Source organism: Talpa europaea (genome assembly GCF_964194135.1).
Source record: "Talpa europaea genome assembly, chromosome: 10".
Classification (NCBI taxonomy): Eukaryota; Metazoa; Chordata; class Mammalia; order Eulipotyphla; family Talpidae; genus Talpa; species Talpa europaea.
Genome location: NC_140077.1, coordinates 52199936 through 52272024, shown reverse-complemented (window position 1 = coordinate 52272024; position 72089 = coordinate 52199936). Strand labels below are relative to the sequence as shown.

General features: G+C 38.2%; 1 protein-coding gene across 1 annotated transcript; it reads right to left on the bottom strand.

The window, feature by feature from the left end:
* Positions 1-22706: 22706 nt before the first annotated feature.
* SLC16A9 (solute carrier family 16 member 9) lies at positions 22707-51755 on the bottom strand (the record flags this gene model as incomplete). Its single annotated transcript, XM_084244436.1, has 5 exons — positions 22707-23112; positions 23515-24426; positions 28390-28485; positions 41243-41386; positions 51560-51755. The coding sequence occupies 5 exons, from the start codon at positions 51753-51755 to the stop codon at positions 22934-22936; spliced, it is 1527 nt and encodes a 508-aa protein (XP_084100562.1). The 3' UTR covers positions 22707-22933.
* Positions 51756-72089: the final 20334 nt, after the last annotated feature.

The window sequence follows — 72089 nt, the reverse complement described above, 5'->3', positions numbered from 1 at the left end:
CTGGTGAATTCTCTCACCCTCCCGCGCTTCTGACTGTACCCAGTGCATGTATAAACAAAACAAACGAACAAATAAATAAATAAATAAATAAATAAAACATGCCTCTATTAAAAAAAAAAAATTAAAAAAAAAAAAGAAATGATGCCATGTCACTTTTTGTATTGTCTATCACTGATTAAATGTCACGGAGTGGAGTAATTGTAACAAACACATGACCCACAAAGTCTAAAATATACTCTGGTGTTTATAGAAAAATTCTGCTGACTCCAGGTATAGATAGTAAAAACAAGAAAATTTAAAGAAATTCATACTTCATGCTGAGTTTTTAAAACTCCTTTCATGTGCATATATTCTTATTTGAATCTTCAATATGCCCTTTGGCTTTCCAATAACCACACTGAATGAGGAAAAGATCCTTGAAAGAATATCTAAAGGAGCACATGGCTTTAGCACAACATGTTATAATAATGTATTAACCATAATTTTCACACAGTCTACTTGCTAAAAAGGGCAAATGCCAATAATGGTATTATGTACTGACATTGCCAGGTCTGGAGTAAATATAACTGCAGATAATTTATCTAGCAATTGTCCCCTTGATGCAAAGGATGTGGCAATGGGACTGTAGGAGAGTGGGAATGGACCCTTCTCAGATATTGGTAGCTACAGGCTCCCATGTTAGCCTGGACCTTTGAGAAAAGACAGAAGCAGTGGCAGCTTCAGACAATGGAAAGTTATGCAGTTTTTTATCAAACATCTTCAATGTCTTGTACATTGAGACTCTTTTTTTTTTTGAGATGACTGAATTTTCCTTCTTTGAACTTTAATATATTTTCAAATTTTCTAAGAAATACATAAATTTTATTTTATTTTCTTTTTTTATTTTTTAAAGATTTATTTATTTATGCATTCAAGAGCTAGGGTACAGGCCAGAGATGCCGGGGTGGGGGGGTTGTGAGAGGATTCACCAGAGACAAAGTGGGGAAGCAGACTGACTGAAATACATTGCTGAAGGGAGCAGCGGGCAAGTCAGGAGGAGAGGTCTGCCTCACCATGTGGGTTTCTCCCTGGCTGGCCGGGTATCTAGTTCATGCTGCAGAGGCTGTGAATTCCTTCATAGTGTAGTGCTTAACCCCTTGTGCCATCAGGGAGGCCCCATGAACTTTTATTATCAGAAAAAAAACTATTTCAAAATGAGTTATACAAAGTTCATTGTTTTCATGTGCACTATTTATCATTCCATAAAGTGAATCTTTTTTTAAAAAAAGATTTATTTATTTATGCATGCAATACAAGAGCTGGGATATAGGCCAGAGGTGCGGTGGGTAGGGAGGTGAGAGGATTCACCAGAGACAGAGTGGGGAGCAGAGGGCGAGACAGGAGAGGTCTGCTACACCATGTGGATCACCTCCCTGGCTGGGGATTAAACTTGTACTTCAGTAGCTGTGGATAGCTTCATAGTGCTGACACTTAATCCTTTGTGCCACCAGGGAGGCCCCATAAAGTGAATCTTATAAACCTTTAAAAATTTTTGTTGCCATATACAGTTGTCTCCAATGGTTACCTAAGTATTTAGTGTCTGTTCCAGAAGTTGTCCTCAGCTACAAAATCTAGTACAAGACTCATCAGACCTTTTTGCCAGAGGATACATTTTTTTAATACTTCATTTTTTATAAGTTTTAAATTCAAAAAAATTATGAGCATATAAAAAAGTTCATATATGCTACCCCACATGGTTTGTTCTATTATTAACATCTTACATTAAGACACTTACATTTATTAAAATTAATAAAGTTGATACATCTTTTAGAAAGATGTTTGATACTCTTCTCACTATCTTCTAATAATTATTTTTTAATTTATTTTTTTCTGGGGTACCCACTAAATTGACACATTTTTAACTAAACTAAATAGTATATTCAGACTTCCTTAACTTGAACCTAATGTGTTTTTGCTGTTCCAGGGTTTCATCTAGGATATCACATTACATCTAGTCACTAAATCTCCTTAGGCTCCTTCTGGCTGTGACAGGTTCTTCAGACCTTCATTGTTTTTGATGACCTTGACATTTTGAGGAATTCTCAGCAAGTGTATTATAAGATGTTCAACTATTGGGATTTATCGTATTTTCCCTGTGATTTGACTAGGGTTATGGGGTTTGAGGGAGAGGAAGAAGGATCAAGTGATATATGTCATATTATTTTTTTAAAGATTTATGCATACAAGAGCTGGGGTACAGGCCAGAGATGGGGAGGGGGATGAGAGGATTCACCAGAGACAGAGCAGGGAACAGAACAGGCAGATTGACCGAAGCACACTGCTAAAGGGAGCAGCAGGCGAGTCAGGAAAGGTCTGCTATGCCATGTGGGTTGCTCCCTGGCTGGCTGGGGATGAAACTCATGCTACAGAGGCTGCAAATTGCTTCATAGTACAGGGCTTAACCTCTTGTGCCACCAGGGAGGCCCTATATGTCATATTATATGTCATATTTTCAATGTACCATATTATATGTCATACCTTATTATATCTCATAGTTTTACTGTACCATATCAAGTATGCATATTATTAGCTTTATACATAAACTGTTGATGCTTACCTTGCTCAATTCCTGAAGTAGTATTGTCAGTTTTCTCTGTTTATCCATGCAGGCTTCTCCAGTATTTGTCAGGTTACTCTTTTTACCACTCTCTGATTCAATAGTGTTCTCTTTGGAATGAAGTCACTACATGTAGCCCAGCGCTAGGTGTGGGGGCCTGTGCTCCACCTCACTGAAGGTGGAATAGCTACATAAATTACTTGAATTCCTTCATCATAGGAGATTTGCTTCTTCTTCCTCATTTATTGATTCAATGATCAACTCACGTCAATATGGGCTTATAAATCATATAAGCTATTAGAGATGCACTTTTACAAAATCATAAAACATAGCCATCCAGAGGAAAATAAGAACAAGGATTAAGGTTCTGCCTGCGTTGGTGAAATAATCAATACTGTTTATTGAAACAATATGTTTCCATATTTACTTCTGTCACTCTGGGGTTGGTTCTCCCATTGTGGAAAATAAAAAGAATTGAAAGTTAAATGCTGAGCCTAGACTTTCTCATTCCTGCCACATCAGAACTGTGGCCTCTGCCTGAAATACTCCTTTAAGAAATACTTGAAAATGATCAATCAATGAAAGTGTTGAGTCCCTAAATCTCTTAAGAGTGCTGTTTAAGTGTCAGAGAAAGCAATAAGAAACGCTTTCCCCCGGATGCACTGTGGCTCAGACAGAAGCCCCAATTTTGCATTGAATTTCTCTTTTATTTTCCCACATATAACCATAGGATTATTGATTTTGCTGGCAAAGAGGAAGAGGTAAGTTTTTGCCCCTGTAATTGAACTTTGATGCTGAACTAAGAATCTGTCGATAAAAACTCACATAAGCACATTTGGATTTTTAATTCATTACCCAAAAAAGATAAGGTCTCTTGAAACTCATTTCCAGAGGGATCAATATTTTCAGAGAAACAAAGCGATTCTCTAAAGACGGAGGGTCAGGTTTGTGGACAGGGACAGGAACAGTCCCTGCTTCGCTGTATCCCTCTATACCCCATAGACTAGATGATGATAAAAGTATATATGTGATGAACAAACTAATTGTTAGAAACAAACATGGGATCATAAGTCAGGAGACCTGTGATCCTGTCCTCTAATTTGCTAACCCCTGAATAATCACTTCCTGAGTCTGGGTCTCAGTTTTTATTTGTTCTTTATTTTTTATGAGGTAACATTGTTTTACATCCATGTTCCTTTTTTGACAGTATAGGATTTCTCCCCTCAGTGTTGTCATTGTAGCTCTCCCACCACCAAAGTGCCCATGGTCCTCCACCATAGTTCACTGTGCTCTTCCCACCTCTCTCCTCACCCCACCCCCTGGGCCTCAGTTTTTTAAAAGCAAAAATTCTCAATACATTTTTCACTGGAAGTTTTGGAGCTTTAAAATATATTCCAGGAATCCTCCTGAGAAAATGCCTTTGTTGGGTGGAAGTAGCCAGATTGATAACAACTGCATGACAGTTACAGAAAATATTTAAGAGGGCCACTTCCAGCATTTTCAACAATAGCTTCTGAGATGAAAAGGGGAGTGAGAATAAAAATACAGCTATTCTTCATAGCTATTTTTCCAGATCAAGCCAGATTTCAGCAAAATTGAGAATTAAATAGCTTGTGCTTTTTTCATTTCCTCTTCTTTGTGCGTTCAGTTTAATAATTTTTAAAACAACCTTTTAAAATAACCTATTATTACAGTAAAAAATGCAAATATAATGTGGAAAATAATAAAAGCAAACAAGTAAAATGTAAAAAGTAAAATCATCACAGTCTCATCATATAGAGTGCCACTGTTAATACATTCATGCATGTTATTCTGTATCATTTACTAACTGTATGTGCACATGTGTGTTTTTAACTGAAATTAGAACATACATTATTTTATTATCTATTTTTTCAATCAGTTATCTCCATATTTTTATTTCAAGTACTATTCAGACAATATCTGGACTTTCCCAACAGACCCCAAAATGGCCTTTGGTTGGTTTCATCTGGATCTCAATCTCCTATTATAGAGGAGAGAAATCCTAATTAATACATCCAAGAAAACAGAGTAAGATTTTGAACCCCACTCTCTCCTCTGAAGGCAGGAGTTTCAATTCCCTGATTGTTCTCTTTTATTTCCAAGCCCTAAAATTCAAAGGACACTCAGAGAGATGATGGCCTCTGCCAAATTCCACCTAATGGCTTGCAAACATGTTGATTGATGTTTAGCTCTTCACCTATCTCTGCTTCCTTCTGAACTAGCCCCTGCTTTCCAGTGATTTGATCTGTGGCATATTCATGAACACTGACTACAAATTTGCTCCACCATCAAGGTTTGAAAATGCCCTTAGAATCCAGCTCTGGGTAAGGAAGACATCTCAAACACTAAACCTCCTCTTTGTGCATGCAAGGGCCAACAAAAGAGCCTGGTTGTTACCTCTTACCACAAGCCAAGTAAATGCTGGGTAAATGTTCTGTTTTAGAATATGCTGCCTATCTATAAACCCTATTTTCTTCTCACATATTTATCATCTGTTCTGTATCTATGTCTGTAAGTCATGTATTACATGTAGTGTAGGTCATGTATGGCATATAGACATGACACATACATACAATGACATAGACAATTATATATATGTATATCAGATGAGATGTTCCTTCTATCTATATCTACAGATAAAGATCCTTTATCTGTACCAACGCTCCATATATGTTATATATATACTTTATATATGTCTATTGACATATAGACTGATTGATCTATACATATATATGTGTGTGTATATATATCAGCTAATTTTGACATTTTCTCCCAGGTGCATACAACTTACCCTAGCAAAACTCACTTTCTATAAAACCCCTGTAACATACTTTATACTAGGTTAAAGTGGTAAATAAAAACTTGAATTAGCAGAACTGCACTTTTAAGAACTTCCAAAGTCTTAACACAAAGGAGAGATTTTCACAGGTACTGTAAGGTTGATAATACCGAGTGGGAAGGAACTTTTGGTTCCGAGATACTTTTCCTGGCTACTTACTTTCCCTGTGGTTACTTCCACAGACACAGAGGTAACAGGTACAGCAACCCTCAGAGCCTTAGCAAAAATCTGAATAGTGAGGCCAAGAGCTAACAGGATTCTACAATGTTGTCTTCAATCCAGGAACCTTCAAATTCAGGAGCACTGCCTGCTTTCACTTAGCATCTGGAATTGCTGATGTCTTCTGAGCCTGGTGATTTGTTTTGTTTGGGGAAACCATGAACTTTGAGTACTGGAAGCGGGAGATGGAGGACCATAAGTTGTTTGACCCTGTTATAATATATAGCTAGAATTCCATGGGCAAATATGCATTTTTAAAATTTTAATATTTATTGAACTAACATTGGTTTATAAAATTGTATAGATTTTGAGTGTATAACATTATAATTTGACATTTTATGTACTATGTGATGACTGCCACCAAAAGTCTAGTTTCTTTTTTTTTTTTTTTCAAAAGTCTAGTTTCTGTCCACAACCATATAGATGACTCCTTTACCTGATTTGCCCCGTCCTCCTTCCCAATTTCCTTCTGATAACCAGCACTTTGATCTTTTTTGTTTTTAAAGATTTATTTTATTTATGCATATAAGAACTGGGGTACAGGCCAGAGGTGTGGAGGGTGAGAGGACTCACCAGAGACAGAATGGGAAGCAGAACAGGCAAAATGACTGAAAGACACTGCTGAGGGGAGCAGCGGGCAAGTCAGGAGAGGTCTGCTGTGCCATGTGGGTAGCTCCCTGGCCGGCCGGGGATCGAACTCGTGCATCAGTGGCTGTAGATAGCTTCATAGCCTGCATCTTAACCCCTTGCACCACCAAGGAGGCCCACTAGCACTTTGATCTTAGGTCTCACACAAGAATGTAGCCATTACAGTGAAATCTCAGAAGAAGAGATAAGAAAGGACAAGATGAGGGCTGTCTGGTCTCTCCTCAAGTGTCTCCTCAGCCCACTGTGGACCGAGCCGCGACTTTCATACCCCAATAGTGCTCCTATGGACTGAATGTTTGTGTACCACCAAAATCCATATTTGGAAATCCTAACTCCCATGTGATAGTATTAGAAGGTGGTGCCTTTGGGAAGAAAGTAGGTTGTGAGGGTGAAGCCTGCATCAATAGGACTAGTGCTTTCCTAAAGGCAATCCTTTTCCCTTTCACCATAAGGGAACACATTGAGTAGACAACCACCTGTAAATGAGAAAGCAGGTCCCCTCACCAGAAACCAGGCAAGAATGTGACTGATTTCCCCATAATGAAAGGGATAGCCTTCCCTCTTTATCCTTTTCCCTGAGAGAATAAAAAAGATAGCAGACCAGATGATTCTCACCAGAACTGACCATGTTGGCACCTTAATCTTGGACTTCCAACTACAGAATGGTGAGACATAAATTTCTGTTGTTCGTACGCCACTCAGGCTATTGTGCTTTGCTATAACAGCCTGAACTAAGACAAATGCCACATCAGTATTAGCTGTCACCATGATCATAATCAGCAGGTCCAGAAGGAGAGCAAAGCTGGTGAGGTACTTATTTTCAGAGTCACTTTGTGCCATTACTGAGTCCTAGTTCTAATTATCATCATTAGTAAATCCTTAGCCGATCCCAGGTTCTGTTTCAGTTCTTCACATATTATGGATTCATTGAATTAAAAGAGGAAACTGGGGCACAGAAATATCACCAATAAACATTCTGTAGCTACAGAGCTAATGAAGAATAAAACTTGCATTTGAGAATAGTTGGTCATTTTCATACATTATTTGGTAATTCTCCCCACCACCATATATTTGTTTTATTTTTTAAAGATTTATTTATTTATGCATACAAGAGCTGGGGTACAGGCTAGAGGAGTGTGGGGGTGGGAGGGGGGAGGTGAGAGGATTCACCAGAGACAGATTGGGGAACAGAACAGGCAGACTGACTGAAACACACTGCTGAGGGGAGCAGTGGGAGAGACAGGAGAGGTCTGCCTCACCAATTGGGTAGCTCCCTGGCCGGCCGGGGATCAAACTCGTGTTGCAGAGGCTGTGGATTGCTTCACAGTGCAGTGTTTACCCCTTGAGCCACCAGGGAGGCCCACCACCACCATATATTTAATAGGAAATTTGTGGAATGAAGTAGTTAGCCATTACAAGTGCCAAGTTGGTCAGTAAGATTCTGTGAGCAATGAAAAGTATGACCAAAGGCAAATCAATTGGTCTCTCTGGAACAATAAGGAAATTACAAGCCTACACACCTTCTGGCACAAGCAAATGAGAAAAGGATGAAGGGGTGTAGGGTAAGTGAATTGGGAGACAGCTGCAAGAGGAAGCCCAGAGGAAAAGGTGTATAAAGAGTTGCAGGGGAGCCCAAGTTGCTGTCTCGCTGCTGGCTTATTTCCCCTGTGTACTATTAAAAACCTGTGAGGTTGATGCCAAGGGCTCCATGGTTCTCTTTCAAGCTGCCTAAACCGATGGTGAGCCTACCCTGCTGGGGATGGTTGCAAAACAAGGAGTTATTGGTGCAGGATAACAGTAAAGAATGTGAGGATATAGATACTGGTAAAACTCCAGCCTGCCCGCTTTCTAAATGCCATTTATTTTCAACCTACACTGGCCAAACCAACATGTTTGTTGAAGATCCATGAAGCAAGCACAGTGTCCAGGGTGTATCACCAGTGTCCAGGAACTAATTCCTGACTTGGAGCAACTGAAAACATTAACTCAACATTTTACGGGAACAGTGGATGGAGATGCCAAGTTCTCTGGCTGAGCCAAGTCATCTGTGAAATGTGGACACAATTCAATTTAAATAATAGAACAGTAGCAGCCTGGATTTATGGATCTGCCTGACTCTCTGCATAGTTCAAATTGGACCCACTACACTGCCTGATTTCTCAGCAGGCAGTTTAGCCTGCAGGAGACATTCCATATTCAGTAACAAATCTCATTTCCTCTCAGACTGAAGGAGACAACAAAAGCCAGATGGTTCTTCAAGGCTGTTAATTATGCTCAATGATTCCAAGATGGATGTGGCCTATTTCTGGACTTTTCCCCTTATACCACAAGGTGGTGCTGGAGCACAGGAAATGCCTCTTAAGAGTGCAGGTATTACCTGCTGCAGAAAAAGAAAAAAAGGAAAAGCTATTATCCCAAATGGCTAAATAAAAAACAAAATGTAGGTCTAGGAAGAAGGCCTCAGCACACAGAAGATTCAGATTCCCACTTATTCTAGTAAAACCATAGGCACCTGCCTGAGTTTCAGGAACTTGAGGCTGCAGGTAAATTAGGTCTGAAAATTCAAAGGTATTTAAAAGAGCAATTAAGTTGCCCTATGGTTTGCTAATTAAGCCACCTCTAAGCAATAGGCCTGATAATTAATATATTTGCGCTCAGAGCTAAATGAGCCACCATTTCCCTATCATAAATTCTACACCTGCTAAGGGCTGTGTATGGTTACAGGCGGGCTAAGCAGTGAAGAAAACCTTAGGAAGAGCATGCAGAAAATTCGAAACACCTGGGAGGTTACCTTCCCCCAAAGCCCAGGGAGCAGAGTGTGAGAGAAAAAGGGCAGTTTAACTCCAAATCTTTTCAGACTGCTCTGTCTGATACAGCCCCCATTGTAGGGTACTGAATTGAAATGGGCTGTAAAATAAAACATGCACTGGATTTCAAGAAAAATATAAAAAATATCTCATGAATGACTTTGTGTCTTGGTTACATATTGAAATGATAGCATTCTGAATGTACTGAATGAAATAAAATATTAAAATTAATTTCCCATTTCTTTTTATTTTAGTATTTGGTTCATAGAGAAATTTAAAGTATATGTAAAATTTGCATTGTATTTTTATTGGATACTGCTGTCCTAGGGCAAGGCAGCAGGACAAACATATCATCTGTGAAATATAGAAATACTTCTGCATCTGTGGAATGAAATATCCTAGGAATCCTTATCCCAACAGCTTCATCCACTGGGTGCCTCAATCCTGCAGTGCCCACCATGAAGTCAACTCACAGTGGGCCCCTGTGGGGTAAGTAAAGTATCAGGCTTTTCTGCCCTCCTGCCATTAGGACTGAGGATGGATCCCTGTGGTCCTGAATGCATGCCTGATGGTGGGCACCTGGAAGAGAGTGTGGGCATATGTAAGTGGGGACACCTGGGCTGAGAGACTGGGCTTATAAAGGCAGTGTCACGGGGATGCCAGGAGAAGCAGAGGCCACGAGAGAACGCCAGAGAGCCCAGATAGAGTGAAGCCTGCCAGCCTCCCAGCCCCTGTGCACCCCAGCCGGCCATGTACCTGGTAAATCCAAATGAAAGCCTACAAAAGCCACTGAGGGCTCCAGGACTCCTCCTTACCACATCTGCTCGATCACAGAGATCCTGCTCCGTTTCTTCCTGCCACTACAATCACTTGTGTCCATCTACCACTCCCAGAATAAGCCCACGAGAGTTGGCATTGGAGGTGGGCCCATGTGTGACTCCCTTAGTCACCCTGCCATGGTTGTTACTGAGAAGCATGGCCTTTGAAGTCATTCTACCAGTTGTCAGTATTTTGCATCTTACCCACACCTGCAAAGTCTGCCTTGACATTTCTCATGGCATTTGCCAACTGTGTCTTCATTGATTGCCAGTCTCTCCAAGTAGATTATGAGTTCATGGTGGCAGGACAAATCTTTTTTTATAAAAAAAGATTTATTTATTTATACAAGCACTGGGTACAGTCAGAAGTGCGGGAGGGTGAGAAAACTCACCAGAGCCAGAGCAGGGAACAGAACAGGCAGAAGGACCGAAGTACACTGCTTAGGGGAGCAGCGGCCAGCAGGAGAGGTCTGTGCGCCATGTGGGACCCTCGCCCGGCAGCCGGGGATCGAACTGGCGCTGCAGAGGCTGCGGGAAGATTTACAACCCAGCGCTCAACCACTGCACTACTAGGGAGGCCCGTGGCAGGACAAATCTTGACCAGTCTTTTCCTCCCTGCTTCTAGTTCTGTGAGCACATGCATGCATGTATCTTGCACAAAAATACTTTGCATATATGTTAACTGAAGGTGTCGAATGGAAAGATCCCAGCAGTATCAGAAGGTCACATGGTGGCCCAGTGGGTCAGTCCCCTATCCAGAAAGGAGGGTGACTTCTCCCAAAGAGATATGGAGGTCAATTAGCCCCTTGAGGTTGTTACTTGGGAAGAATAGGAGCAGGAAATCTCTGAAGGTTTTACACAATGAAGAAAACTAAAATCTAATATGTTTTGCCAATAATCTTCACACATTAAAGACTAAGTCACTTCTTTGAACTGAGGGTTGCTGTGGCCACAACACAAAGTACTAGCCATTATGCTCAGACAAACAGTGGAAGGACCAGAGGTTCAGAAAGTTTGAGTGACGCTGCAACTGTCATAGAGCTATGAAAAAAGCAAAGAAGTTAGTTACCCGGGACGATCAACCCCCAAAGTGGCAGGCTGATTCTCCCAAGGAGGGGTAGGTGAGATACGGGTCCCTCGAATCTTATGGTCACGTGACTTTAGGAGAAATTCAGATGCTAAAAATAATTTGAAATTACAGTGCCTAGCAAATGTAATCCTCATGAATTGTCATATTTCTTTCCTCTGTATTTTGATAACTCTCATATTTGTATTTATCATATTTACACTAGTTAAAAATATTGATGGAAATATAATCACCTAAGGGTTCTGGAGCTTTTTATTCTTAGAGGCATTTGTCCGTAAGAGACAGGCAAAAAAAAAATAAAATGTGGACTTGTAGCTTTCTGTGTTTGGACACAATACTAAATATAGCTCAGTGAGGAAAGCAGCCATAGTCCCAACTAATCCTAGGTAATGACCTGTCAGGAAAGGCAGACATAGACTTCTCTCCTCTTAACTTCTTGTTGACAACTCATCAAGAGGTCTATTGAATCTGCCTCCTAAACATCTCTCCTGTCATCCTCTCCTCCACCAACTTCCAATTATCCATCATTCTCATCTGGACTTTTGAAATGGCCTCATGCAGCTTCCTGCCTCCATCTTGTCCATCTTCTACCAACTCCTTGAGATTTCTACCAGAGGGCTATTTCTAAAATGCAAATTTGGCCAAGTCGTTCCTCATTCAAAATCTTTTCATGGAAAAACTGGGAGTTTCTTATAACAAAAAATGTACTTGTACATCACAACCCAGCAATTCTAGGTGTTCTCCCAAGAGAAATAGATATGTGTATATATATATACTCACAAAAAAGACTTGTACAAGAATATTTACAGTGTCTTTAAAATATCCAAAAAACTGAATATCATTGAGCAGGAGAAAAGGTTCTGGACTGTGGTACATGCTACTGAATACCATATAGCATTAACAAAAAAAGGTACCACAAACAACAGTGTGGAATAGGGTTATTATACTGAGCAAATAAAAATAAAAATATTACATGGGACATACTTTAAGTTATTTGTCATTTATCTGAAGTTCAAATATTTTTCCAATAGTACAGATATCATATATATATATATATATACACACATATACACACACACACACACATATATATATACACACACATATATATATATATAAATCTGGCAGTATCTGCACATATTCACCAAATGTATGTTCACTACTTTTAAGGCAACCTGCTTGATTTGAGGGTTCCTGAGTACTTATAGTTCTCTCGCCCTTCTCTTCCTCCATACACCCTCTGCCTATATGGATGAAAATTTATTGCTGGGCTGGAGAAAGTGAATGGCTTCACCACCCATTTTCCCCACAATCTTTTTGCTTTTCCTTCATGCATACTGTTGAGATACCTGGCTGTCGGGGCTACAGTGTCAAGTGTAATTAAGGGAGAAATCTCCATCTGTCTTCTCTCCCATTTGAGTTCAGGATGTCCCTAGCAATTCCATTAAGTGCCTAGAGCCAGAAAACTGCATGTTAACCTGGAATAATGAAACCTGTCACATGTAAACACACATTCACACATTTTGTTCTCACTTTTGTCCTTGTTGTGATCAGTAGTCAGACCAGTGCCGGACATTTTGCGGACTCTCAGAAAGTCAGTATAGTGTTGGCAGCTTCAGGATACTGGTGATGGCATCCCGATGCCTTTTAAAAGTCCATTATAACATCTCAAAAGAGAAATGAGAAACTTTCAAGAAAAAATTATCTTCATCAATTTTACCATTTCAGTTCCAAATTCCTCCTTTGATGTCCTCCCATCCAAGTATACCATATAGTAGTATTTCATTTGTTTTGACTAACAGTATTAGTATATGAATTATACTCACTAAAATTAGTTATGGGGATTTCCCTGGTGGCACAAGGGGTTAAGACACAGCACTATGAAGCTAATTACAGCCACTGCAACCCAAATCAGATCCCTGGCCAGGAGGTGTCCCATATGGCATAGCAGACCTCTCCTGGCTCACCCTCAGCAATGTATTTCATTCAGTCTGCCTGTTCTGCTCCCCGCTCTGTCTCATGTGAAACCTTTCACCCCCCCACACCTCTGGCCTGTACCCTGGTTCTTGTGTGCATAAATAAATAAATCTTTAAAATAAATAAATAAATAAATAAAATTGGTTATGGTACATACTTGGAAATAGAAGTTATGTAATTTCAAGTTACAATTTCAAGAAGTTATGTAATTTTACATGGCATTTCATCTAATGCTTTAACCTCTTGTTTTTAAAAGGTGCTATATTTGATTTTAATAGATTGGCATCCAGCACAATCTTCTAGGCTTGTCACCTCCCACCAAACTTGGAGACACAAGTTGTGGAAGAACAATCTGAAAGTCCAAAAGGAGAAGAGCAGAACTGCTGACTTCCAGACACTGAGACAGGGCAGGGCAGCCTGTTGAAGGAACGTGATAGGGCTGAACACCATCCTTCCTTCCCTTTCTGTTACCTGGATTACATGACAAGGGAGCAGATCCGTGTCCTGACACGGGAGCAGATCCATGTCCTGCTCACTGGAGCTAAGTGCAATTAGGCTGAGCTAGCCAGTTGAATCTGGTCAGAAGTCCTAGATGTTAATCCCAGCTCTGTATCCTAAAGGAATTCCTCAGTCACAAGAAGCCTCACTTTTGTCCTCTGGAAAATAGTGATAGCGTCATCTGGCTGGCTATTTCACATGCTTGTTATGAGGTCCAAATAAGACATTTAATAAGAAAACACTCTGTAAACCAGATGGTGCTGTACAATCAAAGGGAGTTATTATTTTTTAGCCTGTTCCAGAGGACCTGCCACCCAACAGGCCCAACTGGAATAGCTTGTCCCAGCTTTCTCGACAGAGTAGATTATTGTCACAGGCAAGAAGGCCAGGGATCACCTATTAGTCAGACATTTCAAGTTGTTTTTAAAGAACCGTGGATGGGTTATAATGACCTGTCCACACTCATGTCATCCCCAGGGGTGATTATCATGGGTGATCAAAGTCAAGAACTCCTTTTTGGCCATGAAACAAAGCAAAACTAATTGGTCCTGTATTTAAACCTCACATAGAGACAGAAACAGTAATTTGGGACTAATTAGCATCATGCCCAAATCAGTCAACAGAGTTAACAATCTTTTCATCATACATAAGAATAAAACTCCTTATGAGTTGTTTATATTCTTGACAACCCATTACTTTTACCCATTCTCCTTTTTCTTTCTATTATTTTGTTTCTGTAGAATTTATTGTGTTGGTTCATGTTCACAAATGTCTGAAGAGCAAGAGTGATGTTAAATATGTTTCTCCCTCCTCCATCCAAATATATTTATGCAATTCCAAAGCACAAAGTTTAAACTGTCCCCCTGGAGACCATGTGATATTTTCTTTTGGTTTTTCTGTAGCATGCTTATTGATTAATTTATCTATCTATTTATTTATTTATTTACATTGAGATAACATTGGTTTACAGCACTGTATATGATTGACAGGTATAGGATAACCCTTTCAGGTGTTGTTACTACACTATACCCACCACCAAAGCACCCAATGTCCTCCACCATAGTCCATTGTGCTCCCTCCCCAATTTGTTCTCTCATTCCCCTGCCCCTCTGATGGCCTCAATTCTACAGTCAGATTTCTAGAGTTTGTTACTGGTTAGGTTTTAGCTGACCTGTGTTCTGCTTCTCTATATTCCGCATATAAGGAACACTAGTATATGTCTTTTTCCTTCTGACTTATTTTGCTTAGCATAATTCCCTCCAGTTCCATCCATGTTCTCTCAAATGGTAAAAGGTTATCATTTTTATAGCTGAGCAGTATTCCACTGTGTGTAGTGTGTATGTATATATGTATGTGTGCATGTAGGTGCATGCATGTGTGTGCATGCTTGTGTGTGTATATCACATCTTTCTAGTCCACTCATTTTTCCTTGGATATTTGGGTTGTTAACTTGACTATTGTAAATAGTGCTGCAATGAACTTAAGAGTGCCTATATACTTCAGATTTAGTATTTTTACATTTTTTCCTGTAGAAGCCAAGTTGTAGATCTATTTTTAGTATTTTGGGGACCCTCTATACTGTTTTTCATGGGGACTGGACAAGTCTACATTTCCATCAACAGTGTACAGGGGTTACTTTTTCTCCCCATATTTGCCAACATTTGTTGTTTCTGGTCTTTTTTAATCCCTGATAATCTTTTGAGCTCACTCTAACAAGACACTTGTATGTAAACTGCTCTTCCAAAATCCTTATCAATACCACCAAATAATCTCCACACATCTAAAACCAATAGTGTGTTTGCAGTCCTGACCTCACCTGTCCCAGCAGCATCACTACCACACTTCACTCCTTTCTCCCTGACTCACTTTCCACACTTGGCTTCACGGCACTGTTCTTTTTTCTCCTGTCTTAATGACTGGCTTCTTTTCAGTCTCCTCTGCTGGTTTCATCTTAGCTTTCAAATTACTATGATGGATTGCCCAGGTGCAATCCTATTCCTCTTCTCTTCTCCATCTATACTCACTTCACAGAGATCTCATCCAGGTTCATGACTTTAAATACTTTCTATATGACTGATAACTCTCAAAGGCACAATGACCCTGAACCATGCATCTAATTGTTCACTCAAACATCTCCATTTGTATGTATAAAAGATACATCAAGCTTAACACACCCATCACAGAATTCTTTTACAGTTTACAAAATTTCTCCCATCTCAGCTAATGGCAACTTTATCCTTTCAGTAACTAAAGGCAAAAGCCTTGGCGACATCCTTGCCACTTTCTTTCATACCCCACTTCAGGTATGAAGATCTTTTTTACTCTATATTCAAACTATATCCAGAATCTGGTTATTTATTTTTTTAAAGATGTATTTATTTATGCATGCAAGAGCTGGGGTACAGGCCAGAGGTGCGGGGGTGGGGGGAGGGGAGGTGGTGAGAGGATTCACCAGAGATAGAGTGGGGAACAGAACAGGCAGACTGACTGAAATACACTGCTGAGGGGAGCAGTGGACGAGTCAGAAGAGGTCTGCTGCGCCAAGTGGATTGCTCCTCTGCCAGCCGGGGATCGAACTTTTGCTGCAGATGCTGCAAACAGCTTCATAAGTTGCGTATTAACCCCTTTAGCCACCAGGGAGGCCCCAGAATCTGGTTATTTTTTACAACCTCTAATCTATTCCAAGTCACCTTCATTTCCCAACTGAATTTATTACAATAGCTTCCTACCTCATCTCTCTGCTTTCCCCCTTGTCTTCCTATAGTCCATTCACAACGCAAAAACCAGAGTGGTTCTTTTAAAACATTAATCAGATCTATCTTCTTTTCTTCCTCTTCCTTCCTTCCTTTCTTTCTGCCTCACCTATTCTGAAGCATTCTCTTTCTCCTTCCAGCACTCACAAGGTGCACACACTCTGCCTCTCCCTTCCTCCCCACCCCATGACTCTCTTGCCCCTCCACCCTACCATTTCACTAGGGTGCTCTCAACCTCATTTAGAGGAAAACTAATATCCTTACAATAAAGACTAGTATGAAAACCTGAAAGTTTCCGTTACTTCCCTAATTTCACCTCCTTATTCACTCCACACTACCTATCAGAGTTAAGTACACCCTTGCCTAAGGGGGGAACTCCACTTGGTTCCTTTATCTGTACTGATTTCTCCCTAAATAGTCATATAATTGTTCTCTCATTTACATCATGCCTTTATTCAAATGGCACATTTCAACTGTTCAATAGCTACATATTTCCAATGGCTATCACCTTGAACAACACAGACTTTTCTTGACGACATTAAAGTTCTGGTTACATATTAAATATTTGCTTCTTTTCAATGGGACAGAGGTGGTATCATGATTTTTATGTGTACATACTGAGGCATGAGAATTCTGTTCTGGACTCTGTTTTTTTCTGAACAATAATAACGTTTCTTCTGTGAGGTCATGGTGTTGGATCAGATAATTTCTATATGTACACTCATTTCCCCATCTCTAAAAAGAGGCAGGATCTGGGGCCTCTGCCTAGGACAGAGGCTGGGTGATCATGAGTGCATTGTTTGAGTCACCTGGTTCCTTGGTTTCATCTGTTCCATGATGATGGTGTCTCCCTCAGCAAAAGTTAAGTGCTGGAGCCTCCCTGGTGGGGCAAGGGGTTAAGTCTCAGCCCTATGAAGCTGTCCGCAGCCACTGCAGCATGAGTTTGATCCCCGGCCAGGGAGGTGACCCACATGATGCAGCAGACCTCTCCTGTCTTGCCCATTGCTCCCTTCAGCAGTGTATTTCAGTAGATCTGCCTTTCTGCTCCCCACTCTGTCTCTGGTGAATCCTCTCACCCCCCTGCACCTCTGGCCTACACCCCAGCTCTTGTATGCATAAATAAATAAATCTTAAAAAAAAAGTTAAGTGCTTCCCAAATAGATGCCTTCTGAGCAATATAATATACAATCAAATGTAGCACCCCTGAGCAGACATCTGCTTGGTGGCTCTGACTAGTAGACCTTGGTTGTAGCCTGATTAAAGGCATTAACCTATTAGGGAATGGTCAGCCATGGTACCTTTACAAAATGAGTGCCATGGAGCAAATATTTTGTGTACCCAACTATGCACTGTCCAGAGGCAGTTTCCTATAATGGCAATGATTGAACCAGGATGTATAATGTTATTAGACACTTAAATCACTCAACAAGCCACTATGACCCTGATCCCAGGAACCTCAAATACCCTCTGATTATAATTTGGCTTCCTGTTGGACTTAGATACAAGGAGAGTATGACTACCAAGTGAACTGGAAAGTCCAGTCCTCTTGGTTGTTACTTTATCACACAACTTAATAAATTGGTATTTTGACACCAATATCTATCTGACTTCTCAGGAAATCAGTCTGTTCCTTTGGACTCTATGTTTCTTCCCCTATGCAAGACTATTTTCTTGTTGCCACCTACCTTTAATGTCCACCTTACTGGAGAATTACAATGACCCTTAGCACCTCCACAAGATTTCCTGGCAGGGTGCTCTTGCTCACTACCTAGCTAAACATTGAACTCCTCTATTTCTACTTTAAACTTCCTAGAAAAGTCTAAACTGCTTCTTGCCAAAAAGCAACTCTTAAGTTTTTAATTTTCAGATCTTTCTAGAAAGACTGGGATGCAGGTCCTAAAACAAGAATGTTCTAAGTACTTTCTCTCAGGTTCCTTTGGGACATCCCTTCCTGTTCCAACAGAGCTGCTGCGAGGCTCCCCGATGCTGCTACTATCATTCTTCCTTGGTTCTCACACCTTCCAACTTTGAGAACAGGGCACAAACCCCTCTCCTATTCCTGTATATGCCTCTCCTCTAGTGACTGCTAATACTCCCCTTGGAAGTTACAGCTGTTTTCAGTTTGGGGCAAAGGAGAGTCCCATATATTACCTTTTTTCATCACAAACCAACACGCTATGGTTCTGTCTGAGGAACTGAGCACTGTGTAGTGTAGTGTAGCACTCACCTCAAATAACTTTTCCACAAAGCCCTCGTACACCAGGGAGGGGATGCTTCCCAGGAGTTCTCAAAATGGCGCCCTTCCCACAGCCCTAAAGACAATATGCAAATGAACTGCTGATGCTGACACCATCACTTTTAAAGGCTGATACAGTAGGTCCCACTTAATCCCATTTATTTTTACAGTCCTAGAGTCTTTTGAGGTATTCTCAGAAATGCCCTATTAAAGTTGTAGATGTTTAAGAGTTTTCAGATCCAAACTGGAAGAATAACAATTTGCCTTATCACGTTAGAAACTTGTCGAGGAAGAAAAACAGAGATAGGGCTCTACCATATGTAGTTTTAAGGGGACTTATAGCAGGACATCACCTCGGCCACAGTTTATTATTCTTGATTAAAAGTATGCTGCTTACCAAAGGTTTTTGACGATCATTTAGGAAAAAAAAAACCTGATTAACATTTTTAAATAGATATTTTAGAAGTTTTTGCAAGGAGAGAAAATGATAGTGAATGAATCCTTAGGACAAAGTATGTATCTAGCAAAAAGCAACTAAAGTGAATGAACCCTGCAAGGGATAGAATCCCAGAAGACCTGGCAAGGAACCACACCCTCTCAAGAGTAAGCTCAAAAGTATACTGGGAAAACAGCAAGAAAGGCCCTCAGCTGTAGCCAATTCGTGCTCAATAAACAAATGGGAACATTTTGCTTTCTGCCATTTTTAGGTTCATTTTCCAAGCAGCTCTGATGATGAGCTTTTAGAAAAAAAGGAGCTCAAATTCCTGTAGCAACTCAATTTACAAAGTGGATTCCATTTGATTTGTGGAGGAACACCATGTTTGGTTTTGTGTCAGAGCTTCTGAATGGCAGTGCCAGGAAAATGTGATGAGTCGTGAATCTCTAAGGATAAAAGATCTTGACAAGAACATGGTTAGACAAGAGCAAGAGCTGCAACAGTTGTAGAAGCTAGGGTAACAGAAGGCTCGTTATTCTTTTTCTAAATAAGTTTGTGCAACACAGACATTTACCCTATACCTGTGCTCTGGAACCTTTGACAGCCTCATCAGGTGTTGAGAAGCCACACGTAATCTAATAAGACAGCAAAAATAATAATAGCTGGTGTTTATATGTGGATTATATTATTTCCCACAAGAGCCCTCTGACATGTTTGACAAATGAGAAACCTGAGGCTTGAGAGGCTAAATAATTTGTTCACAATCACCTAACCACAGAAACTGGGCTAAGATTTGAACCCAGGCAATCTTGTTGTGGAATCACAACTTTACTAAGTATGTATACTGCATATCTGAATATTATCTATGTATTATTGATCTCTGATCTTTTTAAATTCTTTACTCAAAAGGGTTCTTATTAACTGGATCCTTCACACAACCGTAGAGCAAGATTGCCTTTAAAGGAGAAATTGTGTAACACTGCTAATGTATATTATTTTATGCATTCAATATAAACTTTTAAGTTAAAAAATGCAACAGTGCTTTCAAAATAGAGCTTTCTGAGTTATGATCTTATATCGGTTGCTAGAAGTTGAGACTATCAGGTCACGGGACTTTCTGACAGCACATGACCAACATATCTTTAGGTCATGACCCCCCTGTGCTGGAACTCCTGGTCTTGGGAATTGTCTATCATGGGGCCTTTAAAAATTGGCAACTGAACCTTCTCCCTTGATGACATGGTGACCCTAGAGAAAATTAGATCACCAGCTGGTTCCTAGGAGACTCATCAGAGAGAGAGAAAGAAAGAAACAGAGAGGCAGGAGGCTAAAAGGAGTGGAGAGGTATAAAGCACGTCAGGGATCAGGGGCCCTAAGAAGCTTCCTTACTTCATCCCTTTCCCCCAACTCAGTATCAGGTGCTCAGAATATCAGGAAGTATCTTCCATGTCACAAAAGAAAGATTATATACTAATCAATATGAAGTTATGTGTTTTTCAAATACTAATTCTTGGGAAGTAGGAAAGTCATGAGTGATTATTTACATAAACATGACTTCTCAACAAAGGATTGGCTTAATATCAAACTTCTCAGGTAGCCCCCATGTCAGACATGTTAGAAATCAAAGCGTTTACTAGAAATCTTTCTCAATATGTGTTTGGAAATTACTTTTACTTGTATAATATATTATCCTTTCATGATAACTATGTTTCTTACCATAAAATGAGAATTGTAATCTCTAACTCACAGGCTAATACGAGGGTTAAACAATGTGATGTGCTTGGAATATATTAAAAATTCCACTGATGATGGTGAGATCATGATTAAGAATCTCTAAAGCTCATCTGCCCCCTTTTCCTCAAAAGGACTCTCTGAAGTCACATATTAGCTTTTTGGAAGGCAAAGGTCAAAGTTATTCAGCAAATTGACTTTTGAATATGTTAATGTCTGATCACAAAATTCTGGAGTCTGCAGTGAACATTGGGTAATTTATATTTTGACATTCAAGCAACAGGTCATCGTAATTTGGGGGAAGGGTGAAGGCTAAGAAGAGAAAAAGCAACCAAACTGGTGCAAAACAAACAAAAGATATTTTATTGTAACTTAAAATTCATTCCCAAGACAACAGATATAGTGCACACGTTGGATGGCGTTAGTAGATATTGTGAAGAGCATTTGGACAATTATCAACACTGATGAATGTGGGCTGTCATAAATGTTAAACTTTTCAGGTTATTGGAATTCCTGAACTTAATATTGGCAAAAAGGAAACTTACAACACAAAAGCGCATTTTATTTCATATGCTTATAATATCACGTATAGCTTGACAGTGACTAAAGAATGAGGTACAGAAAACTTTTCAGAAGTCTGAGTAGGGAGCAGAAGTCCAAGGTGCTTTGGAGCTCCATTATTGCATTATTGAGTAGGATTAACTCAGTTAAGAAATTCCCCATCTCCAGATTTACTGCATAGAAAAGCACTATTCGCCTACCTCACTGAGGCGCTATGGGGATTCATGCTTATAAAGTGCTTCAGGCGCCTTCGAAGAAAGGCAAAATTGAAGTATAAAATATAACCTTATGTATTTCAAAAGAAATGAAAAGACAATTTTGGCACCATGGAAAGGTGCTTCCTATGTAAGAACCACACCTGGATATTTATAAAAACCCCTTAGCTCAGCAATTTATTGTTGCTTTGTTTTTTATTTAGGAGAATAAATTTTTCTCTACTGCCAATCTTTCAACAGCCATTCTCAATCCAGGCTTTGTTACCAGAATCACTTGCAGAGTTCATTAAAAATATAGATGCTTGGTTCACAGTCTCGACACACAGAATTAAAATCTCTAAGTGTGGTACTTAGGCAACTATACTTTTTAAAAGAATCTATACAGGGGATTCTGATGCAAAGTTTAAAAAAGAATTTCCTCACCAAAAATGACTATTTATTAAACATTGATTTCCTTCCTACGTTTTTCTTAAGATTGAGTGAATTTAGATTAGGGTTTCAATTTCTATTACCCTTTTTTCTTCCCATGTTCCACCAGACTCAGTACAATACACACATTCATGTGCAGATGCACACACACATTTTTACTTCTGCCTTTGAATTAAAATTTGATAGTGGTTAAATCTGATAGTAACAAATAAATGCTTCATTGAGAAACTATGCAAGGACTTGCAATTCATCACCACTGTGCTCAAAGCAAATGGACATTTCCATTTGCCAGAATGGAATGGTTTAAATATGCATTTCCAATTTGGAAACAGGTAGAATCAGCACTTCTTGGGAAATGTCAGCTGAGTGGACGCTGAAAACATAAGTGAATGAGGTGATAGTGGTGGTTAACCATGGAGACTGGCGACAATAACTGCTGCTCTGCTTGGAGATTGCCTACATCTCAAAAAACACCTTAGGGATTGAAACTATTCATGCTCAGTGGCACCAAACAACACATGGGTGCTTAATCAAAGTAAGTAAAATAGAATAATGAAAACTGGTGACTGGAATTTAAAATATTTTCCAAAAATGATCTGTTTGCTCCACTGTAATTCATCATGCTGTTTTAGTAACCAGTTTCATTTCCCGACTGGCTTAGAGTCTTCTATTTACTTAGAGTCCTAGTCTACCAGAGAAAAGAGAGTGATTTAGTCCCCAGAGGCCTTCACTCATCTCTCCTCATGTGGCTTGCTTCAGTTTTAAAATAGCAGCATCCTATCTGGTTGTTTTGCAATGGAACTAATGGAGTCTATAGAGAAATAATATTTCTTTTACACAGAGAAAGGCTTCTGAGGCTGGCCAACACTTTTGCCATGTTAAGGACTCATGAATAACAGTAAAACAGGATAGTTCCACTTCTCAAAAAAAAAAAAAAAATACAGGAGATAGAGGCCATGTATACAGTACATAAAGAATGGGATATGTTTAAAAAAATTCATTCAGAGTCAGCCACAGTGAAACTTTCTAGGAGAAGACAGTCTTGTATCTTCCAATGTTTCTCTAAACATTTGAGGCTACTTTGTACAAAAAGATTGTTGGCGCTGGTTTGGGGAGTTGCTTGTTGCATGTATTCCAGAGGGGCAAGGCTGCCAGCAGCAAAATAAAACCTCCCAGCAGGACACAGAAACCACTAAAATAAAATGCAATCTCATAGGTCTGGGTCCAGTCATAAAACCAACCTGAAAAGAGAGTAAGGGAAAAAAATGAGTAAAATGAGTTTGATAAAAATCATGAATATAAAGCTCCTACTCTCATTTCATCAATTTTATATACAGTTAGAATTAGGATGCACATTACCCCATCTACTTCCAAAGTGGCCTATAGGGAGTTAGAAGAGGAGACCCAACTATTTGGGCAAAATTAAGCAGACAGTTTGAGTTTCTTCCAAAGACAGAATAAACACAATTCTCTGAGCAAGTATATTGGCTTTTTCAACCATATCAAAGTGATTTTGATAAATCATTACCATGAGACAGTCTATGCAGACTTATTTTCCACAACTCTGTGCTATTTTTACAATCTGAACACCAGAAATCTTCCAAAGAACAGTAAAATGGTTGATTTGAAGAGAAGTATCTTACCAACAATTGGTGGTCCAAGGCTATTTCCAAGTCCAGCAAAGAACATTAATATCCCATAAGCATGGGCTAATTTTTCGATTCCCACTGTCTTTGTGGTCACATATGGGAAGATGGACCAATTACCAGTAAGAAATCCTAGGATCCCAGAAAGTATTGCCAATGTGACATAACTTTTGGCAAATGGAATTGCACACAAGGCCAGGCCCATGCTAATTAAGGTAGCCACATAAAGATATAAGGTATTAATCCACTTGAAGTCAGCCAATATCCCCAAAATGAGTTTACCAACTGCTGTCATAATGCCAATGATGGAGATCAGAGGCATAATGAACTCTTCTTCTTTCACGTTTGAACTTCTGGCCACATCTTCCATAAGCAGTGACGGTGGAAACCCTCCAATGTCAAACAGAAAGATAGCAATGAAGAGGGCTGAGAAGACTTTGTTTTTAAAAAGAGCCACAGTTTCTCCACAGTAGTTTTTATATAACTGCCACTTCCTCTTGGCAAGCTGTTTGCAAAAATATGTTTGTTCTGCCACTTTCTTTTTGTACGTTTCAGTCTCTTTAGTGTGTGCCGTAGTAGGGTTTTTATGAAGTACATTCTCTTGTCTCCAGTCATTAGCTAAACTGCTCTTACATGTTTCCTCACTACTGCATCTCTTCTCAAGAATGCTTATGTTCTCTTCAAGATTCTTCTCTTTTTCATTGTAAATGGAATATCTATCTGGTATATTTTCCAGAGCTGTTTTTTCAGGCAAAGGACAATCAGAGGCCTGGAGAGGTCGCATCAGACTGCCGCAGGCTAATATATTTAAAGCTAAAGCACCCACGATCAGCAGGCATCCATCCAGTCCATAGAACTCAATCAGCAACCTCTGCAAAGCAGCATATATAAAAAGTCCAATGCTTGAACCTAGAAAAGAAACAGAAGCTGTTCAGTCTTAATCTCTTCCTACTTGGGAATCTAGGGACAACATTACTAGTATGACAATTCAACATCTTTTGACACTAGCATTCATGTGTGCTTTCATAATAAAATCACAAGAGTATTAAAGATAGTGATAATAATAATAGTAAATCTGGTATAATATTTAAAAATCAGCATGAATAGTTCAGACACTGTATGAAGCATTTTATATTGCATAATCTTTTTTAATCCTTATGATGATGCTACTGAATAGGTCTTACTACTCCCTACCTACACATGGCATGACCAAGGGCTAGAACAGTTGAGAAACCTGCCAAATGACATTGTTAATGGCATGAATAGGAGTAATACTCAATTAGTCTGACCCAGGAGCCCGTATTCTTAACAAATACCTTAGGCAACTGCTTTTTTTTTTTTTTTTTTGCACTTATTGTTCTCCAGGTTCCTTGCAATATATTTATTCCCTCTGTAAAAGCAGATCCTCATCTGGTATTTTTGAGGTGAAGAATGTATTTTAATTTGAGAATAATTACAGTGGTTTAATAGTCCAAATCCATTGCAAAATGACCAGACTAAATGGTTCATATTAATAAACATAGAAGAATAGATTAGAATTTGATATGATATTTAAATGACCAAATAGGTCCAATTTGCACATCTATAGAACATTGTATATTCTCCACCTTTTTAGCACAGCTTAACACTAAAAACACTAGACTGGCAAGTTTATATGAGCAGTGTTCTCAAATGCTCATATTTCAATTTTTTTAATATAGTATTTTAAAATTTAATATTGAAAATTGCCATGTGAAAAAGCAGGAAAGAAATAAATAGTTCTGTTTTTAAAAATAGTCTAGGTAAATTGATCATACATTTTAAATGATCTATTCCAAACTACATCATAGCCCCAGTAGGGTGCCCAGCTTGCTGTAAATAATCATCTTATCAAAAAATCTTACAGATAACCAAATGGTCCTATCTTGGAGTTGCAAAAGAGCATCCTTCTTTAAGACCATCACTCTCCCCTCCGAACATTTTAAAAAGTTATTAATTCTTTCATCCCCAAAGAAAAAAATTTTGTGTGCACATGTTAATTCATAGCTCATACTAAATTAATTGCAGCTAAAATAGTATTTTTATATGACCAATAAGGGAGCATCTCTTTGCCAACTACTGAGAAATAATAAAAGAAAATTTAATTCTTCCCTCATCTCTTAAAAAGTGGCACATACTTCAAAAGTTAAATGCACCACAGAAAACAAACTGAAAGAATTGAAAACAAGAAAAGTACTTCATGTCCTCCTATATGGCATCACCATCTATTCACTTTAATCTATATTTGTATCTAACATTTCTTTGTATAGGTTCGAACAAATTTCATGTTATTTTGTGCCTAAAAATACTCTGGGTATTTTGAAAATTCTATGTTTTGACGTTTAGTTGAAAAAATCTCCAATACTCACCAACCAAGTTTTCTGTCAATGTCATGCAATATAAAGAAAGCATTCAAGTCAACCCAGCAGATACTGACTGAACACCTATGATATTCTAAGCACATGGCAGAGTAGCAAAATCAAATTACAAATTGAACACCAGTTTTTTTAGCCTATTGACCATGAGAATACAGTCACGTCTTTGGTGTAGGAATTCTTTCAAGGCAATAGTGAAGAGTAATTCAGAGCTATCTTGTGGAATGGTATAAACTGTAAGACAATAATTTTTTATCTACAAAATGAAAATGTTAATTTAAAAGCCATCACTGTAAAGAGAAGACTGAAACAAAGCACTAATTATGCTTCCATGCATGTCTAGATTATATATTTTCAGAAAGAAGGAAAATACTAGTTGATGTTCAGGAAAACTGAAACAGTAAGATATAGACACAAATGCTTTACTCATTAATATCAGGGAACAATAACTTTCTGTGAAGAGCTGGAAAGTAAATATTTAAGGTACTGTTGGCATTACAATCTTATAAATATATTGCTCTTGAAGCATGAAAGCCATCAGAAAGATACTTAAAAGAGTAGAACATTGTGTTCCATTACATTTTTATTTATGAACATTGAATTTAATTTCAGATAATTTTCACATGTCATGAAATCTTTTGATTTTTTTAACCATTAAAAATGTGACAACTAGGCCTCCCTGGTGGTGCAGGGGTTAAGTCTCAGTGCTATCAAGCTATCACCAACCACTGTGGCATGAGTTCAGTCCCCAGCCAGGGAGCTACCCACATGGCAGAGTAGCCCTCTCCTGTCTCACATGCTGCTCCCCTCAGCAGTGTATTTCAGTCGGTCCTCCTGTTCTGCTCCCCACTCTGTCTCTGTGAATCCTTTCACCCCTCACACCTCTGGCCTATACCCTGATTCTTGCATGCATAAATAAGTGAATCTTTTAAAAATAAATAAATAAAACAAAACAATAAAAGTAAAAACTATTTTTAGCTTCTGAGCTCTCCAAAAGGAGGCAGTAGGCCAGATTTAGTCCTTGGGCGTTAGTTTACCAAGCCCTGTTCTTCATGGAGTAAGATAGCTTCCCTAGAATCTTGTGGGAGAACCTGTCAATTTCTCCACGTTCCAACTGCTTTGGATTCTCCATCTGTTGTTGTTGTTTTTTTCTTCTATTTCTTCCTCCACTTGTGCCTTAGCCATTGCTTCAGTCTCTGGCTGGTCTCTCCCTAGACCTGGATTCACATTTCTCCCCTGGCAAAGCTTCTTTCCTTAACTACTTTGGGGAAGTATTCAGCTTCATTTAATGATTGAAACTTCATGATACGGAATCACGTTGTTGTCACCAAGTTGGCCCAAGAAACAAAACATTAGTTTGGGTCCTTTGGGAAGACACACCACTGAAGTTATTCAGCTTATTTAAAGAAAGCCCAGCCTCCAGGCAGACACATCCATTAGCAAGTAGCATTTGTAAACTTACAACTTTCAGAAAACTTTCCAGTTTTATCTCCTAAGCAAACTCATAAAATATTGGCCTCTGGAATTTTGGTAAGTTATCTAAACAGCTTAGGGGAAAAAAAAAATCTATCCAAAAAGTGAAACATGATTTAAAAATATCAAAGGGAGGAGAGAGGTTTTATATTTACACTTTCCCTCCTCAATAATCATCTCTTGATTATTAAAAGAATAGCAAGAGTAAATAGCCTATCATTTGGATATTCGCATAAGCCAGTGAAATGTATTTATAAATCTGTACTTTAGAAGATTTGTAAGTTCCATAACAAACATAGGTGGAAAAATCAGCATTAGTCTCTGAGAGTGACCTGAAAAGTCTCCATTTTCCTTCCATTTTTCCTATCTTTCTCAAAAAAGATACACACACACACACACACACACACACACACACACACACGTGTTCTCTGCTTCTTTTAAAGATTTATTTATTTATTTATACAAGCACCGGGTACAGTCAGAAGCACGGGAGGGTGAGAGAATTCACCAGAGCCGGAGCAGGGAGCAGAGCAGACAGACTGACGAAGTACACTGCTGAGGGGAGTAGCCCATGGCAAGAGAGGTCTGCGCGCCATGTGGGACCCTCACTGGTGGCCGAGGATCCAACATGCGCTGCAGAGGCTTTGGGCAGCTTTGCAACCCAGCGCTCAACCACTGCACCACCCGGGGAGGCCCTCTGCTTCTTTTAGTAAGGCTTTACCAGTATGTGATTCTCAATTTCCTGGGCCCATAGCTTTCTTTTTCTGTATTATACTGGACATCTAAAATCCCAGAGTTTTCATATAAGTATTTAGTATTTTTTTTTTTAAGTTACACCCCTATTTATGGTGAAGAATAAAATTTCCTTCCAGGATTAGAGTAACAAAATGGTGCTTCCACAGTGTTACCTAGGAAGTGGTTGGTTAAACATCTCTGTGCTTGGTAACTTTTAACTCTAATTAGAAGGTTAACTAATGACAATGCTGTACTGATTTTGAAAACATACCTGTTGAAATCAGGCCAAGTGCAAGGCCTCGGCGGCTCTCAAAATACTCACATGTAATGGTCACTGTGGCAGTGTATAGTAAACCACATCCAAGACCTAAACATAAAAAGACATCACATAAATTGAGAGAGATTACATTACTTTAATGAAAATAAAGAAAGGAATAATTATCATCAACAGGATACTCTTACTGAAGGACTAAAACTACTCAGTGTCAGGATTCCTAGGTCCCTGCAATGTTAGTTTTACAGCTCTAGTGGACACATTCGGACAGGCCAAAAAGAAAAAAAAACCCACCTAATTTCTAAAGCATGAATAAATAATACAAATTTAAATTAAGACATGAAAAGTTAATATAAAAAACACATTTTAAAAAAATTAAGACATTATTGGTAGGTACAGAAAATAATAAATTACACACCAAATAACAAAATTTAAATAAACTTGCCCGTTACATCTTTCTACCAAGTCTCTCCCCTCAACACAGCGTTCATTCTCTAAACCCTCAAAAAATTTTTTTGAATCTGGGCCTCCCTGGTGGCACAGGGGTTAAGTCTCAGCGCTATCAAGCTATCACCAGCCACTGCGGCATGAGTTCCAATCCCCGGCCAGGGAGCTAACCCACATGGTGCAGCAGACCTCTCCTGACTCACCTGCTGCTCCCCTTAGCAATGTATTTCAGTCCATCTGCCTGTTCTGCTCCCCACCTGTCTCTGGTGACTCCTCTCACCTCCTGTACCACTGGTCTACATCCCAGTTCTTGTAGGCATAAATAAATTTTTAAAAATCTTTTAAAAAGGTCTCCCTGCTGGAGCAAGGGTTTAAGACACAACCTATGAAGCTAATCGCAGTCACCGCAGCACGTGTTCGATCCCCGGCCAAGGAGCAACCCACATGGCGCAGCAGACCTCTCCTGACTCTCCCGCTGCTCCCCTAAGCAGTGTATTTCAGTCAGTCTGCCTGTTCTGTTCCCCACTCTGTCTCTGGTGGATCCTCTCACCGCCCACACCTCTGGCCTATAGCCCCGTCCTTGTATGCATAAATAAACAAATCTTTAAAAAAAACTTAAAAAAAAATTTTTTTAATCCCCTTCATCATCCCATTTTGCTAGCATGCACACTCCAGTCTACAAAGCAGAGGTCCTCAGGCAGGTCCTCTGGGCTTCTCTGCTCATCTCATGACAGCAAAATTCTTATTTTTCAGTTTTAGAGATGCATACTCACTTAGGAGTAAAATGTCATGATGGCTTCATTTAATTTAAAATATCTTCACACACAAAAAGCAGAAACAAATACAATAAAATATATTAACAGCCGTTAAGTTTCAGTGGTGGTTATATGTGTGTGGTTGTTTGCTGCATTCTTCTCCACTTTTCTGTAAAATTGAAGTTCATTTATAACTAAGAATACCTTACAACTAACTTCCCTTTTTCGAGACTCAAGGGTGACATTTATCTCTAGATCTTCTCCAAGGCTCTGATTTGTTAGCTAGTCTTTTCCTTCTTATTAAATTCTTGGTATACTCAGTTTATTTTTCATAAAATTTTCCTCTAGCATCTAACTCATGACTTTCTTCTGCAACATCATTTGTTCTTGAGGATCATTCTATGAACAACATATAAACCATAATCTAAAGTTAAATTTTAACAAGGGGTCATAAAGTGAATTATTATTATTATTTTTTTAAATCACACAATAAGCTTTATTGGGCATTGTGGAGACAGAATTGCATCACAGGGAAAGTCTGATAACATGCAATCATTTAGAGATTGCAGTTGAGTAGATCACCATTCAGAAGAGGAAAGAAAGGGAGCACCCTGGAGACAAAGGAGCAAAGGAGGTGCCAAAATGTAGGTGATGTTGCTCAGCAGCTCTGGCTGGGATCCTCTGGATCAGAGAGCTCCAAAGTTCCATAGAAGGCTGGAGACTTAAAACTATCACCTTGTCATTGAACAGCACTTGCAGGGTAAATTATCACAGAGATGCAAAGCAAGCAGGCTCTAAATTGCTACAAATCTGCTTTTTTTTTCTTTATACTTTATTTTTCATTAGGTGAATTATTCAGATCATTTTCACTACTTTTATTTGCTACCTGGACTATGATTAAAAAGGATACATGGACTACATTAATCTACTGTGTAAATACAGTAGGAAATTAGTAATAAATAATCCAGGACTCAGATGGCATAAAAAGTCTTCTTAAAAAAATGAGATATCTGGGCCTCCCTGGTGGCGCAGCGGTTGAGCGCTGGGTTGCGAAGCTGCCCGCAGCCTCTGTAGCACCAGTTCAATCCCCGGCCGCTCCCCGGCCACAGGAGGAGGGTCCCACATGGTGCGCAGACCTCTCCTGCCGCCCGCTGCTCCCCTCAGCAGTGTACTTCGGTCCTTCTGCCTGCTCTGCTCCCTGCTCTGGCTCTGGTGAATTCTCTCACCCTCCTGCGCTTCTGACTGTACCCAGTGCATGTATAAATAAATAAATAAATCTTTAAAAAAAAAATGAGATATCTTAAAACAATTACACTTTAAGATAACTTTTAAAATAAGGCAGCCTTTTATATGAGTTAAGGGAAAATCACTATGACACTAAAATATGACTTGGATTGGTGTATGCTGTTGTCATTACTATATATGACACTTCAAGACATGAAATAAGTAACTGTCCTGAACAACGAATTTTGTGAAGTCAAAGAAATGTCACCCTTAACTAAGAATATACATCAGAAAGCCCTTGGAGAGGGAATGAATTTACTTTTCTGTGATTTGGTTGTCAAGGCTCTGTCAAATGCTAGCTATTAGAGACAAGAGAAAAAGACATTTCTGATTACTAAATGCCAATGCCAGAAAAGTTGAAACAGCAACTTTTAAACTTTTGACCTAACATGAAAAGGAAAGAACTTTTGAAAAAAATATTTCAAGGTCATGGACTTCAGATAAGATTATCTGATTTTATAAAATATAGTAGAAATTTTAAATATCTTTCTGTAAACTTTGTAAAAAAGCAGTCGGGGGCATAATGTCTTCTCACATCTGTGTCAGGGTGACCTAATAACCAGCAGTTATTAAATAGGGCCCCTGAGTTCTTTCATGGAGACTGTGAAATCAAAATTAACTTCATAGTAATATTAACATGTTCTCCAATTTTTTCATTGTGTTCACATTTATGCTAATGGTGCAAAAGAGATGATAGGTAAATCTTCAAGAGCCTTAGCACAAATCAAAGTATTTATTGGTGCCAAAATTGGGTCTTCCTATGCTTCAACACCACACACTCACATCACAGTAAAAAAAAATAAAATAAAATAAAATTTTTGAAGACTCTTCATTCAAATGATAATAATTGTTGCAAGGAAAAGGACTTCTGTAATTGTTTTAATAGACAGCTAAAATAACCACTTTTTTTTTACATAACCCTGCTTGTATTTGACAGAATGTCAGGGAAGCTATGGGTTTTTAGAGTATTTAGCAGATATTTTCTTGAAAAGAAACTAGCAAGGAAATAATTGACAATGATTATTACCAATGATAAGAATTCAAGTGTTCCAGTAAAAATCAGAATTTTTGAAAACTCATAGATCCATCACCATGAATTTGACAGGTTCCCAATAAATATTTTCTGGTGAGACTGTTGGCATCAGTGATATTTTGATGCTGCATAACAAAATGGGCCAAAAATTTTAAGTTCTTAAATAACTAAGTGAACCAATATTTTTCAAATAACCAATTCATGATGTTTCAAAATCAGGCCTGAATGAAGATTTATTTAAAGTACAGAACAAATAAATGCAACAGAGTATGAAAAGTATATTGACATGGTATCAGGCTCCAAACTGCAATTAGCCTTCGAAAGACTCTCACTTATTGCATTTTGGTATAATAGCAATGACCTGAAAAGGGTACTGAAAATACTTTCTTCCCCTTTCACACTTTATGTGAGATCAGATATTCTTCACATATTTCAGTCAAAAAATGTATTACAGAAAAAAATAGATCAGGGGCCTTCCCGGTGGCGCAGCGGTTGAGCACTGGGTTGCGAAGATGCCTGCAACCTATGCAGCGCCAGTTTGATCCCCAGCTGCTCCCCGGCCACGGGAGGAGGGTCCCACATGGCGCACAGACCTCTCCTGCCGCCCGCTGCTCCCCTCAGCAGTGTACTTCAGTCCTTCTGCCTGCTCTGCTTCCCGCTCTGGCTCTGGTGAATTCTCTCACTCTCCCACGCTTCTGACTGTACTCAGTGCTTGTATAAATAAATAAAAATAAATCTTTTTTTAAAAAAAAGAAAAAAATAGATCAACCATGCAGCACATATGATAATCCAGGCATATTATATAAAGTCAGATATTAAAGTAACTTGCAAAAAAGATAAAATAATGTCACTATTTTTATTAAATGTTGATTGATTTTGAAAAGAAAGTTCTTTATCATATGTATATTATTTATGTTAACACATCCTGTTTTGTTATTATTTAAATTGCTAAACAAGTATTTTGATATTGCTCACATTAATATAGTAAAATTTGACAGAATATCAATAAGTATAATCCACTTAATTAGAAAATTTCTTGGAGTTGTAAATAAAATTGTGTAAAGGTTCCTGAAACTAAAAAGTTTGGAAACCAGGGCCTCACTGGTAGCACAAGGGGTTAAGTCTCAGCACTATGAAGCTAGCCACAGCCATTGCAGCATGAGTTCGATCCCAGGCCAGGGAGCTAACCCACATGGCACAGCAGACCTCTCTTAGCTTGCCCGCTGCTCCCCTCAGCTGTGTATTTCAGTCACTCTACCTGTTCTGCTACCCCCGCCCCCATCTCTGGTGAATTCTCTCACCTCTCACACCTCTGGCCTGTACCCCAGCTCTTGTATGCATAAATAAATCTTAAAAAAAAAAAAGTTTGGGGTCTCCCCGGTGACACAGTAGGTTGAACGCAGAGCTGTGAAGCTGTCCACAGCCTCTGTAGCGCCAGTTCGATTCCCGGCCCTTCAGAGAGATTCCCACATGGCGTGGCAGACCTCTCCTGTCTCTCCAGCTGCTCCCCTCAGCAGTGTGTTTCGGTTCTTCTGCCTGTTCTGCTCCCTGCTCTGTCTCTGGTGAATTCTTTTACCCGCCCGTGTCTCTGGCCTGTACCCCAGTGTTTGTATAAATAAATGAATCTTTAAAAAAAAAAAGATTGGAAACCACAGCCTTAAAGCACTCCCTGGTCTCTAGATGGTTTTGATTAGATTCCTACCAGTTAAAATATTCTAGGTATCAAACTTCAAAATAAGTATAATAACTTGTAAACCAAATGCCTGTAATAATTCAAAGCATAGACGTTAGTAAAATATAATTGTTTCCCTTTACTTAAATGGGTGAAAATTAAATACATTTTCATCTTCTGACATTTCCTTTCCACACCTTATGTTCCATTTCACACACTTCTGGGTGAGACCACAGCTTCAGAGTTCTCTTCCTCATCTCCTCACATCAAACCAGACAGCAAGCTTTTTATCACACCCATTGCTTAAATTATCAACAGCTCCTCCCTACCCTTTAACCTCCCCTCCCCATGTTCTGCTAAGGCCTCAATTAACCTCTTCATCTTTTCTGATCTGAAAATGGTCTCCTAATGGTTGCATCAGCTTCCAGTACCTTTTTCACAAATCTGTCTTCTAAATTCTAACAGCATGATTATTATACAGTTCTCATCATGTCATGCTCCTGTAATAAAATCCTTTATTATCCAGCCTCTGTGGCACATGATGTTTGCAGCTCCCCCTATGACCTGTGCTCTCCTTAACAAATGTTTATGAAAAGGCTGCTGTTACCCATCATATCTCATGCTTTGAGGTCCTGGAATGTCTTCCTTCCTCTACCCTCACTCCCTTTCCTACCTATGTCCACTTGTCCACAACCTACATGTCCCTCAAGACTCAGCTCATGTAGAAATTCCTTCCTGAAGACTCCTTCAACATTCCCCCCCACACACACACATACAACACCAGCCTTGCACATTGGTTTCGTTTTATTATTGCACTTATTCTGTGATGTTACAAGTTAAATACTGACAATTCTATTGCATTAACCAGATAAAGAGTTGCTACCCAAAGATAGGTTGTTCTTATTAATCCATGTATCCAAGTGCCATGTTTGACCTGGCACAGAATGTTTTTAAAAGACTACTGAAGGAACATCCCACAGAAGTTATTCTATTACCTTATCCCATTATCTATTACTTTATCCCCTTATCCCCTTATCTATTACCTTATTACCCTTATCCCCTTATCTATTACCTTATCCCAGACACACTGTCTGTTTGAACACATACACATGTTTTATATATTTTAGATAATATCTTTATATCTGCTTTCCAATTAAAAGATACTAATACTTTACTTAAACAGTCTAGAAATCAAATCTTAGCTTAACAAATATGATTTTTTTAATTTTAAAATTATTCATGTAATAGGGAAGCATTACTAGAAATGCAGAATATAAATTATATGGTTTGAAAAAAATGACACAACTAATTTAAAACTGCAGTGCACTATAGGATGGTGCTTTGGGCAAATAATAAACTACTGCAGTTTCTCATTTTTCTCAGTCCTTAGCTATAAACTGAAAATCACATCAATCAAATCAATAAGAAATTATGGGAAGATAATATAAGTGAAGTAGAACACTCTAATGTTATAAAATTTTTTTATTAAAAATATATAGCAAATATCATTAACATCTCTAAGGAAATAACATGAATAAATAACCCAAAATGCAATTCTGATTTATTTGTGGGGGACAAGCAGTAAAACCTTTGGAATTGGAATTGTATACATACTTTGAAAAAAGTTTATGAATTATTTTAAAATAGTCCCTCATTTTATGCATATTTTATGTGTGACTGAATAGACATTTATAAAGCTACATTTTTGTATGAAAATTCCTCCTTGCAGCATTATTTTTATGAAAAGGAAACATTTTAATAATGTTAAAATCCACTCTAATCCAACCACCTTAAAACATTGTAAGGGTGGGACAATAAAATCCAGACTCTGTCTGTGGGGTGGGTGCTGGGGTAGTGCCCAGAACTTTCTCGTTTGCCCAGTAGAAGTTGCATATCCTGGGATATCCCTTAGTTCTAAGCAAAGTGGGACAGTGGGTGCAGGCACCAGTGTCTTGGTCATTTGAAAAAATTCCCTTTCTCTATGTTCTGAAACAAGCATTTGGACAATCTCTTAGAAGAGCTGAATCAACATGATTTATCACCCTGATTAAAAGAAAGTACAGGCAATTGCATATAATATTCCAGAAGTGTCTACTTCTACAAATGATATTGAGAGTGTAACTTAGGATGCTGAAAAAAAAGATAAATAAGTTTAGAACATTCAAATATAGGTGCGGTTTTTGTCTGTAACCTAAAACATGTGCACAGAAAGTTTAAAAGTTCAAGCAATAGAGTGTTTTTTGATTGACATTATTCTAAATTCTATCTACTTAGCATGAGTATCCTGAACATGACATTGACTAGTTAAGAGCACAGACTTGGGATCAGGCCGGTTAGGGCTCACCCCAATTCAACTGTACTGGTTGCATGACTTTGGGAATTTGAAAGTTACTTAAAGTCTCTGATTCTTCTTTTCCACCTCTTTAACACAGTCTCACAAGATAGCTGTAATGTAAGAGGCATAAAAAATGTAAAAGATGTAATATCTGTGTCTGGAATATAATAAAGTACTAAAACATAGCCATTATACTGGTATATCTTTTTCACTTTTCACCTAAGAACTAAGGCATTATATAGTTCCTTATTATAACTGAGCAGTCATGAATGACAAAAGACTATCTTTAAGCATGCAACCATTAAAATCCAAAAAAAAAAAAGTTTATAAAACTCTAACTACCAAAATGCACCATGCATGAAATAACCTTTCTCACTTGCCATTATAAGGATAGGAGAATCAGACTATCTATGAATGTGTTTCTCCCCCATCAAAATTATGCCATTAAAATACTCAGTATTTTATCAATATTTTTGATATTTTATATTATAATTAAACACCTATATAACACTAATTTCTTTTCTATATTCTCAGTCTGTTACACAAGTATTTCTGATTTAAACAAGCCTGTTCCATAGCAAGAAATAACTCCTGAGGTCTGAGAGTTCTGAAAAGAATTTAAAAGGAAGAAGATATAGATATTAAACTTCTCTATGTATATATTATCTCATGAATAGTCATAGTATCTCTGTGAAGTCATATTAGTCCCATTTTATAAAAAATGAAAATGGAAGGTCAGATATATTTGAATGATTTTCCAAGTACAAACAAGTGATAATGGAATTATGCTAATATTTATTGCATTATCTCATCAATCCATGATACCTTATAAAGTAAATGCTATTATGATGCTCACTGTAAAAACTGAGAAAACAGAAGTTAAGTAACTTGTCTAATAAGACCTGAAACCATAAAATATATAGAAGGAAATACAGGCGAAACACTACGTGATATGCACATCAAAGACATCTTTACAGACACATCACCCAAAGCAGTGATAGTGAAGGCAAAGATAAACAGCTGGTACTACATCAAATTAAAGAGCTTCTGCACAGCAAAAGAGACAATAACAAAAACAAAGAGAAACACCACCGACTGGGAGAACATTTTTGCACACAACAATAATGATAAAGGACTGATCACAAAAATCTGCAAAGAGCTGATGAGACTCAACAACAACAAAGAAAATAATCCAGTCAAAAAATGGGCAGAAGAGCTAAAAAGAAACTTCTCTGAAGAGGAAATGCAAATGATCAACAGGCATATGAAAAAATGTTCAACATCACTTGTAATCAGGGAAATGCAAATCGTACACTAGTGAGAATGGCACATATTAAAAAAACTAGCAACAACAAATGTTGGCGCGGTTGTGGAGAAAAAGGAACTCTCCTGCACTATTGGTGGGAGTGCAAACTGGTCCAACCACTATGGAGAGCTGTGTGGAGATTTCTGGATCTACTAAACATAGAGCTTCCATATGATCCAGCAATTCCACTCCTAGGTATTTACCCAAAGGACACAGAAACATCAATTCCAAAGAGCACCTGCACCCCTATGTTTATAGCAGCACTATTTACAATAGCTAAGCTTTGGAAACAACCCAAATGCCCAAAAACAGATGACTGGATCAAGAAGATATGGTACATATACACCATGGAATATTACTCAGCATTCAAAAAAGATAAACACATGCAATTTGCAGCAACATGGATGGTGCTGGAAGGGATCATGCTCAGCAAAATAAGCCAGAAAGAAAAAGAAAAATACCGGTTGGTCTCACTCATAGCAGGAATCTAGAAAACTTAAATAAGGGACCAGGAAAATGAATAACTATAAGAAAGTGAAAATCAAAATCGACAAACAACTATGAACCAGAGACACTCTATGGAGGGTGGGGGACAGGGCGGGGAGGGTCTAGGGTCAAAATAAGGGGGTTGCAATTGTATGGGGAATATAAAAATAAAATTTATTTAATTTTTAAAAAAAAAGTAACTTGTCTAGAGTCATCATGTTGATAAGTGAATAAGTTAAGTTTAACCCACATGATCTGACCCCAGAGCCTGTATGCCTGCCTGTTAGTACTTGTTCTTCCCTGAACTAGCCTGTCTTTCTTAAGAGACTATCTATTTCATTCCAGACAAATGAAATTGCTTGGAATTACAATTGTGGACAGAATAAATGTTTGATGAATGTTATCACTAGAACTAATCTTTCTCTTTTTTTAATGAACTAATGATACAGAAAAGAGAATGAGTTTAGACCGTGTAATGATTTTCCTTTTCAACTGAATATTCTACTTCAAGTGGTGATAGAATGGAAGTGTCATTGTTCACTATTATCACATTTATTTATGCCACAGATATTTATAAGCCCTATATCATAAGCGTACTGATGAAATAAAAACCACAAAGACATCCACTATGGTATTAAGTGTTCATAATCTGCTAACAAGATGTAATTGACAGGGCCTAATAATTACCAGAGTGAGCAATATTTTTATTAATTGAAACCCTGCTCAATTTTTAATTTTCATTTTATTTTCATTTTGCTTGACTGCATTTAATCCTCATAAAACTTATGTGAGGTAGATTTCTTAGTCTGCCTTCACAGATGAGGGGGATAGTCAATCATGGAGATCAAGGTCACAGAACCTATGTCTACTGACCTGAATCCCAGTGTTCTCGCCATAAGCTGTCAATTTCTTCCTAGCAGCAGGTTTTAGAACCTATTACCAAATCAGAGTAGTATGTAGTCTTCAGACCTGAGTATGTTTTCTGACCCAGAATCCATTAAATGAAAGAGAAAGTGGGATTCCAGGGAAAGGGACATTCAATAAATACTGTGGCAAATATGTATATAATGATACCCTGAATCTTTCCCCCAAAAGAACTATGCCCACTTATTTAGACAATTGTACACTAGAGTGAGTGGGATACCTTCTAAGTATGGTTGGACACTAGATGTGAGCTAGCATTGTACCAGGGGTATGAAGCATTGTTAACCAGAGGTATGAAATCATTTGTATGATTTCCCTTTAGAGTAGGTTTATAGGGGGTGGGAGGGGTGTCAGGTGATGTATGGGATCATGGTCCAGATCTGGCTCACAGTGAGTCCACTGAGTTCAAAGATCATTCCTCCAGTTGCTGATATTTAATTGGAGCACACATACATGGTAGTTGGTATAACTCGTAAAATATTCCTAGGCTAGTTGATTAAAAGATTTTATAGGAGGGAGAGCCAAGTAGAAATGGGTAAGCCCACCATCACGAGTCAAATGAGTAAATCAAGACCAATATTAAATCCTATGTAATTAATTGGAGATGATGGGTTCATGGAAGAGGGGGACAGGGTTGGCTATTAAAAAAATTAACCAAATCAATATCAATTTCATGGTTGGTAAAGCTCTTTCCACTGCTACAGAAAATTTGAAATTTAGCTGTGGGAGTTAGTTAATATGGCCTTTTTCTTTCTATACATTCTTAGCTTTTCTTCCACACAATCACATGTATATAAATCGTAAACAATGTAAACACATTTTTTCTTTTTAAAAATTCATTTTCATCTATAATCTGTAGCATAAACTCACTTTTCATCAATTTTTAAGTAGTGACAAATTTAGATACATACTCACAAATGCCCTACCTAGATTAACCTTGAAATCATGTATAGGAATTAAATCTCATGAAAATTTTAAAGTGTAGCCCACAGTTTAGGGGAAATACCCAAATCCTACTAAAGGCATAATGATTCAATTTTCTGCATAAAAAGGGTATTGTCCTAAAAGGAATAATCGAATTTTCATACATATATACAAATATCTATGTTTTCATTTTTATGATTTAAGACAAGAATGCAAAATTTTATTCAATGAAAACTCTAAAATTTTATACCAAAAATAAATATTTTTGCACCCATAGATTCAAACAATGTTAAGCACTATAGGGAATATAAACTACCAAATATATACTACCTGCTCTCAAAAATCTAACAAGTGACTGACTCATTTAGATTAAGATTGAGTAGCATCGGGGTATGTAATTAAAGTAAAACACACTTTAAGAAACACTAAAATAAAAGCACTAACAATAATTGTAAAAGTGTGAACCTAACAGCTCTTGGGTCACAGTGGCTCAAACCCATGTCTCTGAGCTAAAAGCCTTTAGTTATTGAATTTACTTCTCCAAGCTTCCTTGTTCCCTCTCTGTAAAATAGATTTTGTGAAGGTTAAATAAGATCATGCAAAGCACCGAGGCTAACACACATTAAGTACTCAATGTAAAAGTAAAAAAGTGGATTTTTGATAGTCAGCAAAATTAAGTTCTTTCAGGTACTAAAAAGAAACCTCAAACCTGGGGGCCTCCCCAGTGGCGCAGCGGTTGAACACAGGGTTGCGAAGCTGCCCGCAGCCCCTGCAGCACCAGTTCTATCCCTGGCTGCTCACACATGGTCCGCAGACCTCCCCTGCCTCCCGCTGCTCCCCTCAGCAGTGTGCTTCGGTCCCTCTGCCTGCTCTGGCTCGCGTGAATTCTCTCACGCTTCTGACTGTACCCAGTGCTTGTATAAATAAATCTTAAAAAAAAAAAAAAAAAGAAAAGAAAAAGAAACCTCAAACCTGGAATCATCTTTTTCAAGTTTCCTACCAACAGTTCCTGAGAATACAAGTCTGGTGATAGTTAACACTGAATACAATGAGTGTGCTACATCACAAAAGCATTCCCCCAAATCTGCCAGTGCTCTCAGCCCTAAGCCCTTTCTGCAATGCTTTTCCTCCTCTGTAATCACGTCGTTAGTCATCCCCATGACTCAATTTTCTCCATTCATGTCTTATCTTTACACAAATTATTAAGAGCTTTAAAATCTCCTTTCTACCTCTGCTATGAATTTATGATTTGTGTCTTTGACACTGATGCTGTGGAAAAGCAGGATGTTTAGAACATAAACAGCTCCAGAGTGCCCTGTTCAGCCCCCAGTATGAAAGGGACCACTTCCTAAGTGACAGATGTCAGGGGCACTCAAGTTTCATGTTCCCTACTGCTTTCCCTTTCTTGTACTATAAAGACAAGATGAAATGAAAAGCCTCCCTGCACCTTACAAGTAAACATGAAGTGTATGTTAAAACACATTTATTCTTTCAAATATGTTGATTCAATGGGTGGATATTTTATTAAAGCAACTTTTTTTTTTTTTGGTGATGGAGTCTTTGAAAGTAAATTATTACTGAACACTTTCACTTCTTATATTAATAATATAAATATGAATAATAAACCAATGTAACAGTGTTTAACTCTTGATGCTTAGAAAAGTGGTAGTACCAGGTTTCTTACCTACAACAATTCCATAGGAGAAAAACAGAAAGTAGATATTGGGGGCAAAACTGCTCAACATCAGGCCTCCAGCCACCATGAAGCCACTGAAGATAGTCACAGGTCTTGCTCCAAAAGATGAGACACAGAGGCTACAGATAGGACCTAAAATAATAAAGGACATATTCATTACTTAACAATAGCCTACTTTCCACAATTATATGATCCATCATAAGTTTAAAATATTTCCATCCATCATAAAATAACAGCAACAATCATCAACATCTACCATGTATTTACCATGGGCTGGACACTATGTTGGGTGCCTCATTTAAACAATCTGATTACACCCAAATCTTACTGCAGCCTTGGGATAGACACTATCATTTTCCTCAGTTTTTTGTTTGTTTGTTTGTTTGTTTTTAAGATTTATTTATTTATTTATACAAGCACTGGGTACAGTCAGAAGTGCAAGAGGGTGAGAGAATTCACCAGAGCCAGAGCGAGGAGCAGAACAGGCAGACTGACGAAGCACACTGCTGAAGGGAGCAGTGGGTTTGGCAGGAGAGATCTGCGTGCCATGTGGGACCCTCACCAGCTGGGGATTGAACCGGTGCTGCTGAGGCTGGGGGCAACTTCGCAGCCCAGCGCTCAACCACTGCGCCACCGGGGAGGCCCATGTTTTCCTCAGTTTTTAACAAGAATTAAAGTTTTAAGATGGTGAGATAACATAGTTAAGAAACAGGGCTTCCGGAGTCAGACTTTATTCAAATGTGAGTTCTATTTATTACCTGTCAGCTGTTTGATTTCAGGCAACTGAATTGATCTGTATTTTAGTTTCCTCATCTGAAAATTGGAATTATAATGGTACCTACCTCAAAGTGCTACTGAGAGGGCAAGTAACTGCACAGATGTCATGGTGATCACAAGGCCTGGTACAAGTAAGTGCCCGATTACTGCAGACATGACAGTGGCAACAGCAGCAGCCACCACAGTAGTTACAGAGGAAGAAGTAAAAACCCAACAGTCTCATTCCTCAGCCCACCTGCTGAACCAGCATATGATTCTGAGGATTTTTGTTTCCTGTGTGTTCCATGAATCTTTTCTACCAACAGCTCCTTTCCAGCACAAGGCCATTCATACAAGTGATTATGAAATCAACTTGAAAACTGAATGTAGCTTATAGTGCCCCAATGGACAGACGAGGAGGGAAGAGTTGGTTACTACCTTCGTAGAGAATATTCTAAGAGGTGGGGTCAAGTAGAGGAGCACTGTACCCATTAGACATGAGTCAGTACAGCACTATATTCCATGTGTAACCTGAAGTTTAGGGGAGAAAATATTCCATTAACAGACAAGCAGACGTGACCATTACCTGAACCTGTTAGATACATAATTAGCAACTGCTCATATAATAGGATTTAAGAGAGAGTGAAATTCTTTCCCACTACACCTTACCCAAAAAGTGTGTATAACCACAGAGTTTAGTCTTTTAAAATAAAAGGACATTAAGGGTTATTCAGCCTACTAGTCTCATTTACATGGAAGGAAATTGAAGTTCATAGAGGTTGTCCAAGCCCATGGTACAAAGAGTCATCAATCAGAAGCAAAATAACACACTTTAACAAGACTTGACAAGAATCTTTGACTTGACAAGAATCTTTCAAGATACAAACTATTATTCCCAATTTATAAAAAACACACTTGCTAGGAGAGCTAAAGACAGGGAATAGTAAGGTTAGGAAAGATGTGGAGCAAATACTCAAACATTGTATCCTAAAGTCAAACACAACATACTGCATAACCCAGGAATCCCACTTCTGTGTGTTCACCCAATGCCTATACCAAAATGTCATAAAAATAAATGTTCATAACAGAACTATTCATACTAGCCAAAAACTAGACTCAGATGTTCATGAGCAGTATAATGTGTGAGTAGATTCCTGCATATTCCTACAGTGGACTATTATATGGCAATAAGAATGAATGGTCTACTACTACCCATAGCAAAACAGATGTATCTCATAAACATTTGTGAAGAAAAAGACACCCAACACAAAAAAGTACACATTGTGTAATGCCAATGATAAAAAGAACAAAAACAGACAAAGCTAATCTAAGGTTAGAAGTGAGGATAGTGGTTATCGTTGGAAAGGAGTAGGGAATTATAACTAGAAGGGAGCCCAGTTCAAATTCCAGGCTAATGTTCTGTTTCTGGATGTGAAAGTGTTTATTCCATGGGTGTTTGTGAAAAATTTACCAACTGATACTCTCATAATACACTTTTCTGTACATACCTTTTACTTCAATAATAAATTGTTTTAAGTAACCACACACAGAAAGATGATGTAATCAACCTACAATCTCATTGATAATAAGTGGCAGAGCCAGGTTCCAAAGATGGGGTATATGTACACAATGGAATACTACTCAGGGATCAAAAAAGACAAATTCATGCCTTTTGCAGCAACATAGATGGAGCTGGAAAGGATTGTGAAAAACAAAGTAAGTCAGAATGAGAAATATAAATACTCGATGGTGTCTCTTATAGAGAAACCAAACAAAGGGTCAGATAAAACCAAATTTAAAAATTAACACTTGAAAGTTGATTATAGACTGAGGAATCCTGAAGGGGAGGGGTAAAAACAAAGTGGGGAGGTGACATGATAAACAATGCTAGTGGACTATGGGTGCTTTGGTGAAAGGGGCACTATGGTAATAACACATGAAGGGGCATATTCTCTCTTCCAAAATTCAAACAACAATGTAAACCAACATTACCTCATTTTAAAAAATTATAATAATCTACAATATTTACTTAAAAAATAAAATAGGGGCATCCCTGGTGGCTCAAAGGGTTAAGAGGCAACACTATGAAGCTATCCACAGCCACTGCAGGATGAGTTCAATCCCCAGCCTGGGAGCTGAACCACATGGCACAGCAGACCTCTCCTGACTCGCCCACTGCTCCCCCTCAGCACTGTATTTCAGTCAGTCTGCCTGTTCTGTTCCCCACTCTGTCTCTGGTGAATCCTCTCACCCCACCCCACCCCCATGCCTCTGGCCTGTACCCCAGCTCTTGCATGCATAAATAAACCTTTAATAAATAAATAAACCTTTAAAAATAAAATGAAAATAAATTCCCCACTTTCACGCTGCCATCTGCTGCTTACTTAGAGAAAAATGTATTGGTATAGAGATTAAAGATAAATAATTTCATAGCTAAAAGAGACCTTGGAAATGGTCCAACATCTCATTTTTAAAATGATGAACTGGAGTTCAGAAAGATTATATGATTTGATCAAGAGTCCGCAGCTAATAAATAACAAGGTTAAGGTCAAAGACAGTCCAATATTTTTCCCAAGAGTGAAGTATTTCGGTCAGTGCATACATTTCTCTAGACATCAAGGTACTTTTAATTAATTCAGCTCAAGTAGTTTTATGAATTTATGGCAGATGAAAATGTGTTACTCATACACATTTTGGCATTAAAAAAAGTTTAGAGAAAATTATTTTATTCTTATCCTCAGAACCAGAGTGTTTCTACCTTATTCCTCATCACAAGACTGGTTTCAAGTGATGAACTGAATCAAGGGATTGCCCTCAGGGGATGTTTTGTAGGATGCTTCTGGTCTTTCATTTTGCAGGAAGAACCTTTGGAGCAAAAGCTGTTAACTCTTAACATGAACCCAGGATTCCATACCTTGGGACCTTAAAATATTTAGAAAAAAGTGGGAAAAGAGCCTTATCATCTGGTTGTGAATTTTTTATTTTGATAAGTAATGCCATTTTAAAATGAATGAACTGTCTATTATCACTGTCATTAAAGAAGGAAACTTTTAATAAGGAAATAGTGAGAAGGATATAATTTTAGAGTAAAATGTAAGATAATAAGGAGACAGTGGGATCCAGGCACACACACACATACACACTACATATCATTTTTTTACATTAAATATACAGTTAGGGAAAACTTTTCTTGAACTTACAGCTGCATATACATTAGTGTTTGGAAGACATTTTTACTACTGCTACCTTCTGTTTGGGAGATTAATCTTGACTGTTGGGTTAACTGAAAATCCTGAGCTAAATGTTCAGTAGCAGAATTGACAGCTAACGAAGAAAGGTTTAAGGATGGCAGGTGGCATGCGTGGTGCAAAAAGATAAACAATTCTATCCTTTCTAGAAGGATATGCAAGGCTCTTAAGAGACACTGTATTCTCTCATAAATACTCTACTCTGCTGTAGGGACCTGGCAACACTTTTGACACAGTGCTGATACATTCACTCAAAAAAGGTAAGAAACTATTTTAGGGAATAAACTTACAAGTGAAAATAAGGCATGAAGAAAGGAAAATGAGGATAGGATTTTGAGCATTGCAGCCCCTTAAATACAAAATAAAACAAATAAAAAATAATTTAATAATATCCATTTGCAAATCATACCAATTGATGTACTTTTCAGCAATTGAGGGGAATAAAAAAGAGAAATGAAAACTAACTGCAAAAGTGTTTTGTAATGATCATGTGCAAATTAGAAAACGGAAAGAATGAGATGTTCTAAGAAAGTGAGAATTTTTGCACTTCCCTGGTGGCCTAGGGGTTAAGTCTCAGTGCTACTACCTTGAAGGCCCACCTCGAGGGCCTGAGTTCAATCCCTGGCCAGGGAGCTAACTCACATGGCACAACAGACCTCTCCTGTTTTGCCTTCTGCTCCCCTCAACAGTGTATTTCAATAGATCAACCTGTACTGCTCCCCACCCACACTTCTAGCCTGCACCTTCTACACAAAAATAAATAAATAAAATCTTTTTTAAAAAGTCAAAATTCTTGGGCCTCCCTGTTGGCACAAGGGGTTAAGAGGCAACCTATGAAGCTATTCGCAGCCACTGTAGCACAAGTTCTATCCCCTGCCAGGGAGCTACCCACATGGCACAGCAGACCTCTCCTGACTCACCCACTGTTCCCCTCAGCAGTATAGTTCAGTCAATCTGCCTGTTCCGTTCCCCACTCTGTCTCTGGAGAATTCTCTCACCCCCCACATCTCTGGCCTGTACCCCAGTTCTTATATGCATAAATAAATAAATCTTTAAGAAAAAGTCAGAATTCTCTATAAGAAAGTTATGAAATTGTTTCCTTCAGCTCTTCAGAGTAACTTAGGAACAAACAACACAGTGAAATTTTTTTTTTCACTGTTAAAATTAGCAAGGAGGAAGAATAAACCCCTTACACTAAAGAGTATGTTAGTAATATTAACATAGTCTGGATCAATTAAACAAAAAAGTAAATATTTGATCATTGTCCTTCCTTCCTTATTTACCAAATGTCCCCTAGAGCAGTGCTACACAATGGAAATATAAGAAGCCACACATGTGAGTCACATACAGAATTTAAATTTTCTAGTAACTACATTGAAGAAAGAAGAATAGGTGAAAATAATTTTCAGAATGCATTTTAGCTAACCTAATAAATCCAAAACAATATCATTTCAATATCATTAATGAGCTGTTTTACATTGTTTTGTTTTGTACCAGTCTTTGAAATCGAATATGTGTTTATTTCATTTATAACACATTTCAAACTAGCCACATTTCCAGTGCTCAGTAGCCACCTGATCATTCTATGGGACAGCACAGCATGGGAATCTCATATGGCAGAAGACACAAAAAAGACCACACACAATCCAGAACCTTAGACCAGAAAGCAAAAGAAACACACATCAAGAGTTTAAAACCTAAGAAAGAGGGCCTCCCCGGTGGCACAGCGGTAGAGCGCTGGGTTGCGAAGCTGCCCGCAGCCTCTGCGGCGCCGGTTCAATCCCCGGCTGCTCCCCGGCCACCGGAGGAGGGTCCCACATGGCGCGCAGACCTCTCCTGCCGCCCGCTGCTCCCCTCAGCAGTGTACTTCCGTCCTTCTGCCTGCTCTGCTCCCCGCTCTGGCTCTGGTGAATTCTCTCACCCTCCCGCGCCTCTGACTGTACCCAGTGCATGTATAAACAAAAAACAAAAAAAAACAAACAAGCAAACAAATAAAGAAAAACATGCCTCTAAAAAAAAAAATAAATAAAAAATAAAATAAAACCTAAGAAAGAAAGGTTCCGGTCAAGTGTTTTATGATTTTAGAAGAGGAAGAGTATCTGGAGCCAAGGAAATGAAACTTGCTCTGGGTGAAGTATGGTTATATCTAATAAAGGAATGAAAATACATTCCAAAATGTATTTTTCTGGAAACACAATATGGTTTTCCAGCTTGTAATTATTGTAAGATAACTTTGGGAAAAGATTATTTTTGGAATCTAAATCAACTATGCATTTCTCTCTTCCAGAAAGTTTTCAGAGAGTCCCAAAAATGGTGGTATGGCTAGGAGGGTGCATTGAAGCTGTGGTAGGCTTATAGTACAGGGAAAATGTATTTATTCTACTGTGTCCTGATCAATTACAAAGTTCCAGTGGTCAAATTACAGAACTGGTCAAGGACACACCCACCATACCTTCTCTAAATAAAAGTGGGTAAAGAAAATAACAGATGTTTCCAGGTATGACATGGCCTGTCTGCCTCAGAGTCATTTGAGGAGTTAAAATACAGATTTCTGGGACCATTCCAGTAGGAAACTGGCTTTCAGACAAGCTCAAGTGATTTATATACATGCTCGAATTTAAGAGCAACTGAGATATAAACATATATATTCCACCTTTTGTCAAAATCAACCATGTGTTTAAATATGTATATACATATGTATAAATCATCTTTTAACAAAAAGGAGGTAAAGATATCCATTTTTGTATTTTTTGTCAAAAGCAGTGTCATTGGACGCAATTTATTTTTCATGAATTATATGGCACGAGCAGTGCCATTCTCAAGCCAAAACCAACAGTAATTTTCTTTCTTTCTTTTTTTAAAGAAGATTTTTTTTTAAAGATTTATTTTTATTTATTTATAGAAGCACTGGGTACAGTCAGAAGCGCGGGAGGGTGAGAGAATTCACCAGAGCCAGAGCGGGGAGCAGAACAGGCAGAAGGACCGAAGTACACTGCTGAGGGGAGCAGCGGGCGGCAGGAGAGGTCTGCGCGCCATGTGGGACCCTCCTCCTGTGGCCAGGGAGCAGCCGGGGATCGAACCGGCGCTGCAGAGGCTGCGGGCAGCTTCGCAACCCAGCGCTCAACCGCGGCGCCACCGGGGAGGCCCAGTAATTTTCTTTATCAATAAATTGAGCAAATCATATCTCCGAGAATTAGCAAGAAGTATGAGATTGAAATCTAAGAAAGAGCTTAAGCCAGAGATAGTTGGAGCTTTAAAAAAATACATGTCTGGGCTCCATCAAAAAACCACTGAATTAGAAAGTCTGAAGGTCAAATCCAGGCAATTATAGGTTAGAATTTTTCTATAGATGATTCTAACTATCTCTCTGGTTAAGAAACACTGATAACCATTTGGGTTATTAACATGAGATAAACTTTTTCCATTTCTAAGATAGTTTCAACCTGTTTGTTGCCTCTATAGAAAAAAAATTGTCAATAAAGTAGAGGGTTATTATGGCTCATATGTTGCCAGACACTTTTTGCTAATACCATAGTTGTCAGGATTATGCCTTAATTTATGCTATGAAACGTCAAGGGAAGCCAACATCACATATGTTCAGCGGACACCAAATAAAATATGTGAGGGTGCGTGCACACCCAACATATATACATGGTAACTTTTCAAACATTATTTTTTCCCTACTACCTCCTCATTCTTGAACCCTTTGGCATCATGATTCTTCAAAAGCTTTTATTAGCTGATATAAGTGTCTCTACATCCAGCCAAAGTTAAGTAACTACCCGAGGTTACTCAGCTAAAAAGTGGTGGCATCTGGACTCGAATGAGCCTCTGACTTCAGTTCAATGCTCCTCCCATCTATTTGTTCTCTCCCATGAACAAATATATGTGGTGGCACGTTCCCTCTCTCCAGACCTTACAAGCAAAATTAGCTTCGTGGACTTGCAACATATGCAGTCACAGTGGGCCCAGTCTACACGGGTCATACACTTGACCTACTGTTCTGCTGTTCTTCACTTTTTAAAACAAGGGGCTCTGCCTTTTCATTCTGCAGTGGTGCCTGCAAATTATGTAGGACCAACTGGTCCTGCTTACAAGTGAAAGGTGATGCCCTCGCTCTTGAGACAGTGATCATGCACCTATGAATCTGGAGGAAGTGTAACTTGCAGTTCATTTTTCAGTCTCTGCCACCAATGTCCCATCCATCAATAAGAGATCTCAGCTTCCCTTAACTCTCAACTCCTACCTGGACTGACTGTGAAAAGAAGCTTTGTTCTCTGAGTATGTGCAAACTGAGAAATCATTTCAATTACCCTTTGACCCTTGCTGGAAGGTAAGATAATCACACTTCTGCTTAACTTACTATTTGTTAATAGGAATGATGATTAATTAGAGAACATTAAAAAATTATCACCTCCTCATACTATATATTTTTTTAGAAATCAGTATTTTCAGTCTTTTATTAATATATCAATTATCATTATCATTCACTTGTACTTTGACAGCTTACAAACATTTCACATTTTGAAAAACTCTTTCAAATAAATCTTGGACAAACTTTTCCTGTTTCTCCTGAGTTCATAATGACAGTATTATTTTCATTTGTTTAATTATGGCCAGTTATCGCATCTGACACAGCCAGATGATCTAGCATTGTTCTTCAAGTCTTGTTTATAACTTAACAAGGTAATACATCAGTTACAAACAACAGTTTTGTTTTGTTTGCTTTAAGCAGTGCCTTTTAATGATCAAGAAAGACAACACATTTAATACTATGCAAATCATCACTTTCAATGTCCTTATTTTGCCCAAGAATGGAGATTGTTATTGCTCCCCAAATCATGTTAAGCTTCTCACATATAGGAAGAGACCCAGGGCTACTACAATATTAGTAGAAGTGGGATTAAATAGTTTCAAGTGAATTAGACTGATGATCATTAAATATTACTGCAAAGTTCAAACTATGGGTCCTAATCTTAATGTTATGATTTTAATCAATAAAGATAGGAATCAGGGCCTCCCCGGTGGCGCAGCGGTAGAGCGCTGGGTTGCGAAGCTGCCCGCGGCCTCTGCGGCGCCGGTTCGATCCCCGATTGCTCCCCGGCCACCGGAGGAGGGTCCCACATGGCGCGCAGACCTCTCCTGCCGCCCGCTGCTCCCCTCAGCAGTGTACTTCGGTCCTTCTGCCTGCTCTGCTCCCCGCTCTGGCTCTGGTGAATTCTCTCACCCTCCCGCGCTTCTGACTGTACCCAGTGCATGTATAAACCAAACAAACAAACAAATAATAAATAAATAAATAAATAAGACATGCCTCTAGAAAATTAAAAAAAAAAAAAATAGGAATCACTATTACATCATTTGTAAATGTTTATCACTAATAATACTTTTGAAAGCATTATAAGGAGGCAATATTGAATATATTAAATATGTCTTGTATATACTACTACACTGTTGATATATTAAAATCCTTAATAGTATCATTACTGTGACACGGGACCATACTTTGCCACGTCAGATTTTTCTTATGACGGTAACACAAATATAGGCCATTCAAGTTGACTATGGTACATCTGAGTCAGAGGAATAATTATGAATCATATAGGACTGCAAGTGTTTACAGTCCTGTTGAAAGTCATATGGTCCTTTAGTCACAAGTATTCATTGGGCATACCTGGATTGGAGCCTTCATCTCCCTGTATTCCATTCTTACTCATGGAAATATAGGTGTGTCCCTCAGACTATGAGCTTCTTATGGTCAGGAATGATATGTCTGCTACTTATCTTCATTTCCAATATTTAGTACACTACCTAGCTCATAGTAGCAAAGAAACGGATGAATATCTTAGGGATTCCTATTTTTCACACATACTTATTACAGTGAGATTGTGGTAATCGCAGCGAATGCAGGAAAATATGTTATGGTTTAAAAAAATAGACACCTATGCATTGTACATTTGCTGCATTTAATGATGCAGCAAATATAATTGAATAATTAACGAGTAAGGGCCTTCCCTGGTGGTGCAGCGGTTGAGCGCTGGGCTGCGAAGCTGCCCGCAGCCTCTGCATCGCCGGTTCGATCTGGCCACCAGGCGAGGGTCCCACATGGCACACAGACATCTCCTGCCACGCCTGCTGCTCCCCTCAGGAGTGTAATTCGTTAGTCTGTCTGTTCTGTTCCCTGCTCTGGTGAATTCTCTCACCCTCTCGTGCTTCTGACTGTACCCAGTGCTTGTATAAATAAATAAATAAATCTTTAAAAAAAAATTAACAAGTAAAAGGAAGCATACATCTAGCTACTCACTTGCGAGCAAACCGACTCCACTTGCCAGTGATCCGACCCAGGCTGTTTTTCCTTTTCCCTCTCCAAAGGCGTCTAGCCATTCTATGTACAAGACTCCAACAGCTAACGGAGATCCATAACACAAAAACTGAACAAAGAAGGAGACCAGTACAATCACCCAGCCCCATCCACCATCAGGTGACTTTTTAAATTCCATTGTAAGGTAAAGTCAAGGAGAAGATTCTCTGTAGATCCTAAAGAAAAACAAACAGAAAAGAAAAGCATGTTGAGAGTGTGGTGGGGCAGAACATTTTGATTAAAAATATCTCCCCCTAAATTAAAGTATAAAAAAGTTTCTTTATAAACATATATGGAAAAGCACAAAAATTATTGTTGACATATCAAGTATGATATTACCATTTTTTCATGATTTAAATAATACATCCACATGATTCCAATTTTCTTTAATTATTAAAAATCATAAATTGAAAAGTGTCCTTCCCAAATTTGTGTCCATTTATCTGGTTCCCACCCTGACTCAACCACAGGAGATGATTGTTTGGTTTCTTGTCACCCATGGGGCTCCCCAAGAAGCAGACACTTAGCAGGAAGGGGGTATATTAGGACCACTTTCTTCTTTTGGAAGGAATACAAAACAGAGGGAGAAGGTAAACTAATATGCAGTATTAAGAAAAGGAATAGGATTAAGACAAATACTATATGATTTCACTCACATGTGGAATATGAAGAAACAAAATAAAGAAATAGACAAAACTAAATCACAGCAAATCCTTGGATCTGACTGCAAAATTGAGGCTACCCAAGGAGGAGGGTAGAGGTGTGGAACAAACTGAGAAAGGGTCCAGCGAACTGCGGTGGGTGATTATGGGTGCTTTGGTACTGGGTGTGATGTGTTAACATACATCTAAAGAGGTACGAACCTATACCCTCATTATTGTAAACTAACATTACCTCAATAAAAATTAATAGTCTTATATAAATTAACTAATTGATTAAATTAAGACAACAAAAAAAGAAAAGAAAGGGAATTTCTGAAACTGGATGGCTCTTCATGAATGTCCTAAGTCTGACGAGGGAGCTGATCTTTCCTAGCCCCATGTTGATCATACATTGAGTGTGCCACCCAGGAAGAGGGCATTACTGTAATCTATCCCCTTAGAAGCTGTCGGTTGAAGGCTATTTGCCAGCGGCCCTCCAGCCCCTGGAGCAAGAAATCTTTCATTCCTAAAGGGAATTTGTGCCCTGTCAACAGAGCACAACGTTCACCAACTTGAGTATCTTGCAGAGTTTCTTCATACAGACACAAGCAAAACTAAACAGTCTTACAGTAGGCTCTTTTTCAACAAAAGCATTGTGTTGTTCTTGTAATCAGGGAAATGCAAATCAAAACTACCATGAGATACCATCTCACACCAGTGAGAATGGCACATATTAAAAAAACTAGCAACAACAAATGTTGGCGAGGGTGTGGAGAAAAAGGAACTCTTCTGCACTGTTGGTGGGAGTGCAAACTGGTCCAACCACTATGGAGAGCTGTGTGGAGATTTCTGGACCTACTAAACATAGAGCTTCCATATGATCCAGCAATTCCACTCCTAGGTATTTACCCAAAGGACACAGAAACATCAATTCCAAAGAACACCTGCACCCCTATGTTTATAGCAGCACTATTTACAATAGCTAAGCTTTGGAAACAGCCCAAATGCCCAAAAATAGATGACTGGATCAAGAAGATGTGGTACATATATACCACGGAATATTACTCAGCATTCAAAAAAGATAAACACATGCAATTTGCAGCAACATGGATGGCGCTGGAAGGATCATGTTCAGCAAAATAAGCCAGAAAGAAAAAGAAAAATACCGGATGGTCTCACTCAGAGCAGGAATCTAGAAAACTTAAATAAGGGACCAGGAAAATGAATAACTATAAGAAAGTGAAAATCAAAATCAACAAAAAGCTATGAACCAGAGATACTTTTTGGGGAGTGGGGGGTGGGAGGGGAGGGATTGGGGTCAGAATGGGGGGGTTGCAATTGTATGGGGAATATAAAAATAAAATTTATTATTCAAAAAAAATAAAATAAAGATGATAATTACTGTGATAACAATAAAAAAAAAGCATTGTGTTGTAAATTCTATTTCATGCCTGTTTTAGTCATCTAGTACCCTTAAGAGAGATTTCCCCTATCAATATGTATATCCTCAGTCTTTTTTTATAAGTACATATGACTGTACACTTGTTTATTTATCTACTTATCAAACAGGCAAAACATACACATGGTTCAAAATGAAAAAACTGAAAATATCTTGAACTTCCACTTTACCATCTAATCCTCTTATCTTCTATAGGTAACACACACTTATTACTTCTTTTATCTCTTTCCAGAATTTGCTATGCATACATAAGCAAACTCATGTATAGATGATTTCCTCTAGAGTTTTACAGAAACAATAACATATTGTATACATTTATATGTGATTTACTTTTTTTTCCACTTGACAAATATCTTGAAGACCTTTAATATCAATACACTGTACCATTCCTCATTCTTTCCTTAATGTTACAGTGTATTCCAGCAATTGGCTCTTCAATTCTTAACCAGTACCCTATGACTTACAATGAAAACCACTGCTGCAGTGAATAATCTCATATATACATACATCTTTTTTAATATGTTTATGTGTTATATAAAACTCAAAAGAGGAATTGTTGAGTCAGAGGGGTATTTGCATTCATCATTATAATTAGTATTACCAAGTTGACTTCAAGGGATTGAAACAATTCACATCACCCCAAAGAATTTTGGATGTGTTGTAAAACTTTTGAATTTTTGCCAATTTGTTGGTTTTCAAAAATGTATTCCATTACAGTATTTCAATATAGTTTTAACTTGTATTTGCATGAATGCTGCTGTCATTTCATAGGTTAAAAATATTCTGTAATTCCTATCTAATTCTTGGGTACATACAATAGGTACATTTATAGATATTCTATTCTTTCCCATTAATCTCTCTATTCACTTACTATTACATTAATTTTATTAATATGTCTTTTTAAAGAAATCTTTTTAACATTTTAATTTCTAGTGGAGCTAAGTTCCTTTGCTTTCTCTCCAAGATTGCATACTTTTTTTTTTTTGGGGGGGGGGACCCTCGCCATTGGCCGGGGAACTAACAGGGCAGCCTCACAGCCCAGCGCTCAACCACTGCGCCACCAGGGGAGGCCCTCAAGATTGCATACCTTTTTCAATATTTTCTTGGTACCTCTTGTTTGACAATTTTTTATATGAATATCAGAATCAGCTTGTCTTGTTCTAAACAAAACCTGATTGAGTGAAATTGATAAAATTGATTTAAGAAAATCAATCCTGGGGCCTCCCTGAGGGCGCAAGGGGTTAAGACACAACCTATGAAACTATCCACAGCCACTGCAGCATGAGTTTGATCCCCAGCCAGGGAGCTACCCACATGGTGTAGCAGACCTCTCCTGACTCACCTGCTGCTCCCCTCAACAGTGTATTTCAGTCAGTCTGCCTGTTCTGTTCTACAATCTGTCTCTGGTGAGTCCTCTCACCCCCCACACCTCTGGCCCCTACCCCAGTTCTTGTATGCATAAATAAATAAATCTTAAAAAAAAAAAAAAGAAAATCAATCCTGTTATGATGCTGACCCTCAGAATGTCATGCCTTTCCATTTATTCATTAGTCTACTATTTTGAGTGTTTAAAGTTGTTCCCAACATTGCTTTTTGTCTAGTATTTTATTTTTTTTCTTTTAAAGATTTATTTATTTATGCATATAAGAACTGGGTTACAGGCCAGAGGTGTGGAGGGTGAGAGGACTCACCAGAGACAGAGTGGGGAACAGAACAGGCAGATGGACTAAAGTAACAGCTGAGAGAGCAGCAGGCAAGACAGGAGAGGTCTGCTGCGCCCTGTTAGTAGCTCCCTGGCCAGGGGATCAAACTTGAGCTGCAGTGGCTGCATACAGCTTCACAGGTTGTTTCTTAACCCCTTGCGCCACCAGGGAGACCCTATTTTATCCTTTTTCTAATATTATAATTGGGGTTATTTCTTTGATTTGTATTCTGTTTGTATATGTAAAAGTTGTTGATGCCTGTATACTAATTTTGGATCACATTCTTAATATTTATTTATTTTGTAGGAGAACTGTGGTGTATGCCAGAGATACATGGAGTGAGAGGATTTATCAGAGACAGAGTGGGGAGCAGAAAAGGCAGAGCGACTGAAACATACTGCTAAGGGGAGCAGCAGGCGAGACAGGAGAGGTCTGCTGTACCATATGTGGGTTAGCTCCGGGGCCCAGAATTGAACTCAGGCAGTCTGGGTGATAGCACTGAGACTTACCCCTAGGCCACCATGGAGGACCTCAGTAAATAGATTTTTGGATGATTCTATTAGGTATATCCAATATACAATACAGTCATACAGTCATCTACAAAGAGTGATAATTGATCCTTACTTTGAATTCTTCTAATTTCCTTCTTTTGACTTTGCATTGAACAGGACATCCAGAACAATATTAAAAAATACGAATATATATATATATATATATATATATATATATACCTATTTTCATGGGAATGTCTTCAAATGTCATGGTTGCTGCCTCTAAAACTTAGATTTAGGGGCCTCCCTGGTGGCCCAGAGGTTGAGCGCTGCTCTACAAAGCTGTCCACAGCCTCTGCAGCGCTTGTTTGATTCCCCGCCTCCCAGGGAGAACCCCACATGGCGCAGCAGACCTCTCCTGCCCGCCCGCTGCTCCCCTCAGCAGTGTCTTCAGTCCATCTGCCTGCTCTGCTCCCCACTCTGGCTCTGGTGAATTGTCTCACCCTCCCGCGTTTCTGACCTGTACCCCAGTTCTTGTATAAAATAAATAAATAAATCTTAAAACTTAGATTTATTTCACAAAGTTGAAAAAGTGTTCATATTTTTTTTCCCATTTTTGGTGTCATTATGAAAAAAATTTTTATGTTTCATGAATTGTCTTAGAAGTACATAGGGAGATGATTATGATGATGATGATGATAACTTGCAATGTAATAAAATCTGTCTTTTCTACTATTTAACCATTCTTGAAGTACGTGGCTAAATCTTTCCTCATTAATGTACTACCTTGATTACATCTGTTTATACTGGGGAGCAGGGAGGATATTTTTAATTCATAGCTGAAATTTCTATGTCTTTTGTTTTAAATATGTTTTGTTAACAGAAAGATATTTTAAAATATTTTGAGAATGTTCCTTCATTCTCTAAGTTCTGAAGCAGTTTTTTTTTTTTTTTTTAAGATTTATTTATTTATTTATTTATACAAGCACTGGGTACAGTCAGAAGCACAGGAGGGTGAGAGAATTCACCAGGGCCAGAGCAGGGAGCAGAGCAGGCAGAGGACGGAAGTACACTGCTGAGGGGAGCAGCGGGCGGCAGGAGAGGTCTGCGCGCCATGTGGGACCCTTCTCTGGTGGCCGGGGAGCAGCCAGGGATTGAACCGGCACCGCACAGGCTGCCGGCAGCTTCGCAACCCAGCGCTCAACCGCTGCGCCACCAGGGAGGCCCCTGAAGCAGTTTATAAGGCCATTTGGAGACCCAAGTTCTGACCAAAAGAGGCACCCATCTAGTCTGTACCTCCTGTGTCTCTTCACCATGCCAATTTTATAATCAAACACAGTTTTCTTTGCTCACAGATTTTGCCAAGTTATTCTCCATAGTTGTTTCATCAGAAAATAGGTAGTGATGGTAGGGTATCACTCATCCCTTCATACACTAATTAGATGGTAAAACATTTGCTACCTTAAAAAGGTCTGAGTCAGATCCATCATTTACCTATGCTTCAGTAAATTTCTTCACTTTGACATTCAGAGCGCAGGGCAAAAACCACATCATCATCTGCCACGGGTATTTCAATATTTAATAACTGAAATATATTATAGTGCCTAAAAGTCGGTCTGTCAGGCCACATGATTACATTAGCAGAAAGAACACTCCAAACTTCCAAATGTCAGAATCTTTGAAGTAATCAGATATGCCCCTTCATAAGAGTTTACTCTCTGGTGTCTACGCTATTGTAAAAGTAAACAAAATAATTCTGACCCTTCTAATGCCAATGTAGTATTTTGATATTCCTATCCAAAATCCCTTTTAAAGAAAAGACAGGCTTAATTCCCTAAATAGGTAATATATGATAGCAATAGCCAAAGTAAGACTAAAAGATATAAAAACAAATATACAAGAAAATTACACATTTACATAGGCAAAGCGTCAGAATCATGAATTAAGTGAGTATATTCAGGGGAGGAGGAGCAGTTGTCTTAAAGATGAGAAGTGAATGACTTCCTTACTAGTTTTCAGACCTAAGTAGACAGAAATGCCTACCTAATGCACAAGTACCTTTGCTTTACCTTACCTTGTCTCAGTTTGCTTTGTCTTTCCTTGGGTGACATTTCAACACACAGGATAGGAGCCAGAGAAATTCTTTTCACGGTAAATATTTGGGAGAGCAAACTTTGAAACACAAGACTCCCATATATATCTGACTAGAAAGACAAGTTTTTATTTAGACTTGGTTAACAGTTTATGACTTGTAATTGTTAAGACATGTATCATCTCAACAGAACATGGTGAAAAATATGTTTCTGTCAAAGTAACACTTTCTCCTGTAAGTTCCTTTATTCCTTAGATGCCACTCACCTATTTCTCTGATGTTCTATGTTCCCTTCTCTAAGGTGATTTCACATATAGGTTAGTCTTTATACCCATCCCATTTTGTAATGGTACCTGATTACCTTTGGGGAGCTTAGGTCTTCCTATGGGTAGCTGGTTGGAGGGACTGTTAATCAAAATTCCTTGATCTTGACCCTAGAGTGGTACCTAACCCCAACAAGGTCAGTAGGACCTTAATCCCAGTATCCTGAATCTTTACTGAAATGTCATAAGGAAAGAAAAAAATACGTGATTTTACTGATATCAGTGGTAATGCATTGAAGAGACCCTCTGTCAGTTCCTACTACCTTGACTTCCTTAGTGATGATTCCCAAGACTTGTTTCTCTCGCCTCCTATTTCTTTCTAAAAACTAACTCAGTAAATTATTTTGCTAAGGTAGCTGGTATTTGTTTCTATTTCTTGCAACAGAATGAACATACTGTGAGTACACAGTAATTTCAAATTGATAATTTTAACTCTCTATATCCCCCTTGGTTCCGTTTAGGTCAAAGGTTATGCTCAGAAGTATAGACTATGCCACAGAATACAGGAACTATAGCTATGTCATATCTTTTTTTTTCCTGAAAATTTCTTTGATTATCTATCCCTCCTATTTAATATCTTATGACCCAATATGATAAAAATCTCTGGTCTGTCATTCATTAAATAAAAACTTAACTGAAATTTTCACTAGCTCACTTATCCTAATATTTATAGAAATGCAGCACTGTAAAACTGATATTTATTCAACATATTTTTGACTGCTTATAATAAATTATATTGTACTAGATAGCAAGTGATATCACAAGCCATATAAGGCCTGGTTCTTGTCCCCTGAGAGCTTATGACTCATTAGGAAAGAGAGATGTGTGCACAACACAATATATTCAGTGCCCATTGGATGGATAGACAAGACATATTTTGAAGTTGGAGAAAAATAAAAACAACCAAGGCTAAAATAGGAGAAAGCCACATGAAGTTGATTCTAAAGAACAATGGAGAGATTCACAAAAGGATGGCTCGGATAAAAGGAAAGGCAGGCATGAACATGAATGTAGAATCAGGACAGGCCTCATAAGTTTGGTTGAAAGGGAAGAGGGAAGGTCTTGTAATACTTACAGAGGAAAACAAGATTAGAAAGATTACAAGAAGCCTGTATTTATAACCCCAAGATAAGATTCCTTTCATACTTTTTATAATAAATCTTGGCATTAATAATCATTTGTATTATCTAAGTGGTGATTTTTTTCCCTAAAAAATAAATACCAGAAGGTATTGTTTTATTTGGATCTGCATACCATATGTATATTCAAAATTTTGGACTCCCATTAATACCTGTATGTATTTAATGTATGCTAAAGGTATAGGTTATTAAAAAACACACAAATTGTAGTATTTTCTGTACATTCTGAGAATTTAGAATCCTTTATCCAGAGTGTTAATAAACCCAAACTCTGCATGGCAATACGTCTTATAAAACTGTAAATCAGAAGTCATTTTGAAAGACAATTTGAAAAGCATTGTAATTTAGGGGCAGTTTGTCATACTACATCGTCTGTTAGGATATCATAAGATTAAATTTAACTTATAATTTAAGAATATGTCTTATCTTCAACTTAAAATTTGACTATATTTCACATATTATAAATTCCCTTGTTGAAGACAGGAGACCATGAAATAAAACAAGCCACAATAATATATCATTATTCAATAAAATTAGATTTCCCTTAATATAAAGAATGACATAACTCCTAAAGTTAGATTTGCTTTTTTTTTTCAAGATTTATTTTTTATTTATACAAGAACTGGGGTACAGGCCAGAGGCACAGGAGGGTAAGAAGATTCACCAGAGAAAGAGTGGGGAGCAGAACAAGCAGATGGACCGAAAGCACTACTGAGGGGGGCAGCAGGCACGACAGGAGAGGTCTGCCATGCCATGTGGGAATCTCCCTGGCTGGCCGGGAATCGAACCTGCGCTGCAGAGGCTGTGGACAGCTCCACAGTGCTGTGCTCAATCCACTGTGCCACCAGGGAAACCCTAGATTTGCTTTGTTAAAGGGAAAGGAGAGTTATGCAAATTGCAAGACATTTCCTCTGGAAAATAAGTATATTGGTGAAAGTCTACATTTCACTCATGCTAAAGCTTTTAAGCTCCAATGTCTTAGATTACATCTAATTCTGTTCAAATAATGCCAATCCTTTGTTATTTCCTCAACTCTACACTGGCTGAAAATGTCTGTTCTCCCAAATGTAGGATGCCAGAATTACATATTTGACATTTATGAACATTTAATATTGACACAGATGCTTTCTGTTCCTGAAGTGCATGAATGTGTATGATACTGTTTTTGCCAAAAATAAAGTGATTTACAGTTTTTGGTCCATTTTCAGTTGACAGTTGCTGCTTACCTTTGTTTTTCCCAACAAAAATTATTCTTTAATAACCTCTTTTTTAATGTTTTCTATGACTATCTCACTAAAGAGTCCTAGACACATTTTTGACTTGAATTATAGAAAGAAGTTAAAATACTAAATTTTTGTTTAAATCTCAGCAACTTCCAAATTACCTGGTGCTGAAACACTGTAACGAACTTCCTAGGATCATGTGACTAAATCCTGGGGAACAAAATTGTTGAGTCCAGGTTAGTTTTGTCATTTCTAGTCATCCATGGGCTGTGTCAAAAGTCTAAGTCATACTAGATTTCATGAATTTCCTTCAGTTATATGTCTGCCATTCTTATTAAATGGAATGCTATAAATCATGGGTGAAAATATGGAGAATCGACTCTTATGTTACTAGCAGGAACAAAAAGGCTTCAGTCATTTTGGAAAACTATTTGAGATGGGAATGGGGAATGACTGTTAAAAAGTGAAGGTTTCTTTTGGCGGTGATGAAAATGTTTGAAAATTATTTTTTAAAGTTTCAAACATAGATGGTGGTACAGTTGGCACAACTCTAATAAAATCCACCAAACTGTACATACTAAATGGGTAATTGCATAGATGAATAACAATAAAGCTGTTAAAACAACAAAAAAATGCAGAAGCTACTGGAAATAATGTGTTACTTCTGATTTCAAAATAGGTAGCACAATTTATAAAGTAAAAAGCAGACCTATTGTGCAAGAAGCAGTTGTAGTATTGATACTGCTCTTTTCCCTATGATGACTTTTCCCTTTTCAAACATTTATTCCCATCCCACTGCCACCCCCATCACAACCATCACCACTGCAGCCTGGGCAAAGAGATTCTGGGAATTGAGAAAAATTTCCTTGGGAATTCTCACAAAAATGTAGATAAATAAATAATTGTTTGGGTGTTTTAGTAAAAAGGATGATAAACAAATAAGTCTTGGGAATTCTAATATAATATAGGTAAATACATAGACTTTAATATATACTGAAACTCATAATTTAAATTAATTAAGTTCCATTTAATGAGACAAGCATAAGAGATATAATTAAGATGTACAAATAATTATGCTGTTTCTACTTCTCAAGTCAGCCTTCTGCCACAGCTATTATTTCACTCTACTTTCACTTTCCTATTTCTTAAGTAGCTTCATTATACAATGTTCGAAGGCTAAAATGTGCAACATCTGCAATCATCAGTTGCAAAAGTCTCAACACACTTATAACAGATTTTTTGCAATTTACAAGTAGCATAAAGCTTTAAAACGTTTCCCCAGGGTTAGAAACTAACTTTTAAGTGAATTTACTATATTTATTGATTTATATATGAGCAAACATAGTCACATTAACACTACTATTAGTACTCTAAAAGATATAATTATTGGACTAACTGTCACTTTCTAATGACAAACTCAGTGCTGTTTATGACTTCTCTTCCAAAGTAAATAAATTTTGTCATAATATCGTTCTTAAAGGAAAAAGCTCATCCTGTTGTCTTTTTAAATAAATTAATAAAGCTCTGTAAACTCAAGTCATCCTCATATTTTATGCACATTTATGTCTCTAGGTTTACAATTCTAAAAGTATTTTTTTAATATGAAATAGCTATAAAAGAAATGAACTTCAAATAACAATTTTAGTACAACCGTGACTCTTTCTGAAGTGACTTTAGTCAGATTGTCTCAGAAAGCAAGAGAGGACTAGGCAACTTCAGTGTCCGACTTCTGGTATATTGAATATCAAGTAAGAAAAAAGTTAAAGGACTGTAAAAATCAAGGTATCTTCTAAAAGATTAAATTTTAAAAATTAAAGCTATCAGTCAACTCAAAATGTCCATCAACTGATGAACAGATTTTTAAAAAGTGGTATATCTACACAGTGGAATATTAGTTAGCAATAAAAAGGAAGAGTACTGATATATGCTACAACATGGATGAACCTTAGAAACATGCCAAATGAAAGTAGCCAATCACAAAAAAAAATGGTATCTGACTCCTTTTTTATTAATGTTCAGAATAGATAATTCATAGGTACAGAAAACAGATGAGTGGTTAGAAGGTATAAGGAAAAAAGGGAAGTAGCTAATGTGAACATGAGGTTTATTTAAGGGGTGATGAAAATGTTTTAGAATTGATTGCGGTGATGGTTGCACAATACTGTGAATATACTAAATCACCAAACTGTACACTTCAAATAGATAAACTGAAGGGTATGTAGATTATATTATAATGAAATTATTATTAAAAATAAATGCAAACCCCGACTATATGCATTTGTCAAAATTTATCACATTATATACTCATAATTATTGAATTTTATTGTATATAAATTATTCAATAAAGCTTTTTTGAATTAATGTTATAAACACATAGGGTTACAAAGACCATAAATACAGCCTGATTTGAAGATAAAAATTAACAATATCTTTATGAGCCCTTTGATAAATGTAAGACTCCTCCCCCAGCAAATGGCCCTCCTTTCCACCCATGTCCACACACACTCCCAGTTTCGGATTTTTATAAAGGCAATAAAACCAGATTACTTGTTGATTATTTCATTTGTATTTTGCTGCTCAGAGGAGTGATTTGTTGTCTCCTCCAGTACAGGACTGAGTAAGCACTGTAAAAGAAGAATCTAAACAATAAACACAAAACATAAATTCAAGGTTTCTGAAGTAAACATCAGTAACCTTGGTTACTTTAACATATAGAGGAAGGATGCAAAAGACAACTATATTTATTGATTTATATAGTTACATATTTATATATATATAACAGTCTCCCTTTATTCCTCTGGGTTTTATCATAAAGATGAGGTAGAAAGGAGTAGGGGACATTTTCTAGTATCTGGTCTCAGAACAGCAAGATCTGAGTAATAGTCAAGATCATGGGCTTTGTCATTACATATATAATTGGGTCCTGATCCAGTCTAAGCTTCTTACATGTGTTTTTGAGCCCATTACTTAATGTCTCTGAGCCTCAATTTTCTCATCTGTAACATGGAATAGGAGTGAATTTAAATGCAAATTTTAGTGGCTGGCACACAGTAAAAAAATGTTAACTATTACTTTAGGCAAATAATAAATGATTTCGCTCATATGTGGAATATGAAACAAAACAAAACAAAGAAACAGATTAAAAAAAAAAACCAAAAAACAAACACTTGGAATCTGATTACAGAACTCTGATGGGGGTGGGCACAAGATAGGGAGGGGAGATCAGCAGACTGTGGCAGAGGATTGTGTGTGCCATGATAAATGTTCATTTGAAGAGCTCTGGACCTGTACGCCCAAATTATAGACAATGTGCAAACATTATCCAAATTTTAGAAATTAAATTATTTTAAAAATGATAGCTATTACTTTAATGATCATAAAGGATTTCTGATAACTTCATAGCCACTTTCTAAGGAGCAGTTACTAGTTACATGAAAGTTCTAGAGCAACTAGTTACTGAATCACTTATAAATCTAGAGCTTCTAAGATTTTTAATCCCTAGCCATTTCTTAATAACTATTATAAAATCAAGATCTGCATATTGGGAGATTGCAATTTGGAATAATTCAAAAGTTGTTTCTACTATTAGGATTTGATTTCCTTTCAAGTTTCTGGTTCAAGGCCTAAGCATTTTTAGTGTTTAGAATCTCAGATTTTGTATATATTTTTTAAATTTATTTATATATTTACATAAGAATCAGGGTACAGGCCAGATTCACGGGAGGGTGAGAGGATTCACCAGAGACAGAGCGGGGAGCAGGACAGGCAGCCTGATGAAATACACTGCTGAGGGGAGCAGCGGGCGCGACAGGAGAGGTCTGCCGAGCCACGTGGGACCCTCACTGGCCAGCTGGGATCGAAGGGATCGAACATTGCAGAGGCTGCGGACAGTTTCACAGCGCTGCGCTCAACTGCCTGCACCACCAGGGGAGGCCCTCTGCATATTTTAAAGTCACCCTACAATTCTGACACAGGTCACCTGCAGATATACACTGAAAAATGCTGTTCAACCATAGCTGTTTCAACCCCAGCGCACTAGAATCATCTCGGGGTTCTTAAATATCTCCTAGTCAGGTCCTCCATCAGACTGCTCTGGAATGCAGCCTGACTCCTCCTGTTCTTTTGAGTTTCCCTGGTCATTCTAATGTGCAGCCAGATCTGAGCATCATGCCCTGTAGGTCGGAAGAACAAGTTTTGACCAGTGTCCTATCTTCTATCCTAGTGGAAGGAAGACACAGGTGAGGCAGCAAAAGGGGTACGGAGGGGGAAGTGGAGGACTGGAGAATGGGCAAACTCTTCACCCTAAGCCCCCCACCCCATGCAGCAGCCACAATTAACTGTCCTTTTAGCACTACCCTGTCACCTATTCTGTCTAAGACTTTACCTTCAAAAGTCTCTATAGATCATCACATCTCGGTTTCGAATAGAAACAAAAGCAAAATTTCTTGTAGGAGTGATGACCATGGCAAATTTATCTTCTTGATTTTCTATAAAAACCTTGGGAAAATTCAAAGGGGATCATGGCTCATGATACAAAATCTCACAATGATGATACATCCACTACTGGCAAATTTGCAGGGTTGTTTTATTCAACAAAAATAGGAGAAAGCAGTATAAGAAACTCTATCCAAACAACTCCTATGAAAACAACCTCTAACATTCTAACCTAAGTAAATTGGAAAGTTACATAAAAGTAAATCTATCTCTCCAAAGAATCAAGACTTTACATGAGTGAACAGAATAATTGGACCTTTTCAGGAGAGCATGACTTTTATATTTCTCAGCACAAAGAAGCACAGAGGGAGAACACAGGAAACAATGATTGCCTCCTCTGTCTTCACATGTGACACTGGGCTCCGCTCCCACTGGTAGTAGCAATGCCATTAGCCCCACACTTAATTTGGCCAATCCCCAAAATCTGTTGGAAAATGAGCACAGTTTTACCCTTATGGTTCCAGAGACAAGTACATATCATTGCCAATGAAAGAGAAAAATGTGTTTTGCCAATGGCCAAGCATGATTGCATGCCTCTAAAGAATCACTCAACCACCCATCAGCCTTCCTTCTGCTGTACAGCAGCCCAGAAAAGACCCAGGGAGGAGCAGCCAGTGCCAACATGGTCAAGCACCTCTCTGGGTTTAAGCCACACACCCTGACCAGTCTCTGCTCTTCCCAACAAAGGCAGGATGGGGTCTCCAGGAAAACCCTAAGAAGATTCTAACTATAATGATAATGTTGATGGTTATAACTATAACTGTTGATAGTTATAACTATAATAAGGCTGTCAAGTGTTAATGGAGTCATCTATTAATTTGCTCAAATTAACAAAACAACCTCTCATTTGGGGAAGGTAGTGGGAGAGAGGCTGTGATCTTTTCTTCAATAATGGTATCAAGTGCACATACATATATCTGTATCTATAAATATGAGAAGACTCTAGAAAATGTAGCATTAGAGTAAGAAGAGCGCAATAGCCTTGGGTCCAAGATAACCTGAGTACCCATCCCAGCTCTGACACTAGCCCAGAGTTTGACCTTAAGTGAGTTACTTAGATTTCTTTGTCCTTACTTTCTTCATGTTCTTTCTACCTCTCTGCATATAGTAGGCATGCAATAAGTATTGTTGAATTTAATAGAAAAGAACATTAAGCTCTCGTTTGGAAGCAATACACATGTCTAAAGCAGTGTTGTTCAGACTATAGATTATATCACTATGGGTCATGAAAGCATAGGAGATCATGAGCAGATTTTTTAAAATGGAAATTTAAACTAGGATAAAATAGATGAGAATTAAACTATAAGAACGCTTCCTGTATGGTGGTAAAGGTTAAGTACTATTCTGAGAAACTCTGCTTCAGTGTTTACACATATGCTGGGTCATACTGTAAACTACAACTTACTCTGAGTCACAGTTGGAAACAATGCGTGGTCCCTGATCTAGAACTTGGACAATGCAGTAATTTCTCCTGGGCACAGAGTTGAGGCTCTGCTATCAGCTGTGTGACTTCAGGTGACTTCCCAGCCTTCTCAGTTTCTTCATCTATATAATAGGAATAGTAAAACCTCCTTCCTCAGGATTTTTACAAGAAACAGGCATTAATCCCTAGGAAGCACTAAGTGTGATGCTTGACATACAGTAAATGTTTGTAGACATTGTTACTATTGCATCTTATACATGTTTTCTTTAAAATAACTTGAAAGAGTACTCTCCCTGCCTCTGCTTTCTCATTTCTTCATCACAGTCAATGTAATGATTTCTAGAGTCCATGCATCCAAACCTAGCAACAAAGCTGTCACTATGGTGTCCCATACTTTCTCAGCACTCAGTCAGTACACCCTGTTTTGACACAGTTTACCTCTCTCTTCTTTGTTTTTTTCTTGTTGAAAAATTATAAGTAAAGGGCCTCCCTGGTGGTGCAAGGGGTTAAGACACAGCACTAGGAAGCTATCAGGAGCCACTGCAGCATGAGTTTGATCCCCAGCCAGGGAGCTACCCACATGGCACAGCAGGCCTCTCCTGACTCACCCGCTGCTCCTCTCAGCAGTGTATTTCTGTTAATCTGCCTGTTCTGTTCCCCAGTCTGTGCCTGGTGACTCCTCTACCCTCCCCCCGCCACACACACCTCTGGCTTGTACCCCAGCTCTTGCATGCATAAATAAATAAAAATCTTTTTAAAAAATTATAATAAAAATTTAAAATTTTAGAAGGTTTTACAAATCTACATTTTGTCCATATGCTATTAGATATATAGGTCTTTTAATACCCAGCTAGTAATCTGATTTGAATGTCCCAAAACCAAGTTTTGGACAGTTTCCGAGAAGAAGACCCACAAATCTGTGTTCCCAAGTCACTGTCACAATTCAGCACTCAATCCCTGCCCTTTCCTTACCCCATGCCTTTGACTCTTCAGTCCAAACCAGCTGCTAGAAGTGGCTCTAATGCCTTTTTTCAACTTGCCTACTAACAAACTGATTTTCACCCTTGAAACTCACCAACAGTTAGTCAGTCCCCCTCTAATGTCTCATACCAATTTCAGAAATCTTGCTATTATAACATTTATCACAATCTATTATTATTTGTAAGAGAGTCTAATATGCATGGCAATCATGCATCACTAGCACAAAGAAGTGTGCTTGGCACATAGTAAAATTCAACAAATGTTAATGAAATGAATGAATGCAAAGAAAACCTACTTGCCTAAATATTCTGTCCATTAAAATGATTAATCAACATATTTCACTTAAAAAAATAACTGAATCATTTAGAAGTTATTGCAGAGAGAAGATGTGGGCACTCCCTGCAAGAGCTTAGAGCTAGCTTCCATCACTGACTCTTAATGACTAGTCAACTACAGGGTAAAATAAAGAGATTGATTTTTTAAAGTTAAATATTTTATCAATATAACATGAGATGGTATATCTTGTGTAGCCAGGTAATTACCTCATTCTTTCAGATTTGATTTTAAATCTTAAACATCTGGGGCCTCCCTGGTGGCACAAGGGTAAGACGCACTTTGAATCTACCCGCAGCCACTGCAGCACAAGTTTGATCCCCAGTCAGGGAGGTGACACACATGGCGCAGTTGACCTCTCCTGACTCGCCCGCTGCTCCCCTCAGCAGTGTATTTCATTCAGTCTGCCTGTTCTGTTCTCCACTCTGTCTCTGTGGATCCTCTCACCCGCCCCCACACACACGTCTGGCCTGTACTCCAGTTCTTGTACACATAAAATAAATAAATCTTAAAAAAAAAAAAAAACGTTAAATATCTAGTGCTGGTGAACATACTTGCTTCTGTGCAAAGGAGACCTGACTTGTCATTGGAGCCAAGACAAGAACAAACTGCAGCTCAGAACTGCCATTCAGAGCCCTGTTTGTCCTCTTGCAGTTAGCTCAGTCACAATAAGGTAAGTGCTTTCTCTGAACATGTCATTCTAGTTTTGTTTGTTTACTTAGAGTCTTCCTTTCTACTGCCAGTATTTCCTCAGAACTTTTCAGTTAAAATCAAACTCACTCATTTATAAAATAGCTCACTGATGTAAAGTGAAGACTACATCAGTCGGTCAAATCCCAGAAACCCAGCTTGAAAAAAGTATACTAAAGAATTTCAGGGCCTCCCTGGTGGCGCAGGGGTTAAAGTCTCAGCCCTATGAAGCTACCATCAAGCACTGCTGTGCATGAGGTCAATCCCCAGCCAGGGAGCTAACCCACATGGCACAGCAGACCTCTCCTGACTCACCTACTGCTCCCCTCAGCAGTGTATTTCAGTGGATCTGCCTTTTCTATTCCCTACTGTCTCTGGTGAATCCTCTTACCCCCTGCACCTCTGGCCTAGACCCCAGTTCTTATATGCATAAATTAATAGAAATAAATCTTAAAAAAAATTTCATGGCACAGTTCCCCAAGGAATCAGAGTTAATCAAAATAATTTAGGATTGGAATTATACATAATCCATTACTTTTGCTTTAATTTAATTGCTTGGATCCATATACATATGCTTCAAAAAAAAAAAAAAAAACTTACACCACTGTACTAACACAACTCATTTAACAGCCAAACCCTTAACTAATTCAACTAGCTACAATTCAAGAACATTTCCAGACAGCTCTGTTTAGAAAGAAAAGCAGACTACATGGTAAAATCTTGCCAAGTGAAAATGATAAAGATTTCTTTGTCTGAACACCATAAGTCACAATATACACCTTGTCCAAATGGAAACCAAGGATCAATTTTCCAACTGGTTATTATCTCACATTGGGGTGAGAAGGAGGAGCAGGAAGGAAAATGTTTATCGAAACAGCACTGGGTCCGGAATTAAACCTCACAAATTGTCCCTGAAAGGGATAATTAGCACAAGTAATTAACTGCTGGGGCCTCTGAATTATATCAACAGCAGGGCTATGTAAAAAGGACTTTGTTTGACCTTAAGGCCTTATAGATTTATCATAGTCCATTACTTACCAAAGAGCTCCTCCAAAGGTATCATAATTTAAAGAATGGTGAGCACTGGAATGAATATGTTTTAGCAAAGGGGAAGAAACGGGTTAGAGATAAGACAAATTGAGTCTGGATCATGTAAGTCTGAAGCCTGAAGGAACCGTGGAAATCATCTAGCAAAGTGGCAATACTCAGGCCAAATCTGATCTCTTGGTTTCCAAAAGTCTTTTGTTTTTGACCCACCCAATTGTTTTTAAGCAATTGTAAGTGAATTGCCATTCTTACAAAATTGGGAAATTTTACATAAAAATTAGAATTTCTGAATTCTCATGAAAATCAGAGGATTTGGCAATGCAGGACCCTCATTGTTATGTAATAATTAGCTGCAACTGAGTAACATTGGCCCTCATTGAATGGGCACATTTTCTCCACTGGCCTAAATAGTATTCTGGTGAAGAAATCTGTGATGATGCTATTTAACTGTGTTCTTTTGCTTAATGTGTGTTTTGTATAATTCCCATGTGATTATGTAGAATGCACTCTGTTGTCTGAATACATATGTTAGTGTATCATGTACAAATTAGTACATTTGCTATGTCACTTTCTGAATTTAAAAAATCAAGACAGCAGTAGGGCTCCTGCCTGCCTGTAACTATGCAGGTGCTTCTCTTCAACCTTCTGCCTTTGCAAAGCAGCAGAGGCGGCTCTCCCAAGGCTGCCCTCCTGTGACTATGCAGGCCTCTTCTTGTAACAAACCTGCCCAGTTTAGAGGCAGCTCTTTCTTCCCGCTTGTGTCCGTGCAAGTATCCCCTACTTCCCTTCCCTTTTTACCCTTTTTATAATAAACCTGTCCTGTTAAATATTAAAAAAAAAAATCAGGACTCATGGCAACATATATAGGATGCTGAAATGAAAAAACAATCTGGTGCATTTGGCAGATTTATTGGAAATAATAAGAATTATATTTGAATTGACACTCTTATAGAGAATCTGGCAGTCCAGTCTTTGTATTTCATGCTGTCATATTTGCTAATGGTTTTCTCAGCTCATATCCCCACTCATCTCAAACTGTTTAGGAGTTTCTTTTGAGTGGATTATTAAAAGTATGGGATTATAATATATATGTGTGTGTGTGTGTGTGTATGCATACGTATACACAACACACATACATTGGAATATGTCCCATCATTGAATCTGTAAATAAAATTAATGAGAATGATGGGTAATATACACAATAACTATAAGTAACACAGTATAATATGCAGTAGTAGTAACTCCCTTTTCTGCAATTTCACTGAGGTTTCAGTTACCCATGATTAACAATGGTGGCAAAATATTACATACAATAAGATATCTTGAGAGAGAGCCCCCATCCATATAACTTTTATTACAGTACTAATGTTGTTTTATTATTGTTAATCACTAACCATGCCTAATTTATAAATTAAACTTTATCATAGGTATGTATTACAAGAAAAACAGGGGTTCTATACTAGCTACAGTTTCATGTATCCATTGGGGTGGGGGGGATCTTGGAATGTTTTTGTCTCCAGGTGGGGGGAACTACTATATTTGAAAGTTAAGAGAGTACATCTCAAAAGCTCTTATCATCAAAAATAAAATTTGTAGCTATACACAGTGATAGATATTAACCAAATTTATTGTGGTAATCATTTTGCATGGTTTGTCATATTCCCCAAAATCTAACCCAACCCTATCTCCCAGTCTTAATCTTAAATTACAGAAACTAGCCAATCCAAGCTGACCTGATTCCTTTGAATAAACCCGACAACAGTACCACTCTGCTATACCCTTGATCCAATGAGCCTCACCATGAAGGAAATCCTCTTCCTTCAAGTGCCAGTTCAAATGCTACAGCTACTACAAAGCTTTTCTCAGTTCTTAACCTTGGATCAACCTCTTCTTTTCTCTGCCAATTTAACTGCACACAATTGATGTTGCTGTCATGATTCCGTTTATATTATCTTGTGTTGTAGATATTTGTAAATATTCCTATCTTTCCCACTAGACTAAACTCTGAAAGCGGGAACCATGTGTTCTTTCCTTGAAGTCAATATTAACTTTAGTTCAATATCATTATGTACAGGGACTACACCGGTATCCATAAAAACACTCCCAAAGAGAAGACCAGCTAGATCAAACTATACACATTGTTCTAATCTTTAATTAAAATTGATACCACTGGGTGATATTTTCTTAGAAAGCTGTAGTTAGACAAGCAAGACATTTTCTTTTCTGCCCTCCCACTGACCCTCTACACCTATTTTCATTCCATGGATTAAGTTCAAGAGATATCTCACTTTAGAAAAATACTAAAAATTTGGGAATTTAAAAGATTGGGGTAAGGAAGTAAAGCTTGAAAATCTGACCACATGTGTCTAATGGTCATTCTCTAGTTCTATTTTTATGATCACCTAAAGCACCACGATCTGCTCAGATACAGATT